Consider the following 72,089-nt stretch of genomic DNA (forward strand, 5'->3'; position numbering starts at 1 on the left):
CCACTGAGTTTTGGATCCGGATTGGATGACCCGGGTAACTCAACTAGTCTATATATAAAAGGCAATCTATGTATGTATGTATGTATGGTATGTATGTGGCACGGTTTGTGTTCAGGGTGAACTACAACAGTAATTAAGCAATCAACACCAAACTTGGTATGGTAACTGGGGACACCAAGGGAAAGGGAAATGTTTAGTTGTTTTAATGTCTTCAGCCACACTGTGTTTGTCAAATTAAAGTCACCTGCTTGCAGCAGCTGTGCGTGTGTGCGCTGCTAAGTACTTTCTGGACTCATGCAATTCCAGCAAGGGGCGGTAAGTCATCTTTATGTTAAAAGTGTGAGTGTGGTGAGTGATTTTAAGTTCAATGTAAGTACATAATATAATTGTAAATATGTTAAAAATACGTGGATGACACAAGAAAGTGAAAACACTTATTTCCATTGTGGTCCGTTTAAAAATCAAATGACAAAATAGAAGCAGAAATAAAATAATAGTCTGTATAAGATAATTATAGTGGGCGATTTTAACATCCACACAGATGCTGAGAATGACAGCCTCAACACTGCATTTAATCTATTATTAGACTCTATCGGCTTTGCTCAAAAAGTAAATGAGTCCACCCACCACTTTAATCATATTTTAGATCTTGTTCTGACTTATGGTATGGAAATAGAAGACTTAACAGTATTCCCTGAAAACTCCCTTCTGTCTGATCATTTTTTAATAACATTTACATTTACTCTGATGGACTACCCAGCAGTGGGGAATAAGTTTCATTACACTAGAAGTCTTTCAGAAAGCGCTGTAACTAGGTTTAAGGATATGATTCCTTCTTTATGTTCTCTAATGTCATATAACAACACAGAGCAGAGTAGCTACCTAAACTCTGTAAGGGAGTTAGAGTATCTCGTCAATAGTTTTACATCCTCATTGAAGACAACTTTGGATGCTGTAGCTCCTCTGAAAAAGAGAGCTTTAAATCAGAAGTGTCTGACTCCGTGGTATAACTCACAAACTCGTAGCTTAAAGCAGATAACCCGTAAGTTGGAGAGGAAATGGCGTCTCACTAATTTAGAAGATCTTCACTTAGCCTGGAAAAAGAGTTTGTTGCTCTATAAAAAAGCCCTCCGTAAAGCTAGGACATCTTTCTACTCATCACTAATTGAAGAAAATAAGAACAACCCCAGGTTTCTTTTCAGCACTGTAGCCAGGCTGACAAAGAGTCAGAGCTCTATTGAGCTGAGTATTCCATTAACTTTAACTAGTAATGACTTCATGACTTTCTTTGCTAACAAAATTTTGACTATTAGAGAAAAAATTACTCATAACCATCCCAAAGATGTATCGTTATCTTTGGCTGCTTTCAGTGATGCCGGTATTTGGTTAGACTCTTTCTCTCCGATTGTTCTGTCTGAGTTATTTTCATTAGTTACTTCATCCAAACCATCAACATGTTTATTAGACCCCATTCCTACCAGGCTGCTCAAGGAAGTCCTACCATTATTTAATGCTTCGATCTTAAATATGATCAATCTATCTTTGTTAGTTGGTTATGTACCACAGGCCTTTAAGGTGGCAGTAATTAAACCATTACTTAAAAAGCCATCACTTGACCCAGCTATCTTAGCTAATTATAGGCCAATCTCCAACCTTCCTTTTCTCTCAAAGATTCTTGAGAGGGTAGTTGTAAAACAGCTAACTGATCACCTGCAGAGGAATGGTCTATTTGAAGAGTTTCAGTCAGGTTTTAGAATTCATCATAGTACAGAAACAGCATTAGTGAAGGTTACAAATGATCTTCTTATGGCTTCGGACAGTGGACTAATCTCTGTGCTTGTTCTGTTAGACCTCAGTGCTGCTTTTGATACTGTTGACCATAAAATTTTATTACAGAGATTAGAGCATGTCACAGGTATTAAAGGCACTGCGCTGCGGTGGTTTGAATCATATTTGTCTAATAGATTACAGTTTGTTCATGTAAATGGGGAATCTTCTTCACAGACTAAAGTTAATTATGGAGTTCCACAAGGTTCTGTGCTAGGACCAATTTTATTCACTTTATACATGCTTCCCTTAGGCAGTATTATTAGACGGTATTGCTTAAATTTTCATTGTTACGCAGATGATACCCAGCTTTATCTATCCATGAAGCCAGAGGATACACACCAATTAGCTAAACTGCAGGATTGTCTTACAGACATAAAGACATGGATGACCTCTAATTTCCTGCTTTTAAACTCAGATAAAACTGAAGTTATTGTACTTGGCCCCACAAATCTTAGAAGCATGGCGTCTAACCAGATCGTTACTCTGGATGGCATTACCCTGATCTCTAGTAATACTGTGAGAAATCTTGGAGTCATTTTTGATCAGGATATGTCATTCAAAGCGCATATTAAACAAATATGTAGGACTGCCTTTTTGCATTTACGCAATATCTCTAAAATCAGAAAGGTCTTGTCTCAGAGTGATGCTGAAAAACTAATTCATGCATTTATTTCCTCTAGGCTGGACTATTGTAATTCATTATTATCAGGTTGTCCTAAAAGTTCCCTAAAAAGCCTTCAGTTGGTTCAGAATGCTGCAGCTAGAGTACTGACGGGGACTAGCAGGAGAGAGCATATCTCACCCGTGTTGGCCTCGCTTCATTGGCTTCCTGTTAATTCTAGAATAGAATTTAAAATTCTTCTTCTTACTTATAAGGTTTTGAATAATCAGGTCCCATCTTATCTTAGGGACCTCGTAGTACCATATTACCCCATTAGAGCGCTTCGCTCTCAGACTGCAGGCTTACTTGTAGTTCCTAGGGTTTGTAAGAGTAGAATGGGAGGCAGAGCCTTCAGCTTTCAGGCTCCTCTCCTGTGGAACCAGCTCCCAATTCAGATCAGGGAGACAGATACCCTCTCTACTTTTAAGATTAGGCTTAAAACTTTCCTTTTCGCTAAGGCTTATAGTTAGGGCTGGATCGGGTGACCCTGGACCATCCCTTGGTTATGTTGCTTTAGACGTAGACTGTGGGGGGGTTCCCATGATGCACTGTTTCTTTCTCTTTTTGCTCTGTATGCATCACTCTGCATTTAATCATTAGTGATCGATCTCTGCTCCCCTCCACAGCATGTCTTTTTCTTGGTTCTCTCCCTCAGCCCCAACCAGTCTCAGCAGAAGACTGCCCCTCCCTGAGCCTGGTTCTGCTGGAGGTTTCTTCCTGTTAAAAGGGAGTTTTTCCTTCCCACTGTGACCAAGTGCTTGCTCATAGGGGGTCGTTTTGACCGTTGGGGTTTTTCATAATTATTGTATGGCCTTGCCTTACAATATAAAGCGCCTTGGGGCAACTGTTTGTTGTGATTTGGCGCTATATAAGAAAAAAGTTGATTGATTGATTGATATGCAGGCTTGGGGAGTAACGGAATACATGTAACGGCGTTACGTAATTAGGATACAAAAAAAAGGTAACTGTATTCCGCTACAGTTACAGAAAAAAAGACGTATTCAGATTACAGGTATATTTAGTAAAAATGGGGATTAGTTCGCAGGATTGCAATTTTAATGCATTTTATGATATTAACCAGGGTTCTAGCTAGCGCAGACTTGCGTTACGGCCCATTACGCTATAATTTTGGGCCGTTACAATTATTTTGGACCGTTATGATTTTCAATACAGCTTCTGTAATCAACCGTTTCTGCAGTGCTACTCCAGTTTGAAGCGTGAATCGAAGCAATGCTTCGATTCAATGGCTTGTGGCTCTTTAATTCGCTGCTCTTCAGAAGCGGTAAGTCCGCTTCTTAACCCCTCTGAAAGCCATTAAAATATCATGAGTCACTTTTGTGTGGATTAAAGTCACTAACTGGGACTCTGGTGTTGTTGCAGTCGAGAAACGAGAATCGGCCTCCGTTTTGTCAGAGCTTCAAACGCTGCACGGCTCTCTGACTCTCGGAATTAATAACTTCAAAACGAATTGCCGCTTTAAATAAAATGACACCTCTTTACAAATGCTGTAATACAGACGATAAACTACAATCGACTAAAACGTTTTTTCCTCCCAAAATGAGACATCCTGCGTTCTTTATGAACCTGACCTGCAGCACATCTGCAAGAGCTCAGCTCATAGGTATGGAAAGACATTCATGCCAATAATAATGTCTGAAAGGAAATGCTTTTATTTCTGTTTATGTCCAGAGATCAAGGATCCACCATGTAGAGTTTATTATGTCCAGAGTTTAAGGATCCAGTAACCAATTTCATATTTATTTACTTTAAGACTCAATAAAATGTTGTTCAATTTCAATTTAATCAGCTTATAAAGTGCCAAATTACAACAAAAGCCGTCTCAAGGTGCCTCACACAGAACAGTTCAACATAAAAAATAAAAAAAAATAAAAAAATAAAAAAAATCAAATACCTAATTAAAAACAGAAGTAAAAGAATAAAACATAACAAAATAAAAACTAATAAGAAAGAGAATAAAAATAGGTTTTAAGTCTTGACTTAAAAATGTCCACGGACTCTGACTGTCTCACTGAAGGTCATGTACTGACAAACCCAGAATGAGATTGTCCACTCAACAAACTTCTCCAGCCTTATGGACATGATGAAGGGACTTGGGCTGTCGTACCTGGCTTTTGCCCTTTGGGTACCCCTAGAATGGACAATTTTTAGTTTAAATTCTCAAAAGCTGCCCCCCTTCCTGTTATCTTTATATATTTTTTTTTTTTCTTTGAAATGAAATCGTCCCTTCACGAACAGCGACATGACGTCACCTAACCGGGCAAAATATTGATGAAGTTCCCGGATGTTAATGCATTTTCAATGGAGATCCGCGACTGAACACACTCAGAAAAATGCTCGCAAAATACGTGTTAAAAAATGCCATTTTGACCTGGATATCGAGCCAGTAAAATTAAATGACATTAAATTACGTCAGGAAAGTATTAAACTTACTCTGACACACACACATTCTCAAATATTAGTGTTGAAAGTTACACGGATCTGCGCTGTTCAAGCTGCTGAGGCGTCCAGCTCCTAAAACCATTACAATACATTTATATTATACATATTATATTTTAACACAATTATCCTTTATTGACCGAGTTTCATTCCTGAAGTCAGTGGTGTGTGTGTGTGGGTGTGTGTGGGTGTGTGTGTGTGTGTGTGTGTGTGTGTGTGTGTGTGGGTGTGTGTGTGTGTGTGTGTGTGTGTGGGTGTGTGGGTGTGTGTGTGTGTGTGTGTGTGTGTGTGTGGGTGTGTGTGGGTGTGTGTGTGTGTGTGTGGGTGTGTGTGTGTGTGTGTGGGTGTGACTGTGAGCGGCACAGCGCGGGTCATTATAATCTCATTATTTTAAGGTGCAAATTTAAAAAAAATCCCCAGTCTTGTCGAACAATTTAATCACTAACGACAAGTATTTTAACTAGACTTTGGTCTAACAGTGGAAAATATCAACTAGACATAAGTGAAGAGTTAATGGTTCGTGTCATCGGGCCACACGGCAGGAGACATACAGCTGTTTATCATCCAAATATCACAGACAAAGTGACAAGAAGAACCAAAACCACTTACTTATGTAAGGAAATATTGTCTCCCTTGTTCCTCCGTTTGTGACTTTGCCAACATGCGCAGCTTTCTGGCATATTCCACCTGTTTCTTGAACTTCTATTCACGCAAATCACTAACTTGCCCGGAATTAAAATGGTGACCACGCCTCCTTACTGACAGGATTTACTTCATGGTTTTCATTATGCTTTTGTTTTGAAAGTTCAATAAGTGGACTGATATGTTAAACATGGTGCGAATTTACTGAACAAGTAGTAGACTTTTTTTGTTTTGTATATTGTTCTGCCACTTTTAATTACAAATTCATCCGCACACGCCTGAGTTTTCATTATCCTTCATTTGTTTGTCATTTTTTGTTGAAAATTTAGCAGGTGAACACTGGGTGTGTTTAAAACAATATTGTGGTGCTCTTAATTCATAATGTGAAGTAAAAGAGAGCATGCCATGGAAATGAAACAGTTTGATTTTTGCTTAATAAACTGTACTATGTGGTCGTATTGTTGGGAAAGTGTAGGAACACGGACCCACAACAGGGGGCGCAAATGAACGGACAATGGAGTAAGTCAAAATAACAACGCTTTACTGTTGTGAATGTGCACAACAAATACAACCAATCACAGCAATGGACAACAGTCAATTCACAAAAGTGTCGTGTGGGCAGGCTCGAAGATAGGAGACGCCTCTCCAAGGTAAGACCGGAACCACACGGCTTCCTCCGCCACAGGACCCCGGGAATACTGGAGCCGCCAAGTCCCGAACTCCCAGGTGGCCACTGCCTCCGCGTGTCGGACCTGGTACTGCTGGCGAGGAACAAAGGACAGTTAGATGGGGGCGCGTTTGCACCCAGGACTCCGAACAGCAGGGAAGTTACCTCCACCTCTCGTTGGAACAGTAATCCACAAACTAAGCACGAATCCAAAAAGATACACTCCGTAGCTTCGATACGTTACCTCTCTGATAGAAACGATATCTCGGCGATGAGGTGGAGATGCCGTCCTGCTGATATACCCCAGTGATAATTGCCGTCAGCTGTCTCAGGTGATGGGTGACAGCTGTTACCGAGGCTGCTCCTGTGGGGCGGCGGCGCCCTCTGGTGCCTGGAGCCCGCACTCCAGGCAGGGCGCCCTCTGGTGGTGGTGGGCCAGCAGTACCTCCTCTTCAGCGGCCCACACAACACGTATATTTAGTTTATTTTGTCTGTATTAGTATATTTGATATTGGAGTAATCCAGAAGTAATTGAAAGTAATCAAATGACATTACTTTAATATTATGGTACTTGGATTACGTTACTGATTACATTTTTCAACAGGTAACTAGTAACTGTATCGGAATACATTTTTAAAGTAACCCTCCCAACCCTGTGTATATGATAACAAGAACCTAAACCTAAACAATTTGTGAATACATTAAGACAGTAAATTAACATTAAAAAATTACATAATTAACGAAATAAAAGAGATGAGTTCCTCTAAAAATTGTTGAGGTTTAAGGTTCTAAAGACATTCTGGACTCACATGCCATTCCAACTCATTATACGAGTACAAGCTTTGCTTACAGACACAGTGAAACAAATGCGGTTATGTCCAATAATGAAGCTTCAGAGATTTTATTTCAAAGCAGTGTTGGGCACGTTACTTTGAAAAAGTAATTAGTTATAGTTACTAGTTACTTCTCCCAAAAAGTAACTGAGTTACTAACTGAGTTACTCCGCTATAAAAGTAACTAGTTAGCTCAGCATTCATTTTAACATATTTGGCATCAATGTATTTCGAAAATGTCTTTCTACAAGGCGGGCTGACGCCTCCTTTTCTCAGTATTTTCCCTATCAGAGCCCTGAAGGAGTCTGACTTCACTGTTGACATCGGCAGCATGTTCTCCACAATATATCTCCCTATCAAGTCATAGAGCTCTGTCTGCGTTAGTTTTTGGGGAGCTGATGCACAAAAATCAAGCTTTTGCTGCTCACACGCTGAGGGTCCTTCACCGTGCCCTTTGTTAGCAGACCCCACGTTAACACCAGCCCTGCTACCTGTGTCTTGGGCCACTAGTTTAGTGGAAGCATGAGCCGTCGACAGGTGTTTCAGTAGGTTGGAGTTGCTTACACAAGACGTGGACAAAGTTTTTGCTCGGGGACATAATGTACACTCGACGTGTACATTTTTACCTTTGACCTCAAAGAGGTTAAAGTAGTGTGTGTATTTCCATCTGGCAAACGCTGTCTTCCCACTTGAGTCCTCCTCACTCGCCATCTCTCGCTATGTGCTCTAAACACCCGCCCACCTAGTTTCTCTGATTGGCTGAAGACGTAATCTTACTATACCTTAGCCAATCATCATTGCTTAGGCGGTTATCTCACCCTCCCCTCCCTTGTCACTCACACACACACACACACACACTGACAAAGACACACACACTTGCGCCTGAGAGTCCTGTGTCTGTATGCGCAAAGTATAAAAAAAAGTTTACTGAGCGGCTTCAGTAACGTGCAGTAACGGGGTGTCAGTAATGGTAACGGCGTTATAGTGACAGTCAGAGTAATTAGTTAGATTAATCGTCACTGAAAAAAGTAACGGCGTTACTAACGCCGTTTATTTCAACACCGTTATTCCCATCACTGTTTGAAAGTGATGGCTCGGATTTACAGAGGTGACACACTTCACCCTGAAACTCTTAACTCTTTTCAGAGTCTGTCGGATTTAGGAACTTAAAGTGTGGTGATGCTGCTGTTTATGTTACAGGATGCTGGTTGACTGCTGCTGTGAACATGATGTACGTGGACTGTCTCCACCACGCTGTTTTTACAGACTGCCTGGACATGCGGATGTATTTGTAACACTGGAAAGAGTCAGAATACATTATTTTCAGGAGATAATTAGGTCGTTTTACTGGCTCCACTAACTGGTCACTGGTAAAACTCAATTTGCATCTAGCATTAACATCTGCAAATCATCAAACACAAGGGGGTTATTCCCACTCTAATCCAATTCCATTGTTTCTATGGGTTATTTTTCTGTACGCAATTCAGTCCGCGAAGCTTACCGTAGCAACAGCGTCGTCACTCACCAGTTTCTCCACCAGTTTCTCTCACTCTCAGCTGACAGCGCCATAGGTCAGAAATCTCACACAATTAACCATTCAGGTTTTCGGAACAAATGTAACTGGATTAGAATGGACTATAACATGCCACAACTGTGATAGAACTTAAGACGAAGGCAGCGCTGCTGTCGGACATTATTCTCTGGCGGGCAATCTTGCATGTGATGCATGCGTGAGGACTCATAGTGAAACTGCACATGTTCTCCCGACTGGCTATCTTGCATGATGCGTGCGTCGGGTTTCTAAGATGGTGTGGACTTTACATTTGGAAATCTTTAAAAAGGGTGAGTGAGTAAGATGTTCATTTTTTTCTCTTTTGCTTTGTCTTCATTGGAGCTGCTAGGGTTTATTTTTATTTTACTTTGACAGGGTTTGTGGTAATTTGGATGTTGATGTTTGCGCACGCTGTTTTAACCCACAAATCTCAGCTGTTTATTGCGGCTGTGGACGTGAAATGCGCAGATTTGATTAGATCTGTGTGATCACACAGATGAATGATAATTTTAATTCATATTTTTTATAATCTGTCCCAATAACAAACATATTTCACTCATTTGTATATAGCATGGTGAAACAGCACCCCCACATGCACCCAGGACAAGATAAAGAGTGTCCCCTAAAATGAGGCAACGTGTGAGTCAAATTCCCATCCAAAACAAATACATCATAAGAAGTGAAATATCATTCATCTTCGCTCAAATCAAATGTGAAAAATGTGCCATAATTTCATTAAACATGTCAACAAATGGGTGGCTTAGTGGTTAGCACTTTTGCCTGACAGCAAGAAGGTTGTTGGAACGCTTCCCATCTGGGCCTTTCTGTGTTGTGTTTGCGTGGGTTCCCTCCTCCCACTTCCAAAGACATGCAGGTTAGGTGACTAGACATTGATTGTTCCATATTTGACTTATTGTGTAGAAATCTGGGGATCAACATGTACAACTTATACACAACCATTATTTATTTTGCAGAAAAAAGCTTTAAAAGTGATTGGCAACAGTCGATTTAGAGATCCATCTAATCCATTGTTCATTAAGTATAGGGTACTTAAATTTCATGATATAGTTGATTTGAAATTACTACAAATAATGTAACAATACCTTACCAATAAACATTCAAAATATGTTTGAAAAAAGAGTAAGTAGTTATAATTTGAAGGGCATAGAAGTCTTTAAAAAACCAAGATTCAGAACCAAGATAAATGAACGGAGTATTGCAGTGAATGGTGTAAAATTATGGAACAACCTCAACAAAGAAATCAAAGAATCAAGGTCGCTTAAATTATTTAAAAAAAACATATTAAACTTGATGTATTTCGTACGTATGAAACTATGAAATAAGTCAGTGGGCTGTGACAAAGCCAAAAATGTAATCTGTTAATAATGTTTAGAATGTTTGAAGTTTAAAATGTAATCTATTAGGGATGTAGTCTTTTAAATAATGGTTAAAATTAGGAAAGAAGTCGGTGACATGTGACAAAGTCATAGAAATGCAATGATGTCGATTGATGATGCTTTGCAAGATTGTATTGTAAAAAAGGGGCAGAATATATAAGACTTGTTCTTCCAAACTGCTCCTTTTCGTTCAATGGTTTGTAATGTTTTGTTAATTTTGCTTTTCTGTTTTTATTTTAAATGAATGAAATAAATCCTCAATAAATAAATAAATAAATAATGTGCAGTAGGAGTAAACGGAATGTTTTTCTTAACTTTGTTTTGTACTGTATTTCTCTTATATGATCTTTAGACTTAATATCCTCTGTCACATGGATTAACGTCAGATTTCATTTCTCATTCTTTCATATCCTGTCTCCTGTTTGTTTGCAAAACTACCTTCAGGCTACAGTTTTTGGATTTCACAAAGCAAAGCGAAAAGTCACTCCTGCTGAGAACCGCAGCAGCTCCAGAGGGTTATTTTTATTTATTTTTTATCTTAGGGGAGGTCAGCGGTAGTATGAATAATTTGTTCGTGGGGGAAATGTGCAAATATGCATTTTGAATAAAATTTCACAAACTCGCTGCATACAGAAAAGGTTGTTAATTCACACATACAATATAAGCTTTACCTACAAACAACAGAAAGACTCCACAGTTCCTTTAATTTCAATTTATTACATTTTATATAGTGCCAAATCACAGCAAAGCTGCCTCAAGGTGCTTCACACAAGTAAGGTCTAACCTTACCAACCCCTAGAGTAAGTACACATGCGGCAGTGGTAAGGAAAAACTCCCTGTGATGATACTGAGGAAGAAACCTCAAGCAGACCAGACCCAAACGGGTGACCCTCTGCTTGGGCCATGCTACAGACACAATTGACAATACAAATATACAGGAAATTAACAGTTATAATGGTTTTATAAAGTTTTTACAAAGCTCTAGAAACAGAAAATAGGAAATCAAAACATCTGCTGCATCAGCTTCAGGTATGGCATCTCGCGGTCATTCCAGCATCCCTTTGTCTACAGATGCCACGCCTGTGCATTTTCCTCCATACATCAGAGAGAAAAAGAGCAGAATCAGTCTGCTGGGAAAAAAAAAAACACATCTAAGGTATAATTCATCAGCATTAAATCAACAGAAAAGCAGAGAAAATACTAAGGTGATCGCCATTAATGAAGCCCTAAGCTTCACTAACAGAGCCCGAATTTAGATAGAGTTGATGCCAAGACCTGTTCCATTACTAATAAAATAAATTTAGAAGGATAGGACACATAGTATCATACTATGCCAGTATGCTAGCCATACAAGAGGGAGAATAAATGTGTCTTAAGTCTGGACATTAAAGTTTTTACATAGTCTGTTTCATTGATGATGGGAGATCATTCCACAGAACAGGTGCACGATAAGAGAAAGCTCTGTGGCCCGCAGATTTTTTAAATCACCCTAGGGACACAAAGTAGCCCTCCGCCCTGAGAACACAGAGCCCGGGCCGGTACGTAGGGCTTGATTAGATCAAATAAGTAGGGAGGTGCCAGTCCGTGAATAAATTTATAGGTCAATAGCAGAACCATAAAATCTGATCTCACAGACCTTTAGGTGGGTCTATTCTCTCTCATTCTTTCACAACGATCGTCTTCCTGTTTCTTAATTTCACCAGGTTCTTGTCCCTGGACTGAGTTGTGTGTTAAGTAAATCATTCATTTTTAATTGCACTATCTAGTTGCCAAAACAAACTAAATAATGAATAAACTATGTATAAATTGTGTTAAGTGAGAGTACGTTCACTTGCTCAGTTAATCTCAGCGACAAAGGTAAAATCTTAGTCAGAGAGTGACTGAGGCTGAAGACAGGATCCATGTTCAACCACAGTTTATTGTCAATAAAAAAAACAAATATGCACAGTGGAAAAAATGCAGTTAGTAAAGCACAGTTTGGCTCAGTATATGTTTGTGTCATGCAAAAACAGATAAAGCAACAAATCTTGAATGTTAGCAATCATTTTAGATTTCACATAAATGAAAGTGGTTTAAAAAAATACAATAATTTCACTCAAGTTGTGTCCATTATACCATTAAATTTAATGCATATAATAATAATAATAATAATAATAATAATAATAATGCTGTGTTAAATCAGAAAATGTCAAACCATAACAAAATTTAAAGATATGCTGATATATTCTCAGTGAGTTGAAAGTATTATACCTTTGTGATATACATTCCTGTATGATGAATATTGCTTCATAACATACATTGTGTCAGAATACAAAATGTTCATTTAAAGATGCAATAGTATTGTTGACAATGTAATGAGTATTCGTGAGAAATGCCATGAAGGTAATGATGATCCATAGTTACATAGTTTTGCATCATATGAAGCAATGGGTGCTAATGTAAAAGCTTGATTGTGTAACACACCTATATTTACAGGTTTGGTGCCTTAAACTTTTTTACATACCAACATGGTACAAAAGTATCCAATGGTTATTATCAGTTTCATTTTATTGTGCTTGTGTGATTTTCTAATTTGTTTTTCTAATAATGTATGAGATGTAACATGAAAAAAAATGATTTAACAGGAAAAATAATGCACCATATGTGATATACAGTGATTCCAGAAGTATTCACAGCGCGTCACTTTTTTCACATTTTGTTATGTTACAGCCTTATTACAAAATGGCTGAAATTCATGTATTTCCTCAAACTTCTACACACAATACCCCATAATGACAGTGTCAAAGAAGTTTTTTTTTTTTTTGATTTTGGCAAATTTATTAATTTATTATTTATTAAATTATTAAATTAGCCAAAAAAAAAAAAACACACCTTTTTTCATATTGTCATTATAGGGTGTTTTTGAGTAGAATTTTGAGGGGGAAAATGAATGTACTCCATTTTGAAATAAGGCTGTAACAGAACAGAATGTGAAAAAAAGAGTAGCACTGTGAATACTTTCTGGATGCACTGTATATAAGTTCATAAAAATAAGTATAAACATATTAAAGAGGAATTCATTTTTTTTCAAAAATAAACAATATAATGTTCTTAATGTGGTTTTGATATAGTTACAAATTACTTCAAAAATATATATTCAAAGAGCACTGTTGTATATTATGTGAAAAAAAAATACATAAAATATCCCCAAATTTTCAGTTATCAAATCAGAGCTGTAAAATCATAATTCATTTGACATTGCAGATCTTGACTGAGGTCCCAACTCCAAAACCTGGATAGAGGGGCTCGACAAATGTGGTCTCAAACCTGTGCAGCAGGGTCATGCTGCTGCCTATGCTATAAAATGCCAGTACCCCGGCAGTGTGGTCCAGGTACACACCTATTCTGGGGGAGTGGGGTCCATTAACGGGTCTGTCCACTCGATTGTGCCAAGCAGAGTAACCGGAGTCAGAACACAGCAGACTCCAAGATTTATCATTGTAGCCCAGCAGGCAGAGCGAGCCTTTGCCTTTCCGGCTGATGCTTCTGTAGGCCACTCCGATGGAAAACTCCCCACTCCACTCGATTTCCCAGTAGAAGCGGCCTCCGAACAGGGCCTCTCGGCACAGTACCTGGGCAAAGCTGTCAAATCTCTCTGGGTTATCTGGATAAGGCTGCAGGTCCCTGGTGCGGATGACCTTCCTGTTGGTGTCAGAGATGTGCAGCTCCTTGTAGGCCGTGTTGGGGTCCAGTTTCAGTTGGCAGAAATCTAGATGGAGGAGATGGAGGGAAACATACATAATATCAAATCAAATCAATTTTATTTATATAGCGCCAAATTACAACAAACAGTTGCCCCAAGGTGCCTTAAAAGACAAACTGAGAATTAGGATGAGATTTGGGGGTTAAAGTGATAATGATGAACCTGCCTGACATATTCCAAGGAGTTGGAAAAGCCTACTCAAGTATCCGGTAAAACGCAGTGAACAGATAAATAGAATGAATAGATAAATGAATCCATCCTCTCCCATTTGTCAACATGATAACTCAAAAACAATCAGAAACATAAGTGAGGCTTACCAATACCCCTAACCAACCAAAAACACAACCTGACACCTCCCTTTCATCAATCACCAATTCATCATCAATTTTATTTATATAGCGCCAAATCACAACACACAGTTGCCCCAAGGCGCTTTATATTGTAAGGCAAAGCCATACAATAATTACGTAAAAACCCCAACGGTCAAAACGACCCCCTGTGAGCAAGCACTTGGCGACAGTGGGAAGGAAAAACTCCCTTTTAACAGGAAGAAACCTCCAGCAGAACCAGGCTCAGGGAGGGGCAGTCTTCTGCTGGGACTGGTTGGGGCTGAGGGAGAGAACCAGGAAAAAGACATGCTGTGGAGGAGAGCAGAGATCAATCACTAATGATTAAATGCAGAGTGGTGCATACAGAGCAAAAAGAGAAAGAAACAATGCATCATGGGAACCCCCCAGCAGTCTAAGTCTATAGCAGCATAACTAAGGGATGGTTCAGGGTCACCTGATCCAGCCCTAACTATAAGCTTTAGCAAAAAGGAAAGTTTTAAGCCTAATCTTAAAAGTAGAGAGGGTGTCTGTCTCCCTGATCTGAATTGGGAGCTGGTTCCACAGGAGAGGAGCCTGAAAGCTGAAGGCTCTGCCTCCCATTCTACTCTTACAAACCCTAGGAACTACAAGTAAGCCTGCAGTCTGAGAGCGAAGCGCTCTATTGGGGTGATATGGTACTACGAGGTCCCTAAGATAAGATGGGACCTGATTATTCAAAACCTTATAAGTAAGAAGAAGAATTTTAAATTCTATTCTAGAATTAACAGGAAGCCAATGAAGAGAGGCCAATATGGGTGAGATATGCTCTCTCCTTCTAGTCCCTGTCAGCACTCTAGCTGCAGCATTTTGAATTAACTGAAGGCTTTTCAGGGAACTTTTAGGACAACCTGATAATAATGAATTACAATAGTCCAGCCTAGAGGAAATAAATGCATGAATTAGTTTTTCAGCATCACTCTGAGACAAGACCTTTCTAATTTTAGAGATATTGCGTAAATGCAAAAAAGCAGTCCTACATATTTGTTTAATATGCGCTTTGAATGACATATCCTGATCAAAAATGACTCCAAGATTTCTCACAGTATTACTAGAGGTCAGGGTAATGCCATCCACAGTAAGGATCTGGTTAGACACCATGTTTCTAAGATTTGTGGGGCCAAGTACAATAACTTCAGTTTTATTTGAGTTTAAAAGCAGGAAATTAGAGGTCATCCATGTCTTTATGTCTTTAATATAAACATAATACATATATAAAAATGTTTTACAAATTATTAACCTCAGTGAATTTCAGCTACCGGTGACCCTGGTTGCTTGTTACACATGACTGGATGTCACATTGCTAATATCATTTTTACTAAGTGATTTTCATTTTATGAACCTATTAAGACCTATTTTGTATGTATTTTTTTCCTACACACACACATATAAAGTTAGATACAGTGCATCCAGAAAGCATTTATAGCGCTTCACTTTTTTCACATTTTGTTATGTTACAACCTTATTTCAAAATTGAGTACATTCATTTTTTCCTCAAAATTCTACTCACAACACCCCATAATGACAACATGAAAAACAGTTTTTGAAACTTTGGCTAATTTATTAAATATAAAAACTAAGAAATCACATGTACATACTGTAAGTATTCACAGCCTTTCCTCAGTACTTTGTTGACGCACATTTGGCAGCAATTACAGCCTCAAGTCTTCTTGAATATGATGCCACAAGCTTGGTGCACCTATCTTTGGGCAGTTTTGACCATTCCTCTTTGCAGCACCTCTCAAGCTCCATCAGGTTGGATGGAGAGCGTCGGTGCAGAACCATTTCCAGATCTCTCCAGAGATGTTCAATCAGATTCAGGTCTGGGCTCTGGCTGGGCCACTCAAGGACATTCACAGAGTTGTCCTGAAGCCACTCCTTTGATATATTGGCTGTGTTCTTAGGGTCGCTGTCCTGCTGATAGATGAACCATAGATGAACCATCACCCCAGTCTGAGGTCAAGAGCGCTCTGGAGCAGGTTTTCATCCAGGATGTCTCTGTACATTGCTGCATTCATACTTCCCTCAATCCTGACTAGTCTCCCAATTCCTGCTGCTGAAAAACATCCTCACAGCATGATGCTGCCACCACCATGCTTCACTGTAGGGATGGTGCCTGGTTTCCTCCAAATATGACATCTGGCATTCACGCCAAAGAGTTCAATCTTTGTCTCATCAGACCAGAGAATTTTGTTTCTCATGGTCTGAGAGTCCTTCAGGTGCCTTTCGACAAACTCCAGGTGGGCTGCCACGTGCCTTTCACTAAGGAGTGGCTTCCATCTGGCCACTCTACCATACAGGCCTGATTGGTGGATTGCTGCAGAGATGGTTGTCCTTCTGGAAGGTTCTTCTCTCCTCACAGAGGAATGTTGAAGCTCTGACAGTGACCATCAGGTTCTTGGTCACCTCACTGACTAAGGTGCTTTTACCCCAATCGCTTAGTTTAGACGGGCGGCCAGCTCTATGAAGAGTCCTGGTGGACTTCATGCTTGGTTTGTGGTCTGACATACACTGTCAACTGTGGGACCTTATATGTTGACAGGTGTGTTCCTTTCCAAATCATGTCCAATCAACTGAATTTACCCCAGGTGGACTGAAATTAAACTGCAGAAACATCTCAAGGATGATCAGTGGAAACAGGATGCAGCTGAGCTCAGTTTTGAGCTTCATGGCAAAGTGTTGTGTGGGCCGCTGAAGAGGAGGTACTGCTGGCCCACCAGCACCAGAGGGCACCCTGCCTGGAGTGCGGGCTCCAGGCACCAGAGGGCGCTGCCGCCTCACAGGAGCAGCCGGGGTGACAGGCTGACACTCATCACCTGTGACAGCTGTCACCACTCATCTGATCTGCATCGGTATATCAGCAAGACGTCATCTCCACCTCTTTGCCGAGATATCGTTCTACCTGAAAGGTAATATCCTCAGCCTGACTGCTTGATAGAAAGCCCTTTTTGTGATTTTTGTGAGTGATAACAGACTTTTTCTCCAACGAGAGGTGGAGGTAGCTTCCCTGCCGTGCAGATTGCTGGGTGCAGACGCACCCACGTTTAATTGTGTTTTTGTTCCTCGCCAGCAGTACCAGGTCCGACACGCGGAGGCAGTGGCCACCTGGGAGTTCGGGACTTGGCGGCTCCAGTATTCCCGGGGTCTGGTGGCGGAGGAAATCGTGTGGTTCCGGTTCTGCTTTGGACAGGCGTCTCCTATCTTCGAGCCTGCCCACACGACACCTTGTAATTTGACCTCTGATCTATTGTGTAATCTGTTGTGTTTGTTGTGCACGTTCGCAACAGTAAAGTGTGTTATTTGACCTATTCCATTGAACGTTCATTTGCGCCCCCTGTTGTGGGTCCGTGTACTTACACTTTCCCAACAGGATATCTCGGCCAACGTCATGGATCCCGAGGGGCGTCAACCGGCTGTTGAACGGCCAATGGAAGAACAGGGTGCACAGGCGCCCGCAGGAGGAATGATCGGTGAGTTGCAGCGGATCCTCACCGTTTTCACGGCTCGGTTGGATTTAATGACCGAGCAGAACGTCCTCCTTAACCGCAGGGTGGAGGCTCTCGCCGCGCAGGTGGAGGCGCGCCCTCAGGGCGCTGCTGCGGCTCTCCCTCCTGTCGACCCTGTGAGTAACAGTGACGTTCCACTGGTCGTTCAACGACCCCTCCCACCTTCCCCGGAAACATACATAAGCCCTCCAGAGCCGTACGGAGGCTGTGTGGAGACGTGCGCGGACTTCCTTATGCAGTGTTCGCTCGTCTTCGCACAACGTCCTGTCATGTACGCGACTGATTCTAGCAAGATAGCTTATGTAATTAATCTGCTTCGCGGCAAGGCACGCGCTTGGGCTACAGCGCTTTGGGAGCAAAATTCACGGCTCCTTCTGACATATGATGGGTTTGTGAGGGAGTTCAGAACAGTGTTCGATCACCCAAATAGAGGAGAGACCGCTTCAGCCGTGCTGCTGTCAATGAGACAGGGGCGCCGGAGCGCAGCTGCTTATGCAGTCGACTTCCGCATCGCGGCTGCGAGGTCCGGCTGGAATAACACTGCCCACCGCGCCGCCTTCGTAAACGGACTATCGTTGGTCCTAAAGGAGCTCCTGGTGGCTAAGGACGAACCGCGGGATTTAGACGGGCTTATTGATCTCGTTATACGATTAGACAATCGGTTAGAGGAACGCCGTCGGGAGCGAGGCGAAGGACGTGACCGGATACGCGCCGCCCCTCTCCCTTCCGGGTTCGAAAAGGGGCCGCCCTCCCCACGCTCCACAGCCGCAGCGCTTTGTGGGGCAACAGCTCCCCCTGTTGACGTTGTTAGGGAGACGCACAGGGCCAAAATGGGAAGGCTGATCCGTGGAGAGTGTTTTCTCTGCAGCTCAACAGAGCACACACAGAGAGACTGCCCCAAACGGCCAAAACGTCAACACTCGCCCTTAGAGACTGGGCTAAGGGGGGGTCAAGACATTCAAGTGAGACACACACAAATTGCCACACGACTCCCAGTCACAATCCTGAGCGGGGATTTAACCCTTCAAGCCCGAGCACTGGTGGACACGGGGTCAGAAGGGAATCTGCTAGACAGCAGATGGGCAAAGGAGGTAGGGCTCCCTCTGGTGGCGCTTCCTACGCCATTGCAGGTGCAGGCACTAGATGGCACCCTCCTCCCTTTACTCACACACAAGACACCACCAGTAACTCTGGTGGTGTCTGGAAACCACCGGGAGGAGATTGAGTTTTTTGTAACTCCTGCCACCTCCCGTGTGATTTTGGGCATCCCATGGATGTTAAAACACAATCCCCGGATCGATTGGCCGTCTGGGGTGGTGGTTCAGTGGAGCGAAACCTGCCATCGGGTGTGTTTAGGATCCTCGGTTCCTCCCGGTTCCCAGGCTAAGGAGGAGGTCAAAGTCCCGCCCAATCTGACGGCAGTGCCAGTTGAGTACCACGATCTTGCTGACGTCTTCAGCAAGGATCTGGCACTCACCCTTCCCCCGCACCGTCCGTACGATTGTGCCATTGATTTGGTTCCAGGCGCTGAGTTCCCGTCCAGCAGGCTGTACAACCTCTCACGACCTGAGCGCGAATCAATGGAGACCTACATCCGGGACTCATTAGCTGCCGGGCTGATCCGGAACTCCACCTCCCCGATGGGGGCAGGTTTCTTTTTTGTGGGCAAGAAAGATGGCGGACTTCGTCCATGTATTGATTACAGGGGGCTGAATGAGATTACGGTTCGCAACCGATACCCGTTGCCATTATTAGATTCCGTGTTCACCCCCCTGCATGGAGCCAAAATCTTTACTAAACTGGATCTTAGAAATGCGTATCACCTGGTTCGGATCCGGAAGGGAGACGAATGGAAGACGGCATTCAACACCCCATTAGGTCACTTTGAGTACCTGGTCATGCCGTTCGGCCTCACAAACGCCCCCGCGACGTTCCAAGCATTAGTTAATGATGTCTTGCGGGATTTCCTGCACCGATTCGTCTTCGTATATCTAGACGATATACTCATCTTTTCTCCGGATCCTGAGACTCATGTCCGGCATGTACGTCAGGTCCTGCAGCGGTTGTTGGAGAACCGGCTGTTTGTGAAGGGTGAGAAGTGTGAGTTCCACCGCACCTCTTTGTCCTTCCTGGGGTTTATCATCTCCCCCAACTCCGTCGCTCCTGATCCGGCCAAGGTTGCGGCGGTGAGAGACTGGCCCCAACCCACTAGCCGTAGGAAGCTGCAAGTTCCTCGGCTTTGCTAATTTCTACAGGAGGTTCATTAAGGGCTACAGTCAGGTAGTTAGCCCCCTGACAGCCCTGACCTCACCAAAAGTTCCCTTCACCTGGTCGGATCGTTGCGATGCCGCGTTCAAGGAGTTGAAACGGCGCTTCTCGTCTGCACCCGTTCTGGTGCAGCCCGATCCTAGTCGCCAGTTAGTGGTTGAAGTGGACGCCTCGGACTCAGGGATAGGAGCTGTGCTTTCCCAGAGCGGGAAGACCGATAAGGTCCTTCACCTGTGTGCCTATTTTTCCCGCAGGTTGACCCCGGCCGAACGGAACTATGACGTCGGCAATCGAGAACTCCTTGCGGTGAAAGAGGCTCTTGAAGAGTGGAGACATCTGTTGGAGGGAACGTCCGTGCCATTCACGGTTTTCACTGACCACCGGAACCTGGAGTATATCAGGACCGCCAAGCGGCTGAATCCCAGGCAAGCCCGCTGGTCACTGTTCTTCGGCCGTTTTGACTTCCGGATCACCTACCGTCCCGGGACCAAGAACCAGAGATCGGATGCCTTGTCCCGGGTACATGAAGATGAAGTCAAAACGGAGTTGTCGGATCCACCGGAACCCATCATCCCGGAGTCCACTATCGTGGCCACCCTCACCTGGGACGTAGAGAGAACCGTCCGGGAGGCCCTGGCACGAAGCCCGGACCCCGGAACTGGGCCGAAGAACAGACTTTACGTCCCACCAGAAGCTAGGGCTGCAGTCCTGGACTTCTGTCACGGCTCTAAGCTCTCCTGTCATCCAGGGGTGCGAAGAACCGTGGCAGTTGTCCGGCAGCCCTAGAGGCCGACGTCCGGGATTATATCCAGGCCTGCACCACCTGCGCCAGGGGCAAGGCTGACCATCGTAGGGCTTCGGGTCTGCTCCAGCCGCTGCCCGTGCCCCATCGCCCCTGGTCCCACATCGGCCTGGATTTTGTCACGGGTCTCCCGCCGTCCCAGGGCAACACCACCATCTTCACGATAGTGGACCGATTCTCCAAGGCGGCCCACTTCGTGGCCCTCCCGAAGCTCCCGACGGCCCAGGAGACAGCGGACCTCCTGGTTCACCACGTCGTCCGGCTGCATGGGATCCCAACAGACATTGTCTCAGATCGCGGTCCCCAGTTCTCCTCGCACGTCTGGAGGAGCTTCTGCCGGGAACTGGGGGCCACGGTGAGTCTCTCATCCGGCTACCATCCCCAGACCAACGGGCAAGCAGAACGGGCCAATCAGGAGATGGAGCAGGCCCTGCGTTGCGTGACAGCCGCGCACCCGGCGGCCTGGAGTACCCATCTGGCCTGGATCGAGTATGCCCATAACAGCCAGGTGTCGCCAGCCACCGGCCTCTCCCCTTTCGAGGTATGTCTGGGGTACCAACCGCCTTTGTTTCCAGTGGTTGAGGGAGAGGTCGGTGTGCCCTCGGTCCAGGCCCACCTACGGAAGTGCCGTCGGGTGTGGCGTGCCGCCCGTTCTGCCTTGCTGAGGGCCCGGATGAGGTCAAAGGCCCATGCAGACCGTCGGCGGACCCCGGCCCCTGCGTATCGGCCAGGGCAGGAGGTGTGGTTGTCGACAAAGGACATCCCCCTCAAAGTGGACTCCCCCAAGTTACAGGACCGTTACATCGGTCCCTTCAAAATCCAGAAGGTCATCAGTCCAGCCGCAGTGAGGCTTCAGCTGCCGGCCTCACTGCGGATCCATCCTGTATTTCACGTGTCTCGAATCAAACCACATCACACCTCACCCCTCTGTACTCCGGGTCCGGCACCGCCTCCTGCCCGGATCATCGATGGCGAGCCGGCTTGGACTGTGCGCCGGCTTTTGGATGTCCGTAGGATGGGCCGGGGCTTCCAGTATTTGGTGGACTGGGAGGGGTACGGACCTGAAGAACGCTCCTGGGTGAAGAGGAGCTTCATTCTGGACCCGGCCCTCCTGGCCGATTTCTACCGCCGCCACCCGGACAAGCCTGGTCGGGCGCCAGGAGGCGCCCGTTGAGGGGGGGGTCCTGTTGTGTGGGCCGCTGAAGAGGAGGTACTGCTGGCCCACCACCACCAGAGGGCACCCTGCCTGGAGTGCGGGCTCCAGGCACCAGAGGGCGCTGCCGCCTCACAGGAGCAGCCGGGGTGACAGCTGACACTCATCACCTGTGACAGCTGTCACCACTCATCTGATCTGCATCGGTATATCAGCAAGACGTCATCTCCACCTCTTTGCCGAGATATCGTTCTACCTGAAAGGTAATATCCTCAGCCTGACTGCTTGATAGAAAGCCCTTTTTGTGATTTTTGTGAGTGATAACAGACTTTTTCTCCAACGAGAGGTGGAGGTAGCTTCCCTGCCGTGCAGATTGCTGGGTGCAGACGCACCCACGTTTAATTGTGTTTTTGTTCCTCGCCAGCAGTACCAGGTCCGACACGCGGAGGCAGTGGCCACCTGGGAGTTCGGGACTTGGCGGCTCCAGTATTCCCGGGGTCTGGTGGCGGAGGAAATCGTGTGGTTCCGGTTCTGCTTTGGACAGGCGTCTCCTATCTTCGAGCCTGCCCACACGACACCTTGTAATTTGACCTCTGATCTATTGTGTAATCTGTTGTGTTTGTTGTGCACGTTCGCAACAGTAAAGTGTGTTATTTGACCTATTCCATTGTCCGTTCATTTGCGCCCCCTGTTGTGGGTCCGTGTACTTACACTTTCCCAACAGCAAAGGCTGTGACTGCTTATGTACATGTGATTTCTTAGTTTTTTATTTTTAATAAATTTGCAGAAATCTAAAAAAAAAACAAAAAACTTTCACATTGTCATTATGGGGTATTGTGCAGAATTTTGAGAAAAAAAAAGAATTTCATCCATTTTGTAATAAGGTTGTAACATAGTCTACCATACAGAGTAACATACATGAAATTAAAATGTGTGAGCACCGTCCCCGGTCTCACATACATGAAGCAAAAACTTACACTTAATAAAATCTGCTCTGCTTTTGGGCTCTGGAGACGGAGCAGGACTGTCCACAGTGACTTCTTTGACTGAAACAGAGAGTCAAAGAGTCAGATCAGCTGCACTCACACTGCTGCTGTGCTTTAAAAGGAAGCTTGTCCACATTGGTTGATTCAAACCCACTTATTCCAATTAATGGCTGTGTGTGTGTGTGTGTGTGGGGGGGGGGGGGGGGGGGGTTGCAGCAAATCCCAGATGTCACTGGGAGGGTGGTGGGGATACACCCTGGACAGGCCACCAGTCCATCACAGGACAAACACACATGGACACACACGTTCACACTCTCACTCACACCTACAGTCCACTTACAGACACCAATTTACCCAACATGCATGTCTTTGGATGTGGGAGGAAGCAGGAGCACCCAAATCCATGCAAACATGGGGAGAACATGCAAACTCCACACAGAAAGGACCAGGTTGGAACACAGAACCTTCTCATATAAGGCAACAGTGCTAACCGCTAATCCACCATGCAGCCCATTATTATTTGGGCTTATAGAATAGAAAAGAATAGTTTTTCTTGTCATTGTATTGGGGGGGGTTACAACAAAATTAGGGGAGGGGGGATGTGCACTGAGTTTCTTGTTTTTTAACATTTTAAAACATTGAATCTTTTAAAGAAATTGATTCATTTAATGCACAGAACATTTCAAAAGTGTCATTTTTCTGAAGCAGCTACATCATTTTGTGCTTTTAGTGTTTTTTGAAGGAAATGGCCCATTTGCTTCAAAGTTGCTACCACTGTCTTGTGAGTAATCTTTCAGAAGGGGTTCACATCTGCCGTTTAAATCCACCATTATTAGCCTAAACAACAACAAAATAACCTCCAGGAACTGACTGAGCTCACCTCTGTTCCTTCTGTCTATGGTGCGAGTCTCTGTAGTGTACACTGGGACCTCGTTCACTGCAAGATAAAAAAATAAAAATATATATAAATTATAAGCAAGTGCACATTGTTTTATCGTTAATATGGTTCCAGTGATAAAGTCAGACCTGTCTTTGAGATCTTAAGTAGTTCCTCTCTGCCAAACTCCTCCAGTCGGTCCTTGATCTCAGCCACAGCTTTCCTGACCGCACTGAAGGAGAAGTCAGGGTTCACCGTCACTTTGGGTATGAAGCCGTCATCAGTGGGCGTGCAAAGATAGTTGAAGTTCTAATAGGAAACAACAAGAATGCCATGATACACACTAATACACACACAAAAACTGGGTTGTGCATGTTTTATTAAAATCCATGATCAGTTAAAACAGTTTTTCTTGTTCATTTGTTTGCTAAATGTAATAATTTTTTCAAAGTTAACCCTCTGGGGTCCGAGGGCATTTTTTTGACAGTTCACTCGCCTGGCATAAATGTTGCTGTTAACAGCTCTCCCTGCATCCCACAATCAAGTTTTATGTCTCTTTTGTTCAGGACAACCTGTGCTTTCAGAATATATATGTCTTTGTTTTATAAGTGTAATAAAAGTTTACAATCAGAAATAAGAAAGGAAAATTAAAGCGAAAAATAATTTTCCACACACATTTATTCAAAACACACAGCAAACTATAATAAACAACTGTTTTGACATTTTATAAAGGTAATTTGAGGTCTTGTGTGAACGACTGTGCAACAAAAAGGTTCAAACAATAAACACAAATGCACATTTTGAACAATATATACAAAATGGTCTATGTGTTTTGTTGTCTTCATCTCAAAGCAATTTCTGTCCGCTATTACACAAAGGTTACATCACAAACTTCTACTTCTACTGTGTTTTGGAGTCTTCTGTGCTGCTCCTAAACAGCTTTCATTCACACTTTGGCCCACATTGGCTCCTTACAGTCTGAGGAGCGGTCCTCCCCCTCGATCCATTGATATGGTAAACAGTGCTTTATGCAGCGAAAGCAACAGTTATCCAGTAACATTAACATGCAAACTAGTGGAGCAATCCGGATAGTTACACACTCTTTGTTTGAGCACGTGAGATTGTCATCAGAGGCTCTCCGTCTGATCCGTCTGCTTTCACTTTCGCTGTGCATAATGGTGCAGGGCACATTGGAATAGTATGTACTCATTGGAGCACCCAGGGGGCTATTCAAATGAGCCAACTAGTAACATATCACTCCTGAAAATGATCGTTGGCTTTTCATGTTAGGTAAATCTGCCCTACGATTGCATTTTGGAAAACCATGTGACTGTGAACCAATTCCGATTGGACACTCACATTGCACACGTCATCACACAGCTTCTATGAGGAGTACAAAGATGGCAAAAAAAAGATGGCAAAAAAAAAAGTAAGTTTCTATGTCATATCATTAAAAAGTTATTTATAATTGAGTAAAGTTTGGTCTTAGCCATCGTATATGACGGCGTCGGCCCCAGAGGGTTAATATCAAATATCCACAAATCTAAATCCAATCTAAATCCAAATCTGCAATATGGATCAGATGTAGATCAAACTCAGTCTTTTCATTGAGAGTGCCAGTTTGTACCTCTTTGTCACAAATAAGAGGCACTTTCAATTGAGATATAATGCAAAATGTACACCAAATGGACTTTTCAATATTAAACTCAAATGTCCACAAAATCTGCATTGGATCTGGATCAAACTTTGTCAGATGATAGTGAGTGCCAGTCTGCACCTCGCTTTCAAATATGAGAGTGATTGGGGCACGTTTGATAAAGATACAATGTAAAATATGCATTAAATGAAGTTTTCAATGTTAAATTTAAATAGCCACAAAATGTCTAATCTGGATCAAACTTTTGTCAGTCAATAAAGGATACCATCCTACAATGGGGTCTAAATAAGGCTCAAAACCATAAAGGCTGTGTCCCCACAGCTTCTTCACAATCACCTTCAGACTGGACTTAAAAAAAAAAGGCCCGAAAACATCTCGACCTCCGCTGTGTTTACAATTGATCTGAGCTTGAATCAGCAGGTCCTGTTGTCGTGATGACGTAACAACAATATGGCCGCGGTTGAGGGCAGAAATAACACGCAGGCTTCAGACAGCGGTTGTTTATCCTTGACCTGCGCACTTATCATAGACTCTTATTGTTCAGGATTTTTTAAAATATCACCATTTCATCATTTTTAGTGATTATTTGTGCACATTTTCTGGTGTCATCTACACTTTAAACGACGCCTGTGCCTATCAGATGCTGTAACTTCACCTGTAAAAAATGGATGTGGTCGTCGGTGCTGTAGAGCTGCTTCAGGCCAGACTCCTTCTTCTTCAGTTCATCGATCTCTTGCTCCAGTCGCTCCACCAAAGCCTCAGCCTGGTTGAACGCGGCCTTCTCGTTGATGCCGATCAGCTTGGTGACCTCTGACCTCATTCGCTCAATGGCACGAATCATGTCCTCGAACATCTTCTGGCTCTCAACCATGGCTCTCTGAGCTGAGTTCTGGAGAGGACACTCGTGATGTCACAGTGCAAACATCTGAGGAGCTTCACAGTCACAGCAAACATCTCACACCAGCAACTTATTTATTTATTTATTTTTGCATTAAATTTCTGTTTTAACATGGATAATGAGGATATTTACAGTTGGTAGTGAAATGGATATGAATGCCTTACTTTCAGTGAATCCACAGCAGTCTTCAGCTCCTCCAGCTCCTTCACCCTCTCTTGGCATTTTTGCTTAATTTCAGCTTGGGAAACACCCAAAAGTTTCTGGAAAGACAAAGTATTATAACTACTTGTGTGCATGCTCATGCACAGTTCACTAACATTTGTACCAGCTTCCTTTACCTCCTCCTCAGTGGGTACAATCAACGTTACAGGTATATCCAGTGTCAGACAATAAACAAGGGAAATTTTGTTCAGATCCACATCAGGATTGGGATCTAACTCACTCATTCATCTTCACCTGCTTACTCCAATTAAGGTTCCCTGGGGCGAGGGAGTCATAGGGCGTGAGGCGGGGTACACCCTGGACAGGACGCCAGTTATCCATCTTCATGATGAAGTGGTATAGAAGAGGATTTTCTTAAAAAGAAGACCTGAAAGTTTAGCTACAAATTGCCAGAAGGTACATCTGAGATGCAAGACTAGATTTGATCTGTTCTGGTGAAAGAAAATCCTTCTCTGCTCTACTCCACTATGAAGCTAAGAGTGGTGATGCAAAATGCAAAGATTGCACTGTGCACAATTTCTCCAATCAGAGCCACATAAACCTATAACTTCTTCTGGGTTGTCTGGGTGTCTTGGTGGCTTTCCTCACTCTTCTCCTTCTTGCACAGTAACACAGTTTTTCAGGACTGTCTACTCCATGCAGATTTACCATACTGTTTGCATTTCTTCATAATTGATGTAAATAAAGTCCAAGACATATTCAGTGGCAGCTTTACTATCAGAGAGCCTCGTCCAAAACTACCACAAAAGACTCTAAGCTGTCAGTGATGTTAAAGGGGTCAACATGCTGTATTAAGAACAGGGGGATGTAAACTTTGGATCAGGGTCATTTGGGTAGTTCTCTTGTCATTATGATTTAAAAAGAGTGAACACAGTTGTTTAACAATACATGGCTTCACCAAACCACTAACCATGAGTGGAAAAAAAAGTTTTGTGTTATTCATATTCTCTTAAAAATGGCCAACCCCCCCCCCCCCACCCCAAAAAAAAAAATTCTTCCAGAGTATGTAAACATTTGCGCACAACTGAAAGTCACAATTTGAGGCAATAAGTTTGTTTTGATCTGTGGACTTAGAAAAGCTTATGATAGGGTGCCAAGAGAAGAGTTGTGGCATTGTACGAGGAAGTCTGGAGTGGCAGAGAAGTATGTTAGGGTAGTGCAGGACATGTACAAAAATAGTGTGACAGCGGTGAGATACGCAGTCGGAATGACAGACTCATTCAAGGTGGAGGTGGGATTACACCAAGGATCAGCTCTGAGTCCTTTCTTGTTTGCAGTGGTGATGGACAGGTTGACAGATGAGATCAGACAGGAGTCCCCATGGACTATGATGTTTGCAGATGACATTGTGATCTGTAGTGAGAGTAGAGAGCAAGTTGAGTCTAGTCTGGAGAAGTGGAGATATGCTTTGGAGAGAAGGGGAATGAAAGTCAGTAGAAGCAAGACTGAGTACATGTGTGTGAATGAGAGGGAGCCCAGTGGAATAGTGCAGTTACAAGGAGTAGAAGTGGTGAAAGTAGATGAGTTTAAATATTTGGGGTCAACTATTCAAAGTAATGGAGAGTGTGGTAGAGAGGTGAAGAAGAGAGTGCAGGCAGGGTGGAGTGGGTGGAGAAAGGTGGCAGGAGTGATTTGTGACCGAAGAATATCAGCAAGAGTGAAGGGGAAAGTTTACAAGACAGTAGTGAGACCAGCTATGTTGTATGGTTTAGAGACAGTGGCACTAACAAAAAGACAGGAGGCAGAGCTGGAGGTGGCAGAGCTGAAGATGTTGAGATTCTCTTTGGGAGTGACAAGAATGGACAAGATTAGGAATGAACATATCAGAGGGACAGCTCAGGTGGGACGGTTTGGAGACAAAGTCAGAGAGGCGAGATTGAGATGGTTTGGACATGTGCAGAGGAGGGACCCAGGGTATATAGGGAGAAGGATGCTGAGGATGGAGCCACCAGGCAGGAGGAGAAGAGGGAGACCAAAGAGGAGGTTCATGGATGTGCTGAGAGAGGACATGCAGGTGTTTGGTGTGACAGAGGAAGATACAGAGGACAGGGTGAGATGGAAACGATTGATCTGCTGTGGCGCCCCCTAACGGGAACAGCCGAAAGACAAAGAAGAAGAAGAAGTTTGTTTCGATCTGTCCACCCTATAAATATTGTTAACGGAAAATATGTCTAAGTCTCTTTTTGTTGCTATGGAAACAAGTGGTTATAATATTCCGGTACACAATAAGAACCTAAGTCTGGTGCTTCATTTTCATCTGAAAAGACGATCTGCAGGCTCCCTGTCCTCCGGCTCATTTGTGCTCTTCATGGGTTTTTTGTTTATTAATACTTACTGGCCTGTGATAATGTTCATAACCTCATAATTTAATGCCTTCAACTTGCTGTTGTGAGGTTTTGCTGCTTTTAAAAAACTCATTATCCTGAGGTAGATTGTATACAATTATAGACTTTGATGAGGTGAACCCCATCCTGACGAGGTCCACATAATCACGGGTACACCGAAATCAAAAGTCTATAACTGCTTTATTATATGGTAAACAAGAAAATTGGGAGTTTGTCAAACATACTAAAACTGAAAAATCAATCTCAAGTTTCAACTCTTTATTATTCCTGTCATACTGCACCAACTGACATCCCATCGATCGACTGGAGCTGCCTGTTAAGTCCGTGATGAAGAGTCATCAGGCTTGTTTTCTTATAAAGTTCCCCATTCACCTGTCTAGCTTCCGCGTAAAATCGACAGAGTACTCCGTCAAGCATCCGTCTGTCATAAGTTTCAAACTTGGGCTCATGTCCCTTTTCAGTGATGTACTTGCGAAACAGGTTGGCTGCTGACTGTGTGTGTGTGTGTGTAAAATTCGTTTTAAGTCAGCGTCACTAACAGACGCAAACCTGTCTTCTGCCATCTTGTCAACAAACTGACAGCAAAAGTAGGCATTGTATCGCGTTATCTGATTGGTTGTTATCAATAGGCGTCGCTCGATTAGCTAGCGCTACGCTGCACACAAGGTGTACTCATTTCAACGTGTGATCTACTCGGCTCCACCAGCGGTCAACTGGGCATGTAGTACAGCTCACAAAGTGGCAAATGGGTCAATCAGAAGTTGGCAAAATCCCATACCATATAATAATATTTAATATAACATTTTGAATAAGTTTTCTGACAAAAAGGGACTATGCCATTTCCTATTTTTCATACTAGGAGTATTGAAGTCTGAACCATGTTCCTAAAACAATATTGGTGCCACCTCACAGTCTGTGTGATTTCTAAATGCAGAGACCCTGACTGCAAACACTTTAGACACCATGGATTGCTAAGCGGCAGCACACTGGATTAGCAGTTAGCACTGTTGTCTCACAGCAAGAAGGTCATGGGTTTCAATTCCTGCCTGTGGTCTTTCTGTGTGGAGTTTGCGTGCTCTCTCCGTGCTTGCATGGGTTCTCTCCAAGTGCTCCGGCTTCCTCCCACATCCAAAGATATGCAAGTTAGGTAAATGGGACATCGGAGTGTCATTTGAACCCCTGCGTGATATCGTGGGATTTGACCACTTCCGGGGACAGCCTGCCATTGTGCAATACAAACACAGCATCACTTCACATGGAAAAATGGTGTACTGTTTTGTTTTCGGCAGCTATCACCAAAGCAGTCGTGAAAAGTGCAATTTTTTTCGGTTCCCAGTGGAGAAGAGAAGACGAGGCAAATGGGAGAGGTCGTGTCGGTACACACCTAGCCAGAGGAGCTGTGGTCTGTCACCTGCACAACCGCCTCGACACGTTTGAGCTCCGGGTCATAAACCAACCGCAACACATGTCCACTTTTCATCACATTGTCACTTTTTCTTTGCATTTTCACTTTGTTTGCCGTATAATTTGCCCAAAAACTCAGAGAAAGTGCCATGTGTCTGACAGAGACACATAAGGGCTGTCCCCAGATGTAGGATTATTTTGTCATATGCGTCATATTTTAACCCTTTAGTGCCCACCCTCAGATGGGACTGTGCTGCCTAATTAGAAACTTTAAACTGTCTGTGGGTGTGCATGCGGATGTGAACGTGTCTGTCTGTCTATATGTGGCCCTGCGACAGACTGGCATCCTGTCCAGAGTGTACCCCACCTCACGCCCACCTCACGCCCTATGACTGCTGGGATAGGCTCCAGCCTCCCCCCCCCTTGATCTTTAATTGGATTAAGCAGGTGTAGAAAATGGATGGATGGATGGATGGATGGATGGATGGATGGATGGATGGATGGATGGATGGATGGATGGATGGATGGATGGATGGATGGATGGATGGATGGATGGATGGATTGCTAAGTGATGCATAAAAACAACAAACATTTTGCATGGCTGATTTTATGACTCAGTGATATATTCAGATCTTGAGACATGAAACTGTTGGCTCAGTACAAACATTCTTTCTTATAAAGGACTATCTGAGGCGGCTTGTCAGTACGTTTAATCCATCTTCTGGTCACCTTTAGTCACGGTGGGGAGGGAGGGGGGCGCAGGAAGGGAAAGTCTGTAATGGAATCCTGGACATGTCAAGAATGTGAATCAGCCGCTGCCTCACTTTTGAAGCCACGTTTCAAGGTGCACACGCCACTAATGCGCCAGACAGAGGGATTCTAGTCGGCTTTTAGTCGAGCCCACCGACCTTTTTCTTCAAGATAAGCTTGAAGAATGTGGGGAATCTGGGGGGTGAGAGGGGGAAGGGAGTGACGTGTGGCACTCCTGTTGTAAATCTGGAGATGAGAGAATCCAGACGGATGTTTGGTGAAGAAAACAACAGGAAGAATTATTACTTAGAAACCCCCCAGCCCAGTTAATGCACCGCTCCTAAACCGCCTAAACCGCCCTTTTTTGGGAAATTGCTGTGAATCAGCTGATTTATTCATCACTTCATGTTGACAGCATTATCTTCCCTGCATTATCTCACAGGCCTGGAGGAGCTGAAGTCCTTGACTCCCTCACAGTATCTGTACTCCCACAGGTGGGAACCAGCAGAGCAGGACAAACTTTCTGTGCTCGTCTGTCCCAGTGAGACATTCTGTACACAGCGGGTTTCGGGGGCGACACGCCCCCTGACACCGTGCGGCTAATCAGAGCACAGCGTGTGTTTTGGTGGTGGATTCCTCTTCGGTTAGCTGATAGCGTTGGTCAAAAGGGTCAAAGTACACTGAGTGTGGCGCGGGTGCAGGAGTTGGGAAAAACACTGTCTGCTTTCTGTATTCACTGTATTCTTCTTTTCTTTGGAGGAGGATCTCAAAATATTTCACTGTGTGGTTTCTGCTAATGATGGCTCTCGAAAAACCAATGCTTCACGGCGTTAGTTTATCTTAAATTGAACAGGGGTTTTTTTTTTCCACCATAAAAACATAAGGTTTTTACATGTTCACATTTTAGTAAGTAGTTAACATGCAAGGTGTTGGTGCAACATCATCACAACTTAAAAAAAATAACTGTTGCACAAAGGTTGACAATGGTTTAAAAATAAACAGTTTGATTGTAAAACTGGGACTGCAAAATGTAATTTATTCTGACCTAAGTAAACTAAGTTAGATTAACTTAAGTAATTTTACTACTTAATAACAATTAAACCTTTAAATTACATTGTTTAGACTTAATTAACATTGTGGAGGACAAAGCAAATCAAGTGTACTAAACCATTTAGCCAAATGTTTAACTAAATGCTTTACTAGACTTGAAGTAGTCTGACTATAAACATCAAGTGGCATTTATGCAGCCATGAGTTGACTTTAGTTAAAAAGATCCATGCTAATTGTTACCTTTTTAAAGTAAGGGCTGCATATTTTTAGAGTGCCGAAATAACGCTTTTATTTTGCTAAAAACTGATTTTTGAACAACACTATTTCAATATCATTGTGATCATTTTAGAATTTGTGGCAACCAGCTGCAGAATTTTCAGCTTTATTCAATTTAAAACTATAAGTTGGATCAATTTCTGATTACGGAAAGAGATCTGATAAGTTTGATGAATTAAAAACTGGAATTCAGATCAACTCACCATACCAAGGGCGGTTTAGTTAAAATGATGAAATTAAATGAAATGATGAACATTCCACTCTAATTTTTATCAGGTTGAGTACAGATTGGCATTCAGACATTCTAACAAACAGGAGCAAGTACTCCTTCTGGTTTTTGGACATCATGTTCTGCCATCCACGTCATTGTCACCAAACAGTATATCTTCATTCCACTGGTCTTGTTTGCATTTGTTTGACTTACTTCAGTCTTATTTAGTTTAATAATTACATTCTAGTTCAAAATCGCATGTGTCTGGATGGAGGCCAGAGCTTGATTGCTGGACAGCACAGTTCTTCCTGTGAGCTCACCATCGTAAAAACATCACTTCATTTTCAGATAGACAAAAAAAAAAAAAAAACACGCTGTGGAGACATATAAGAATACTCTGGAAAAAGATTACCTCAAACAACAAAGAGCAACAAAAGCATAACCTCCTTGGAAAAGTTCAAAGATTGCTGATCATAATCAAAGATGAGTGTTAAGGATCAAATGTCAGGCATAAAGATCCATGATCAGGATGAAAGATGAGTGTTCAGAATCATAGATCAGGCATAAGGATCCCGTGTCAGGATCAAAGATGAGTGTTCAGGAGCAAAGGTCAAGCATGCGGCTCCATGGTCAGGATCAAAGATGAGTGTTCAGGATCATAGATCAAACATAAAGATCCATGGTCAGGATCAAAGATGCATGTTGAGGATCAAAGGTCAAGCATGAGAAGCCATAGTCAGGATCAAAGATGAATGTTCAGGATCAAAATTCAGCAATCACTATCTACGTTCAGCATCAAAGATGGGTTTTCTGGAGCAATGGTCATCAATTTGAATCAAAGAAAAGTAATCACAATCAAAGGTCAGCAATGGGCATCAAAAGTCAAGTGATAAGAATCAAAAGTCAGCAATAAAGATCCATGCTGTGGCTCAAAGACGAATATTCTTGATCAAAGAAAGCAATTCCAGATCTATGAATGTTAAGGAATTATTCAAAGGAATAATCCTTCTTAAATGAGAAAGAAAGAGCTAAAGGGATAATAAATAAAAGGCTGTTGAACATTGTCAGAAAACAATTGTCATCCATCCATCCAGAGAGAATGGATGGATGGATTGCCTCAGTTGATTGAGTTACTGTGGATGAAGTGGTCCATTCACCAGAAGGTTGGTGGTTTGATACCTTAATATCCTTGTATATGAACAATGATTATATATATATATATATTTTTTTTTTACTACTGTTATTTCTAAGCGGTGTGACTTGATAAGTTTTTACCTATACACCTTTCAGACACAATGTATGTAAAAGTGGTTTGTTATTTACAGTGTTTTTGATTATTCTTGTTTTGTAAAGCTTTGTAACATGTCAATAAAGACTAAACATTAAAATGTCCTTTAGCAATATCTTGAAATTTAAATTGCCCTCAGTGTCTCCATCAGATAAAAGTTAGTTTCCATTGTTCTCAACACATAATTTCCATTTTAACAAACATATTAAAGTTGTGTACAGTGAGACTGAGATTGCCATTTTAAGGCAGTGAAACATCAATTTGTGTTACTTTGTTACCCTACAAACATACACCACAAAAGATCTGTTCAGCTGGTTTCTTTTAAAGTGCAAGTCTGATGAACTTTTCTTTTTTTGCAGTGTGTACTCGGAGCCATCAGCAGAGATGTATTTCCTACCTGCTTCTCGCCCCTCTCTGCCTCAGCGGAGACGATATCATGGCCCCTGTGCTCACTGACCGTGCAGATCGCACAGATACACATCTGGTCTGTTCGGCAGAACAGCTCCAGGGACTTCTGGTGCTGCGGGCAGATCTTCCGATCCAGGTTTCCCAGCTCATCCACAAGCTTGTGCCTTTTGAATGTGGCTGATTCATAGTGTGGCTTCAGGTGCTTCTCGCAATAAGACGCCAGACAGTTGAGACAGGACTTCACAGCCTTTAACTTCTTCCCAGAGCAGAAGTCACACGGGACATCGCTTGGTCCGGCGTAGATGTTCCCCACTGATGCGTTGAGGTTCAAGCCGCTCTTCTTGATCTTTTCAGCCACCATGCTTAAGGTGGCGTTGGGCCGTAGCACAGGCCTCTGGGTGAACGTGATCTTACACTGGGGGCAAATGTAAATCCCTGTGTAGTCTGCCTCATTCCAGTAGCCACTGATGCAGTCCATGCAGAAACTGTGGCCACAGGGGATCGCCACTGGGTCCCTGAGAAGGTTCATACACAGGGAACAGCTGAAGTAATCTGGCGACGCGGGATCGGCCATCGTTACGCAGACAGAAGTCAGTCAAAGACAGAATGCCGAGCAGAGAATGTGTCAATAGTGTCTGGGAGCCCGCCCTCAGGAGTGTGGTACCGCCTGCCAGAGACAGGACCTACTTGTATTTCTGAATTCCAGAGGTTATTGATTGAAAGCAGACAAGGCCCTCCCCTTGTGCTGAGTGTATGGAGCCCTGCGCAGTTCAGATAAGCAGGTTGAGCAATGACAGCAGGAGAGAGAGAGAGAGAGAGAGAGAGAGAGAGAGAGAGAGAGAGAGAGAGAGACCAGGCTGGCAGGCAGGCAAGGAGAAACAGACGGAAAGATGGAGAATCAATGAAATATTAATGGTGAAAGTAGTGACCTAAATGTGCAAAAAAATGACCTTGACTTTTGCTAACCGCTTCCTTTTCTCTTAGATTTCTCATGTGGCTCATCTGTGGATGCATTAGGCCACGCACGTCCCTGCAGCTGCATTTCCACCTATTGTTGTTCTCCGGAATCGCCATTGTCTTAAACCGGTTATAGTCGGACAAACAGCAATGCAGCTTACAGTACTGTAGGAATTCAAGGGACCACCCAATAAACAAACACACACACACACACAGAATAAAAGGTTCAGGATTGTGCTCTCCCCCTCTGTTTATTTGTAAAAAAAAAGGTTTTAAAGGTAGTGAACCGCTTGAGTTCAGAGCTGTCAACTTTCAGCTGTGACCGGTCAGACCAGTCTGTTCACATTTACAGGTCAGTTTGTGAGTGTAGTTATGCCGACTGCATCCGTTTGTTGAGCCAAAAACAATCATACAACAAACACAAATATACGCATGCGCTAAAAAACAATCAGGCATATTATAGGTTAAAGTAAATATGAGCTTTGCAGCCTGGCAGCTTTTATTTAGAAGTGCTGAAATGTGTAACCATGGCAATACTTTTTAAAAGGGAGCATTGCTACAAAATGCGCTACTGTAATCATGCAAGTTTTTAAAGTAGCAGATCAGCGTGACTTACAGTCAGTTTTAAAACAAGACTAGAGTATAAATCCTTTACTGTAATTATTATTGCCTGAATCATGACTGCACTAGCTAGATCAATTACAGGTAAATAGTTTGCTATGCTATTGGCTAATCAGCATGGCTATTTAGTGCAGTTCCAAGCAAACTGTCTTACTTTGCTGACGTCCTGTCAGGTGCTGGTTTTACGAAATAATTTAACCTTTTTTTGTATGTTTGTGGATGATTAATATTATTAAGGTATTTTTCGAGTCATAGCTGTGCTAGCTAGCTACACTACCCTTGACAATCACTTCAGTAATTCTCCATATTAGCTTGGCTAGTTAGTATGTAGCTACCAAGCAGCTTGTCTTTTTTGCTTAGTTCCCTGGCTACTGTATTGGATTTACTAATTAATATAACCTTTCATTTGATTCTTTTAAATATATTTAATATTATTGGTATTGGTTCATGACTGTGCCAGTGTGACAGGGGCCAGCAGGAGTCACTGTGCATATGGTAATCAGTAGGCCTCACTCCCTCGACAGCTAAAGGATCCGCTGGCTCAGGCCACAGCCCGGGATTTAGCCGACTGGACAGAGTGTCCAGAGTGAGTTCATGTCCTGAGGAGAGCGAGTGGGAAGGAGTCAGATCACAACGCATTGCAGAGCGAAGCTGCTGCACTATCTTTGTCACTTCAATCCGTGTTAGCTGTGCTAGTTAGCATGCAGCTTGTTCAAAATAGAGGTTACTGAGCTCACTTACATCCAAATTGTCTTATTTTTCTGATGCATGTTGATTGTGTACTACCAGTTACTGACTTGAATAAATAATTTAACTCTTCGCTTGTTTTTCTTACATATTTGTATATTGATATGTGTGTTGATTAGTGCCACACTGACAACACAAGAGCAACATCATGTGTTGTTTCAGTGCACTTCGTCAAAGATACTACATGGATAAAATTTAAGATTGTAACCTGGTGGGTTCAAATACAGGTTAAACAAAAAAGCGTTACCAATAGATCATCCACTCAGGACAACCTAGCTCAACATCATTATTACAGATCTGTAACTTGTCAGGATACGTAGCTAATACTAAAGGATTATTAATTGATATATATATATATATATATATATATATATATATATATATATATATATATATATATATATATATATATATATATATATACGAGGTCTGTTAGAAAAGTATCGGACCTTTTTATTTTTTTCAAAAACCATATGGATTTGAATCACGTGTGATTGCATCAGCCAAGCTTGAACCTTCGTGCGCATGCGTGAGTTTTTTCACGCCTGTCGGTTGCGTCATTCGCCTGTGAGTAGGCTTTGTGTGAGCACTGGTCCACCCCTCTCGTCGTTTTTTTATTGCGAATAAATGTCTGAACGATTTGGAGCTTTGCTGCATCAATTTTTTTCCAGAGACTGTGAGAGACCTCCAGGTGGACACCGTTTGGAAAAATAATATGGCTTTCAGGGACGATTTTATGGGGATTACACAGATTAAGGAGTGATCCAGACGGTTTAAAGACCGCCCACAACTGCTGAAAGCGTGCCACGCTCCGAGCGCCAATCGACAGGCTCCAACCCCGCTGGAACAACCAGATCATTTCCAACGTGAAGGCTTTGTTGATCCGGGACGTCGTCTGACTTTCACAAAAAGGCAGAAGGTGTGGACATCAGCACTTTTTCGGCACATTCCACTGTTACAGGAGTTTTTGTCATGGAAAGAAAAGGTGAGGGATGCGCCACGGAGCCGTTCATTACGTGGCACAAAACCACCTCTGTGTTGGTCTCACAGGACGGCTTTCAGGTGGATTTCAGACAGCTGTCGGTTGCGTTTCAGTCGTGTGACTATCCGAGAAATTGAGCATGAGCTGGACATGCCCCAACATGTCCTGTGAGGCTTCATCACGGCGTTGCTTTGCACCATGCGGCTCCACCGCGATGCACGGAACTCCACTCCTCTTTCCATGACAAAAACTCCTGTAACAGTGGAATGTGCCGTTCATTTCTAAACTGGACGCTGTCTTGATCCGGTATGTCGTCTGGCTAGCACAGGAATTGTGAAAAGACGTCAACATCAGCACTTTTTCGGCATATTTCGGCACACATTGCGGTGGAGCCGCATGGCGCAAAGCAACGCCGTGATATATATACGAGGTCTATTAGAAAAGTATCCGACCTTATTATTTTTTTCAAAAACCATATGGATTTGAATCACGTGTGATTACATCAGACATGCTTGAACCCTCGTGGGCATGCGAGAGTTTTTTCACGCCTGTCGGTTACGTCATTCGCCTGTGGGCAGTCTTTGAGTGAGGAGTCGTCCACCCGCTCGTCGATTTTTTTCATTGTTTAGGAATGGCTCAGAGACTGTTGCTTTGTTTGATAAAAATTTTTTCAAAACTGTAAGGCACAACTGAGTGGACACCATTCAATAAATTCAGCTGGTTTTCGGTAAAAATTTTAACGGCTGATGAGAGATTTTGGTCTGGTAGTGTCGCTTTAAGGACGGTCCACGGCGCCTGACGGCGATCTGCGCTTCGAGGCGGCAGCGTCTCGCCGTTTCAAGTTGAAAACTTCCACATTTCAGGCTCTGTTGACCCAGTAAGTCGTCAGAGAACAGAGAACTTTCAGAAGAAGTCGGCATGAGGAGTTTATTCGGACATTCCATTGTTAACGGTCATTTTGTAATGAAAGAACGTGAGGGCAGAGTCGCATGTCGGGCTGGACCCGACCGCGGGGGGTCGCGGCAGGAAAAACACCTCCGTTGGAAATCTTAACGGGCAAGTTGGAACATGCCCAAGCTGTTAAACAATTTCTCAGTTACTCACTTGTTGAAAGCCATTAAAAGCCGCCTGAATTCTACAAATGGTTTTCAACACGGAGGTGTTTTTCCTGTCGCGGCGCACACAGATTTGCTGAGTCGTCACGGAAACGACTCGGCGAATTTGCGCGTACGTCTTTCATTAAAAAAATGTCCTTAAACAGTGGAATGTCCGCATAAATTCCTCATGCCGGCCTCTTCTGAATCTTCTCTGTTCTCTCACGATGTCCTGGGTGAATTAAGCCTTAAATTAGGATGTTTTCAGCTCGAAACAGGCCGACAACAGCGCCTGGAAGCGCTGCAGGACGTCCCGCTCCGTGGGAAGTCCTTACACTGACAGAAACACCCCATAATCTCTCATCAGCCGTTAAACTTTTCACAGAAAACCAGCTTAATTTCTCGAATAGTGTCCACTCGGATATTCCTCACAGGTCCAGAAAAAATTTTGATAAAGCAACGCGCGCCGTCTCGAGCAGCGTGTGAAACAAAGGAATTCAGCCGAGAGGGCAGGACCACATCTCACTCAAGGCCTGCCCACAGGGAAATGACGTCACCGACACGCGTGAAAAAACTCACGCATGCGCACGAGGGTTCAAGCATGATTGGTGTAATCGCATGTCATTCAAATCCATATAGTTAAAAAAAAAAATAAAAGGGTCGGTTTATTATCTAAGAGACCTCGTATATATATATATATATATATATATATATAAACTTACAGTATCGCCCAAATATGAACCTGTTGAACTTCTTAACAGATGGTCTGGTTGTTAGCTGGTAAACTTTCAATCTGTGTGTTTTTTTCAATGCTGTTTAGATATTTATGGAGTATGTTCATGTCTGACTTGTTTTTTCTAGTCGTGTTTTTAGCTTTCTGGTTTGTAACGAAAATGATAAGCATTCATGGTAGTCGGACTGATATGGGAAAATATCAGAACAGAAATCAGCCAATTAGAGTGCGTGTAATGTTACAGCTGTAATAAAATCAGTTATATCCTCTGCAAATATGACGCAAGTGGTACGTGCCAGATTGCAACCCTGACTGAAATACATTCGTTGGAAAATGACCTTTCATGGGTGTTAGCATCATTCCTTTCTCACATGCAGTGAGAACAAAAATGCTAAACAGGAAAGATTGCTCCCCCAAGTTCCAGTACGAAGTGAGTCATTTTGCACATCATTCATTAGAAAAAAATTTCTGGCCTCCAGAAATTTTGCTTTGCAGTCTTTGGAAAAAGTCTTGAAAAATGTGCACATGGTTTATAATTCCAGATACAGAAAGAAATGTTGTGTGGGCCGCCAGAAGAGGAGGTACTGCTGGCCCACCACCAGAGGGCGCCCTGCCTGAAGTGCGGGCTTCAGGCACGAGAGGGCGCTGTCGCCACGGACACAGCCGGGAGTGACAGCTGTCACTCATTAAATCCTGACAGCTGTCACTCATTCTTCATCATCTCACTCCATAAAAGCCAGACGTCATCTCCACCTCATCGCCGAGATATCGTACTTCTATGGAGGTAATATTCTCTGCCAGCATTCAGTGATTTCCAGAGCTATTGTGTTGCAGCTGTCAACCAGAGGACCGGCGTGGGTCACGACTGTTTCGTCCTTCGTCTCGTCAGATAAGTGGTTAAACAGACGCTGCACGAGTGTGTGTTAAAGGTGGCGGTGGCATTCCCACCGTTGTTGTTACCGGGTGTACACACACCCACACTTGACTGTCTTTGTTCTTCGCCAGCAGTACCAGATCCGACAGTCGGGGACAGTGATCACCTGGGAATTCGGGACTTGGCGGCTCCAGTATTCACCAGGTTCGGTGGCGGCGGAAATCGTGTGGCTCTTCTCAGGACAGACGTCTTCTATCCTCAAGCCTGCCCACACGTCACCTTTGTGGATTGACTGTTATCATATTCTGAGATTGTCTGTGTATTCGTTGTGCACCTTCACAACATTAAATTGTTACTTTTTGGCTCATCTATTGACCGTTCATTTGCGCCCCCTGTTGTGGGTCCGTGTCACTACACTTTCACAACAAGAAAGTTAATATATTTAATGACGTGGGCCTTAACTGGTCCCCGAGCTGCCAGTTTCAAGACACTCCATGCAATCTCTGCCCCCCTCCCTTCCCCTTCTACTGTCTAGAGAAATTTTTTTTTTTTTTTAAGTATATTTGTGCCTTATTTGAAAAAAACATCTAGTTTAGGGTCAGGAAAAGTGACTTGGCTCCACCCTCAGTTCATATCTTGCATTACTTCATACACATGTATGAAGTTTCACCTTAGCAAGGTTCCTGATAAGCCAGTTTCTCTTTCCTTCCACCCGAGTTCTGTGCTTACTCATTAACCACCTGCACTGTATGGGAACAGGATTACAGCCAGGACACAAACACACAGAGTACAGCTTTGAATTATGTGAGGAAATGTGCAACGTCACATAAACGTAAATGCTGCACTGATCAAAAAATGTATTTATTTGATGGACTTGCAAAGCACAAAGATGTGCAGAACACGGGGTACTTTAATGAGACTTAATGGAGTGCATTGTCCGACATGAACAAAGTACCATTGTTCCTGAGTGTGACCACTCAAAACAGGAAGGCAGAAGAACTGAACATGCTGTGGGGAAATAATGGCCACACATTTTTTTCAAGCTTTAGAACCCATGTGTTTCTGCGTGATGAATTAAGATAATTTATACTTCATTACAATGTCAGTAAAAGACCAAACATATATTTGCTAATGTTAAGCCCCATAAGTGCAAATGCCTAATATACCAATAGCAACCCACATTCCACTTCCATACTCCTGCACACATAGGATGCATTTACGGTTAATTAAACACTAATATAAAGTGTGAGATATATATATATATATATATATATATATATATATATATATATATATATATATATATATATATATATATATATATATATATATATATATGACACTGAAAGGGCAAACTCATACATTTTAACACAGTTTGTAACCACTATGCACTGAACATGGTGGACAGGTTGTGTCTTAGTCAGTGATAAAGTGGTGCAATTTTGCATGGAATTGCTCAAATGTAAAGATCACACAGAATCATATATTTCTCTATTACTACATCAAAAATAATTAATTTGCATTAATCTGTGACAAACGTATAAGGTTTCGATCGCTGTCTTCTTACTGTTACTACAACTACCCCCCCCCCCCCCCCATGTGTGCCACAATCAGTCACGCATACATATACAATAAATGTATAATTAATTCATCTCAGACAGTAACAGTTCAACATACTTTTGCTTTTAATACACTTTATGGTAAAGTATTTATCAAATTTTCAGCACTTTTGTTCTTTCCGTATTCTCATTCTGCTGATTTATGTGAGGAAATGTGCAGTGATTCATATTATCATGTGATTTATATTATGTGTATGAATCAAATGCTGAGTGTATAAACTGTGTCACACTTGAAGGTGTTTGTTGTGAAACTTATTCATCACATTGCTGTTTTCAGAAGGTGTGGATGTCATAAAGACTATCTCTGTGACCGTGAGTTATGATTAAATGAGTTCAGTTTCTTCTTCACTCCATAAAATCTGTTTTGTAGCAGCAAAGTCCATAAAAACATGGACTTAATGTGGCTCTTCAAGCAAAGAGCAGATTTTAACCCCTTAACGCCCATCGTCGCATATATGCTACAGTCTCTGACTCAAATATGCAGCTTACCAAATTGACCAGTATGCCTGTTGTCGCAAATTTGCAACATACCATCATTATTATTATAACATTATAACATAAAGTCATTACCAGAATACCCAATATTACTATCTAGTTTTTGTGCAAAAGTGAAATTAATAATCTCAACATTATTTGCCATCTACTTAAAGGCAAAAACACACACAAAACATTTTTTTATATACAGCTATATAAATTCGGGCGTTAAGGGGTTAATACGTTTCTAAAGCAGAATGTCACTCATCCGACTGTCCTGTACTGATAATCTATACTAATACTGAACGTGTCTTTTGATACTGATACTGAACGTGTCTTTTGTTGTATTTGTCTTTGCCCCTGTATTCACTCACATGCAAAACAACTTTTATATGCCTCAGTCCACCAAGGCTGCAGCGGTTATTATTACTTTCACTGTGTATCCGTCCCTCACGTTCCACATTTTGTCAAAAACAGGTAAACGATAAGCTTCATATTTTCAGAATATGTTTCGGAGAGGGTTAGCACTGAAGTCTGTGGATTTTGGGGTTTGGAGGCTGCATTTAGAACGCACCACTCCACAGAGACAGCACTTATTAAAGTGGTGAATAATTTCTGCTTCCGATGGATTCGGATACCACCACAGTGCTGCTATTGTTATACCTTAGTCCTGAGTTTGATACAATCGATTGTATATTACTGGATAGGCTTGAGAGTGACTTTAGTATCACTGGCTATGTTCTCTCATTGTTGACATCTTACTTATCTAATCACTCTTATTGCATCTTGTATAATAACTTTACTTCAGATCTTGGTCCAGTAAAATATGGGGTATAGCAGCGGTCTGCATTAGGCCCTCTCCGATTCTCGCTATATATAGCACATCTTGGTGAGAAAATGTGAAGCTCCAGAACTGATTTTCACTGCTACGCTGATGACACTCAGCTTTATATGCCAGTAAATGTAGATAATCCTGCTCACACTATGACTTTTGAGGACTGCCTGGCTTCAGTGAAAAAAAAAATGGATGTCTAGTAATTTCTTACTCTTAAATTCTGACAAGAATGAGACAGGTCATTGGTCCTGCAGACACCAATTTGATCAGGACTCGATCTCATCATTTCTAAATTCTGGGACATTTAGTGAAGCAAAGGGCTAGCTGCTGGTGATCACATTAGCATCCTGTCTGTTACTCTTTCACTTTGCTGCTGAGATTTAGTGTCTGTGTGTTGTTTGCAACCTGGTCTCATGGCAAGTTGTGATTCAGCAGCACGAAATATACATTAATCTATTGGTTCGTGATATTGTGACGAAAAGCACCTCATTTTCATCACGGCAGCACAAATTCATTCTAATTCATTCTGTAATGGCTGCGCAAAATGAAAAGTGAAGCGGTGGGGTCGGGGTGGTTATGATTAGGGTGGGGGGAAAGAGTAAGATTAGGTTATGGTTAAGGTTAGGGTCGGGGGGGTAGGAGTAGGGTTAGGAATAGTGAGTTAAAAAAAATTCCCCATCACAAAAATTTGACTCATTTCGTCACGGGAGCACACACACACACACAAAAAAACCAAAATGTGAGACTGGGCTGGTTGTTTGTTGTGGTTCATTCATTTCTGCTCTGTCTTTCTTTTCCGAGGTGCTGTTGATCTTCAGTGATGGGTAAACTACCTGGTGGTGATCCACGTCACTGCACACTATAATTTTGAGATGAACTGTGTCTTGGAAGTGGGTCATGCTGCCCACTGGACTCGAACTGGGGGAATTTCTATGCAGATGTTTATTTTTGTTTACATGATTGACAAGTCTTTGTTGCATTTTGTTCATCCGCTATCCGTTATCCGGTATTTGTTCTTGTTACTGTTATTATTACCCTAATAGTTGGTCACCCCTCTGATTGTGGTCTGCTTGAGGTTTCTTCCTAAAAAATGTGGGACAGGAGGGTTTTCCTTACCACTGTTGCTTGCTCAGGGGGGTTGTAAGCTTCACCCATATCCTTGTGTAGCACCCTGGACGACTTATGTTGTGATCTGAGACTATATAAATAAAATAAATAATTAAATAAAACCACTGGCTCTGTTTGAAATCTAGAGACAGGTCAATTCAAAATTGTAGGATTAAAGTGTAAATGTTAATTTACACTTTAATCCGATGTATGGAAGAGTTTGAGCTCTCTCACATCCATTTTTTTTTTTTTTTACATATTTATGCGTGCACGCCAGATACAGTTGCTGTTATTAGCGGATGGCAGATACGTGCTCACTACTCTGTTTGGGCCTTGTTGAATCTTGCACAATGGAATCTTTTACAGAGTTTTTCTCAGCGCTCCTGTTATCTGGGCTATCAAGTGCAGTTGCATTCCTATCTCCACTTCAATAACCCTGAAACTCTGCAAGGAGTGGTCAGTGCAACATTTAATGCACAGAGGTTTGAACAAGAAAAAAACTGCTGTACTTTGACTGTAAATGATTTTCATTATTAATCTCTTATATTTGAGCTTGTGTTGTAGTGTTCAGCACTGTTGACTAGACTAGAGAAGGTCACAGGTTCACTTCCTGCCTGGTCCTTTCTGTGTGCAATTTGCAATTTGCATGTTATTCCCATGCTTGCATGGGTGCCCTCCGGCTGCTCTGGCTTCCTCCCTCTTCTAAAGACGTGCAGGTTAGGTGAAATGTTACCTGCGCCAAGGAGGTTATGTTTTCGGTCGCGTCCGTTTGTTGGTTGGTTGGTTGGTTGGTTGGATTGTTAGCAGGATTACTCAAAAAAATCCTCAACAGATTTCAATAAAATTTTTACCAGGGGTGTATCTTGGCCGAACTTAGAAGTCATTAAATTTTGGTAATGATCCAGAACACGATCCAGATCCAGTACTTTTTAAGGATTCTTTATCATTGCAGGATAGGGCCAATTTCAACATTTTTGCATCTAACTTCAAGAAGAAGGGTCACAAAGGCTGAACAAAAATTAAGTTACGACACAACAATAATTTAGCATTTGTTTCTCCTCATTGAATAAACTTATTAGAAAATGACAAAAACTTGTGTAAGTTTCTCTTTATAAATACATTTGCTGGGGTTTAACCACTGAATCTGAAACACGACAGTTAGATGCGTGAAACGATGTGGAATAAGTCTCTTTGCCAAAGGGTATTCCATGTGACGTCAGTGACCCTATGGCCTTGGCGGAGGTTTGCACTCTCCGAGTGCTTCTAGTTGACTCTAAATTGAGCATAACTGTGAGTAAGAGTGTGAGTGAGGCCCTGTGACAGACCGATGTCCAGGGTGTACCCTGACTCTCCCCCAGTTCCCACTGGGATAGGCTCCAGCTCCCCTGTGATCATTAATTGGAGTAAGCAAGTATAGAAAATGAATCTGAGCTTGTCTTACTGCAACACAGCCTTCAAAGTAACAACACAAGAAGTCAGAAGTCACCTGTGATCATGACCTTCCATCACCTCCCTACAGAGCTTGTTGGGAGGTGATGGTCTAGTGGTTAAGCGTTGGGGTTCAGACCAGAGGATCCTTGGTTCAAACCCCAGTCTGGCTGGACAATCACTACAGAGCCTTGGGCAAGGTCCTTAATCCCCTAGTTGCTCCTGTTGTGTAGTAAGTGCCTTGCACCCTGACATCAGTGTGTCTGTGTGAATGAGTGAATGTGCTTTGAGCTTCTGATGTACAACCCCAATTCCAGTGAAGTTGGAACGTTGTGTAAAATGTAAATAAAAACAGAATACAATGATTTGCAAATCCTCTTCAACCTATATTCAATTGAATATATCACAAAGACAAGATATTTAATGTTCAAACTGATAAACTTTATTGTTTTTGTGCAAATATTTGCTCATTTTGAAATGGATGCCTGCAACACGTTTCTAAAAAGCTGGAACAGTGGTATGTTTCCCACTGTGTTACATCACCTTTCCTTCTAACAACACTCAATAAGCGTTTGGGAACTGAGGACACTAATTGTTGAACCTTTGTAGGTGGAATTCTTTTCCATTCTTGCTTGATGTACGACTTCAGTTGTTCAACAGTCCGGGGTCTCCGTTGTCGTATTTTGCGCTTCATAATGCGCCACACATTTTCAATAGGTGACAGGTCTGGACTGCAGGCAGGCCAGTCTAGTACCTGCACTCTTTTACTACAAAGCCACGCTGTTGTAACACGTGCAGAATGTGGCTTGGCATTGTCTTGCTGAAATAAGCAGGGACGTCCCTGAAAAAGACGTTGCTTGGATGGCAGCATGTGTTGCTCCAAAACCTGGATGTACCTTTCAGCATTAATGGTGCCATCACAGATGTGTAAGTTGCCCATGTCATGGGCACTAACACACCCCCATACCATCACAGATGCTGGCTTTTGAACTTTGCGCTGGTAACAATCTGGATGGTCTTTTTCCTCTTTTGTCCAGAGGACACGATGTCCATGATTTCCAAAAACAGTTTGAAATGTGGACTCATCAGACCACAGCACACTTTTCCACTTTGTGTCTGTCCATTTCAAATGAGCTCAGGCCCAGAGAAGGCAGCGGCGTTTCTAGATGTTGTTGATATTTGGCTTTCACTTTGCATGGTAGAGTTTTAACTTGCACTTGTAGATGTAGTGACGAAATGTGTTCACTGACAATGGTTTTCTGAAGTGTTCCTGAGCCCACGCGGTAAGATCCTTTACACAATGATGTCAGTTTTTAATGTAGTGCCGCTTGAGGGATTGAAGCTCACTGACATTCAGTGTTGGTTTTTGGCCTTGCCGCTTACATGTAGAAAGTTCTCCAGATTCTCTGAATCTTCTGATTATATTATGGACTGTAGATGATGGAATCCCTAAATTCCTCGCAATTGAATGCTGAGAAACATTGTTCTTAAACTGTTGGACTATTTTTTCATGCATTTGTTCACAAAGTGGTGATCCTCACCCTGTCTTTGCTTGCGAACGGCTGAGACTTTTGGGGATGCTCCTTTTATACTCAATCATGACACTCACCTGTTTCCAGTTAACCTGTTCATCTGCAATGTTCCAAACATCTGTTCTTTGAGCATTCATCAACTTTCTCAGTCTTTTGATGCCCCTGTCCCAGCTTTTTTGAAATGTGTTGCAGGCATCCATTTCAAAATGAGTAAATATTTGCACAAAAACAAAAATGTCTATCAGTTTGAACATTAAATATCTTGTCTTTGTGGTGTATTCAATTGAATATAGGTTGAAGAGGATTTGCAAATCATTGTATTCTGTTTTTATTTACATTTCACACAACATCCCAACTTCCTTGGAATTGTTGTTTTAGATGGAAAAAGTGCAATATAAATGCAGTCCATTTTAAAAGAGAGCTGACTAAGGAGTGATATGTTACTAGTTGGCCCATTTGAATAGCCCCCTGGGTGCTCCAATGAGTACATCCAATGCGTCCTGCGCCATTACGCACAGCGATCAGTGAAAGCAGACAGAGCAGATGGAGAGCCTCTGATGACAATCTCACATGCTTGCTTTCTCGGCGTAAAGCACTGTTTACCATATCAATGGACAACAAAACACATACACCATTTTGTATATATTCAAAATGTGCATTTGCATTTATTGTTTGAACCTTTTTGTTGTACAGTCTTTCACACAAGACCTCAAATTACCTTTATAAAGTTTCAAAACAGTTGTTTATTATAGTTTGCTGTGTGTTTTGAATAAATGTGTGTGGAAAATTATTTCCGCTTTACTTTTTTCTTTCTTATTTTTGATTGTAAACCTTTATTACACTTATAAAACACAACAAAAGCATATATATTCTGAAAGCACAGGTTGTCCTGGAAAATAAAAGAGACATAAAACTTGATTGTGGGATGCAGGGAGAGCTGTTAACAGCTCTTAAAAAGCTCTTAACCCCAGAGGGTTAAGTAGTTTTGAAGTAATCCTCAAAATCCAACCAAGTGAAGTGTACAAATTGAAATCCTGATCCAGAATCTGGATCCAGATCACCTCCAAAATTCAGTGGAGTCTTCCATGGCCTAATATCTATCTGTGGTGAAACATTTGTCAAAATCTGTGCAGTAGTTTTGACATCCTGCTAACAGACAGACAAATCAATAAATGTGATGATTTTATTATGTCCTTGGTGAACGTAATGAATAAAAATGTTCACCAAAATAAAACATCAAGGCATAACAATAAAAAAAAAAAAAACTGAAATTGAAACACCAAATGCAAATGTATCCCATCATGCCCACCTCCCTCCTCTGACTGTGTCCAGAAGCTGTTTCACCTACATTTGTAATTTAATTGTTTTTAATTAATTTGTCTCCCTGAAGGATACAAATACCACAGTAGTAACACTTTATGTCCTCATTTACAAACTCTAACAGCTCTGGAGGGTTTTTCTTCCTTTAGAATTCAAAATCCTTTGGAGAACTGCATTTTGCAATGAGTCTTCAAGTGCCAAGCCTTGTACACATTTCATTCATTCTTCAAACATTTTGTAACCGTCAGAAGCATTCACATTTCTCTTTGCCCCGCCCTTGTTTTACTGGTTTCGGCTTAACCAGTTTAACCTCCTTCTGTGTTTACTCTATAAAGCCTGCGCCCGTAGTACCTGCGCGCTCACTTTGCCTCTGCACTGACGCAAGTCACAGATCGGCTTCACGACACTGCATTAGGACAAACAACGCAGAGCTGCCACCATGTCGTCGGAGCAGGACAGCTGCTACCTGTGTAAGGAGTACCTCAGGGAGCCCGTGTCCATCCCCTGTGGCCACATCTTCTGCTCCATCTGTTTGAAGACATACTGGGACCATGCTGACCACACAGGCTCGTACCAGTGCCCACAGTGCAGAGTCACTTATAACAAGAGGCCCACCCCGCGGCGCATGGGTGGCTCCCGGTACTCCACAACCCAACGCAACAGCGACCCATACCCGCCGCCTCCTCCGTCGCCCGACTACGACTTTGCAGGTCCCCAGGATGTAGGCTGTGACATCTGTGTCGGCAAGAAGAACAAAGCCATCAAAACCTGCCTGATGTGCCTGGCTTCCTACTGCGAGAAGCACCTGAAGCCCCACTACGAGTCAGCCACCTTCAAACGCCACAAGCTGGTGGATGAAATCGGCCACCTGGACAGACAGATCTGCCCCCAGCATCAGAAAGGTCTGGAGCTTTTCTGTCGCACGGACCAGATGTGTATCTGTGTGTTGTGCACGGTGAAAGAGCATAAAGGTCACGACATGGTGTCTGCTGAGCAGGAACGAGCAGAGGAACAGGTACGCAGCGCTTTATTTAAAATAACACCACCAGGGTTTTAGACTTTGACCTGCTAAAAAAGTGGTCTGTGCATGTAGTTTGCAGGAAAGACAAAGTGGCACATGATGCTTAAAGGGCAATAAAAAGCAAGTAAAACAGAAGCTCTTAGCACTGTGAGAGACACACCCATATGGAAATAAGGCTGCTACCTGCATGTGCATTTTCACAAGCCAGACTCTCCGTGCACTTCGTGGATGATTTAGCAGCTCGAGCCGCCGGTTCCTTGTGTTGTTACCGTCTACACTGCTTGTTGATTCCCTCACAGCAACGGCTGGGCGCTACCCAGGCTGAGATCCAGGAGAAGATTCATGACCGACTCAAGCAGATGGAGGAACTGAAACAAGCGGTGGACTCACTCAAGGTTTGTAAAGCTATCACCCCCCCACCATCAGACTGCTAAGACCAGATTAACCACTACGTTTTAATGGAATGTTACAGTAACTCAGCTAACAGCGAAGACAACATTCCATCATGCCATAGTAACGACAGATTGCATCAGTGTTGACGCCCACATTTTTTTTTTTTTTTTGCCCTGCAGAACTCAGCCCAGAGAACCCTGCAAGACTGCGAGAAGATGTTTGGCGACATGCTGCGCTCGATTGAGAGGATGCAGCAAGAGATGGCCAAGTTGATCTCCTCCAACAAGAGAGCGGCGCTCAACAACGCAGAAGGCCACATGGAGCGTCTGAACCACGAGATCGCCGACCTAAAGAGGAGAGACACTGAGATCACCCAGCTGTCCCGCACTGAGGACCACATCCACTTCATCCAGGTGACCGCTCAGCTCATCACACGACACGTGTCGGAAACACCACAACAGCGACCGCAGTTCAGTTTCTCATGCAGGCTGCAAGCTGGAGCAATCCCAGCATGCACTCAGCAAAGTGGCCGCGAGGTCAACAGTGTAACGCAACAGAAAGTACAATCACAGGAAATGTAGCTTCCACTTCACCAACCTCGCCTTTGGTGAAAGAAAATCCAAACAGGCGTGAAGAGAACATAAAACCCTGAAAGTGTAACATGCAGTAGAACCTGAAAACAAGTGACAGACGTCTGCTTCCTCCACGTATATAAAGTGTCATGGATACGTCAACGTAAGAAAGCATGTACATGTATACGTATGAAAGCACGAGTATCCCAGAACGTGATGATGGGTTACTGCAGTGACAACCTACTTTGAAATAGGTTGCAATCACACATTGAGATGAAGCAGTTACTTACTTTCAGTATGTCACAAGGGTCACAGAGGTCATAGGGCACTCGTGTGTAAACTCGCCCAAGATTTTGGTCCAGAGGACATCTGGTATAGAAGTCATACTAAAAAAAACTTGAGTTACTGTGGCAATAGTGCAGCGGATAAGAGAATATTTAGAGGGGAATCCTGCAAATGGTGATAAAAGCATCACTTATCTGCTGCACTATAACTGGGTTTTGACTGTGAGCTATTTTTAAGTAGGCCACAAGAGTCAAAGAGGTCACAAGGGTCAGAGACCACTCACGTGCACACTCATCCAAGATTCTGATGGAGAGTGCATTGCATAGTTGATAGGAAATGATACCTTGGAAGTGTTAAACAGTAACTGCAGATGTCCAACTTGGGAAGGCAAGAAAAAAATGACAGCAGACGTTCACACATCTGCTTCCCTTTGATTAGTCCTACCACATGCTGATAGCTCAGACGGAGGCCGAGGAGCTGCCCACAGTGACCGTCAACCCCTACTTCACCTTCGGCCCCGTCACTAAGGCCGTGTCCGAGATGAAGCAGCACCTCAACGACTTCGGCAATGACGAACTGGTTAAAGTCGCCAAGACGGGTGAGTGGGGAGCCGAGAATGAAAACTGCTTTACAGTTTCACGGTGACCGTTGTACTGCCCGTAGCACCGCTGCAGCTCAACTGTTCCTTTTGTATTTTTGCAGTGAACAAAATGTCTTTCTGTGAACTGGATGATACCAAAAAAAGACGTTCGCTAAGAAGTGAGTCAGCAAGAACAACAACACACATTCTGCTGACTTTATTTGGGAAACTAGAAGTCATCCAGAGACGCAGCCGCTCAGGAATCTCAATCACTAAACACTCATAAGAAACAAGATGTGATGTTTAATTATGTAACTGACAATCACAAAGTCCAAAATACAATGTGGGTGAAAACTAGGATGTGGACATCCTGTTCAGAATGATTACGAAGACGTGTCTCCTGAAGGAATACTGCCTACTATTACAAGAACTACAACCCATTAAATCTTGATAATCCAGATGCAGATCATATATATATATATATATATATATATATATATATATATATATATATATATAATTTCTTTATAATTGCAAAATGGAGCATTTTAACCACTTTTTAAATTTTGGTTTTTCTGTCTTTTTTCTGAATGGGATTAATGGGGTAATATGGTTCAATGCTGAGCCGTAACTAGGGATCAAACCCATCTGCCCTTCCATGAATGTATAATCCACTCTAACTTTTGACTTTTACTCAATAGCTCCAAATCTAATGTACATATCTTCATTTTTTTTTTTAAATAGAGGCCACGTATGTTACACAAATGATTGCACAAAATCTGGCATGGTTTTTCTAATGCATTTAACTCATCAGTGTGCCTCTACCAGGAAAAACCAAGGAATTAAATTTTAGGAACATTTATGCAAAAAAAAAAAAAAAAAAAAAAAAAAAAAAAAAGTCAGAAAAGGAATAACTAGTTAAAACTGTTAGGATCTAGATTTGTGAAATCACCTTATTTAACACTGAGTATTGCAAAAGTCTTCTTAGCATTACTTGTATGATGCCGTTTAGCTTTGTGGAATAGAATAGAATAGAATAGAGCCTTTATTGTCATTGTATATATATATATACGAGGTCTGTCAATAAAGCAACGGTCCTTTTTATTTTTTTCAAAAACTATATGGATTTCATTCATATGTTTTTACGTCAGACATGCTTGAACCCTCGTGCGCATGCGTGAGTTTTTCCATGCCTGTCGGTGACGTCATTCGCCTGTGAGCACTCCTTGTGGGAGGAGTCGTCCAGCCCCTCGTCGTTGTTTGATCAAAATTTTTTCTAAACCTGTGAGACACATCGAAGTGGACACGGTTCGAAAAATTAAGCTGGTTTTCAGTGAAAATTTTAACGGCTGATGAGAGATTTTGAGGTGATTTTGTCGCTTTAAGGACTTCCCACGGAGCGGGACGTCGCTCAGCGCTCTCAGCCGCCGTCGTCAGCCTGTTCAAGCTGAAAACCTCCACATTTCAGGCTCTATTGATCCAGGACGTCGTGAGAGAACAGAGAAGTTTCAGAAGAAGTCGGTTTCAGCATTTTATCCGGATATTCCACTGTTAAAGGAGATTTTTTTAATGAAAGACGTGCGGACGGGTCCGCGCGTCGGGACGCAGCCGACGCGGTGCGGCGGCATAGGAAAAAAACCTCCGTGTTGATAACCATTTGTAAAATCCAGGCGGCTTTTGATGGCTTTCAGTGGAGTGAGTACATGAGAAATTGTTTAACAGCAGGACATGTTCCAACTTGTCCTTAAGGCTTCCAACAGAGGTGTTTTTCCTGTGGCGGAACGTCGCGGCGGCTGCGTCCCGACGCGCGGACCCGTGCGAACGTTTATCATTAAAAAAACTCCTTTAACAGTGGAATATCCGGATAAAATGCTGAAACCGACTTCTTCTGAAACTTCTCTGTTCTCTCACGACGTCCTGGATCAATAGAGCCTGAAATGTGGAGGTTTTCAGCTTGAAACAGGCTGACGACGGCGGCTGAGAGCGCTGAGCGACGTCTCGCACCGTGAAAAGTCCTTAAAGCGACAGAATCACCTCAAAATCTCTCATCAGCCGTTAAAAATTTCACTGAAAACCAGCTTAATTTTTCGAACCGTGTCCACTTCGATGTGTCTCACAGGTTTAGAAAAAATTTTGATCAAACAACGCGCCAGTCTCTCAGCAACTTCTCAGACAAAGGAATTCCGATGAGGGGCTGGACGACTCCTCCCACAAGGAGTGGAAAAACTCACGCATGCGCACGAGGGTTCAAGCATGTCTGACGTAAAAACATATGAATGAAATCCATATAGTTTTTGAAAAAAATAAAAAGGACCGTTACTTTATTGACAGCCCTCGTATATATATATATATATGCAATGAAATGTGTCCTCTGCATTTAACATATCCTAATTACAGTTAGACACAATCCAACCACTCAGAGCAGTGGGCAGTCACAGTCCTATAATGTAACGACTGCTATAAAACTATAATAGTTTTTGTAGTTATCTGTTGTACTTTCATCTTAAATAATCGATTATGATGCCCAGGAATTTTGCTGGGTATCATAATCGATTACTTAAGAAGAACCTGAAAAATCACAACATGGAAGGAAATGAAAGCTGAAATCTCAACATTTCAGAAAAATTGTTGCTATTGCTATTAATGTGTTTTGCACCTTGTGACCACCATGTATTCAATCCTGCACCATTTTCTGTTACAAATGTTTTCTTTTACAGGTGAAGATGCGTCAGTGTCCAAATCTCTGCCGGTGCACGAGCTGCAGCACAGGGACGAGTTCCTAAAGTGTACGTCTCTGTTGTCCGTTCGTTTCATCTGAGTGCACGACACTAAATGGTTGAGCTAAAGGTTCTCTGTCAGACTCTATGGCTGACCACGCAATCTGATTGTAGTAACTCTTGTATGTTTTACTATGTTTGACTATACTATGAGGTGTGAGCTACTGCAACCCGACAGAGAGGCACTGACTCATTACAAATGTCCTAATTGGCTTTTTTTAAGCTAAGTGCAGCTGAATTAAGTGTTTTCTTCCATAAGTGCAAGAGGGAAACCAGATCTATCCCGTAATAACATTTAGTGCATGCCTCAGTGTGTCTGATCTCGCTTTATTCATTTTATGTTAGTCACTCTTGTACATTTCCTACCTTGCAGGTTGAAAATTGAGCACAATACTCTGAATATTCATAAACCACTGCACCATGCCGTGAGCCCCGCCCACCTATCCAGGTTGTCTGTCATGACACTAACGAGTATACACATGCTACGGTCGCAATGATCTCCATGTAACCATGTTTCTATGTAAGCAACACGTCTTTAGAACACCTCAGCAAAGTTCAATCAAACTTGGCAGATGCACACTGAGCCTATGTTTAGGAGAGGTCAACAATAAAGGTCAGAGGTCAAATTTCGAACCCCATCTTGTTATTGGTGAACCTGGCTGTTTAAAATCTGGTGTGACATTTTCTCTACACACTGATACTTTGAAATGTGGGTGTGGCTTCGTTGTGCACTCTGAGCACAGTGTTCTTTGACAACCAGGGCTGTGATTGGCCAGTTCGGTTTATGATGCAGAAAAGGGAACTTTGCAGTGGCGCAGAGAAGCTAAGATTTCAGTCTAATACCCCCCCCCAGTAGAAGACTTTGGGAAAAGTCCTGTAGTGACAAACTGTGGAGACGTCACAGCGTGTCATTAAAATGAAACGCGCTCAGAAATATAACATGAGTCTTTAAACACATCCTGACTCTTCACAGATTTACCCACACAAAATAAAGTGGTTTTTTTTTTTATCTTTGCAACACATTTCATGAAAAATCTGATAAGGTTTGTGTCGTGCCTCTAAAGAAAAAATAAATAGATGCACACATGACCTCTGAGGTAAAGGTTTCTTCATTAAAAATGAGAAGCAGCTGCATAACAAACATAACTTCCTTTTATGAATTTCTGGTGATGTCATTGTGACAACATTTATACCAATCAATCACAAATATTTTACTGATCTATATAAACTTTAGATCAACACTCTATCCCTATTGCTCATATAGTTTTTGTTGACCTTGACCTTTGTCTGATCATCTCAAAAAATTAATTCATTCATTACCTTCTACCGCTTAGTCCAATTAAGGGTCACGGGGGGCTGGAGCCTATCCCAGCAGTCATAGGGCACAGTCATGTCTTTGGATGTGTGAGGAAACCGGAGCACCCGGAGGATACCCAAGCAAACACGGGGAGAACATGCAAACTCCACACAGAAAGGCCACGGGAATTGAACCCACAACCTTCTCACTGTGAGGCAACAGTGCTAACCACTAAGCCACCATGCTGCCCATCTCAAAAAATTAATCCCAAAAATGAAATCATCTCAAGATACCTGCTCAAAAAAATTCTGTTTGGTGAAAATCCATCCAGATGTTTTTTTTTTTGTGATCTTGTTTGCAGACAGACACACGCACACAACCGATTACATCACCTTGCTTCGCTGCTTTGTTGTTTTGTTTAACAAAATGAAACCAAAAAAATCAAATAAGAAACAGTGATTTGAGTTTTTAAAAATTTTACTTTGACAGAAATGGAAATTTTGAACATTTTGGAAACAAAGACACTAAAGTTTGCAAAGCCTTTGGGTTGACTACAGGGGGCGTTCTAACGGCGTGGCTCTCACCTCATGGTTAAAAAGATGCACTTTGTTAGATGGATTCTGTTTGTGGTCAAACTCACAAACAGTGTCAATCCCTCTGGCATTCCAGATTATGGGCCCGGCAGATCTAGCCGAGGCCACCGGGTGGCCCACCAGCTTTGACCTGCAGAGGTGAAGGTGCACAGCAGGCAGGTGACATCTAAATAACCTCTGGGGTCATTCTGATGTTTGTGTGCAGCCATGGGGTCTCCCTCGTTGCTTTGGGATCACACTAACTCAAACACTGGTGAAACATTTCACAGAAGTAGAAACTATACGTGCATTCCTTGCCGCTAACGGTGCAGTGGTGGACGGGAACGGGAGCTTGAGCTGCTGTGCAACACACACGTTTCTCATTTTTGGTTTCCTGATTTGCATTTACACCAGGCGACCTGTTGTGAGTTCTGCTTCTGTCTCTTGTAGATGCTTGCCAGCTGACTCTGGATCCGAACACAGCCTACAGACAGCTCCAGCTGTCCCGAGGGAACAGGAAAGCTACCCTCAAGAGAGACCCTCAGAACTATGGTGACAACGCATCCAGGTTCGATTCCCTGCCACAGGTCCTGTGTAAGGAACCCCTCTCTGGAGGGGCTTACTACTGGGAGGTTGATTGGAGCGGGGAGGGAGCCGCCCTAGGGATCACCTACAAGGGCATCAAAAGAACAGGTTACGGTGACAACTGCCGAATCGGCTACAACCGCAAATCATGGAGCCTCTTCTGCTCTGACTCCAGCTACTCGGCCCGCCACAGCAAGGACCAGATAGAGATCAACGCGCCTTACTCATCCCGTATCGGGGTGTTCCTGGACCACTCCGGAGGTACTCTCTCTTTCTACTCTGTAGGCGACACCATGTCCCTCATCCACCGCTTCAAGGCCGCGTTCAGTGAAGCTGTCTATCCGGGCTTCTGGGTTTGGTATGAGTCGGCCATCACCATCATCCAGCTGTGAACACGCAACACTCCCCCAGCGAGCAACTCAAGATTGTTTATGATTGTTAAAAAAAATTGCAGAACAAATCAGAGAGTGGAAACCTCTGCCAAAACCCTGCTGTCCAGCTGAAAAACCCATTAACCATTTTTTTTGGATGCAAAGCTCACCACATTTTACCAAAAAAAAAAAAAAAAAAAAAAAATCATTCATATCTTTTAGAGATATCTGCAGCGGACTCCAGTGGCCACCACTGGCAATTGATGTTACAGTCTCACCACTAGATGGCAGCATTAATCACTGTACAAAAATGGCACGCCAGCCTGTCTGTCTTTACATGTGGCATGTTCAAAAAGGGCAACATGGTTTAAACCAGGAGGTTCACTGGTCCTCAGTTCTATTAGAATTTCTAAAATTCCGAACTGCAGTTTTGCGGACCCGCTCCCTCACTCTCACACCGAGTGGCTCCGTTAATCCTGTGCCGGCTTTGCCATTCGCAGGGAATAGTGATTGCTTTTCTGCATATTTGTCTCAACTACTGTAATAATAAGTATTTGGAATTTTATCTGAACATACTTAAATTGATAGAAAGAAGCATTAGTTACAGTAGTAAAGTTGCTGTGCATTCAAGGTTAGATTAGATTAGACAGAACTTTATTGATCCCTTAGGAATACTCAGTCAGGGAAATTGAGGTTCCAGCATCATTGTGTAGCAGCACACAGGGTAAGAAGCACACAGAGTATCAAAAGTGAAAGTAAAAAAAAAAATCTGCAAATATAAATACACAAATGTAAATACCAGACACACTGCTCACAGCTAGTTTACTGACTACTACTGTTCCTCTCCTTCCCGTCATCTGTCTTCCTGTTCCTCCTCCTCCCCCTGAGTGAGGACTGGTACAGTCTGATGACCTGAGGAACAAAGGAGTTTTTCAGTCTGTTGGTTCTGCACTCAGCACTACTGTATTAAATATTAGGAGCTAATGCCTTGTTCTATGAATATAAGTCTGTTTACAGATTCTAAGTCACATAATAATTATTACAATAGCAGGTAAAATTCCTTGAGAAACTGAACCACCAGCTGTTGCAACACCAGAATGTTTTGGTTTCTTCTCTGGCCCTTGTTTCATTAAACCTGACTGAGTAGTTTCTGAGTAATCTGGTAAGACCTCTTTGGCAGAGGTAACAGCTATTTCTTTTCTTTTTTTTACAAGAATTTTTTTATATGTGCTGAGCTTTGGGAGGAATTGCTGAAAATAAATGTGAATATTTAGCAAATTTTTTAATGTTAAATAAAGTGTATGAAGTCAATGAGGATATCATTTGAAATAATTTAGGGTCTGTGTGATGATTAAAATACTGTACATAATTTTCTATGATGAACTTCCTGTATTTCTTCCAATAAACATTTTATAACAGTCTTTAACTGTAATGTCATTGTTGCACCTTTTCTGCAACCTTCTACGCATATTTTTAGTCACACTCATTCTTTCTGCACTTTGTCCCTCAACCTATTCCACACATGATGACGTGAACTGATAAAAGAAATGTTCTCTCTTTTTCACTCATCTGTTCCGTCCATAAGTCAACAGTTGACTGAAAGCTTTATTTACTCAGTTAAGCCCTCAAAGGTTCCCGAAAGTGTTTATCAGACGTATCCTGCTCCTGGAAGTGGAAACACAACATTAAACTTCATCTGGACCCATTGTGAAATTTACTCATCTGTCCACAAGCTATGGAGACCAGATATTATATCAAACTGAGGCCCAAACAGACCCTATTAGAAAAATGATTATGGAGCCCACAGTATTTAATCAAATATGATCAAAAGAAGTGAAAATGAAGACAACTATATAGGTGATAAAATAATTCACATATAATTTCACTTGAATAAATATAATGATTCAGAAAATACAACAAAAATATACCCCTGGGGTCTGCTTGGACCCCATGTGTACTGATCAGGGTTAAACATTCTCTTGTCCTGCTCCTGAGTTCTACTGAGTGATATTTGGTTGACAAAAGTAAAAAAGTAAACTTTTTTTTTCCATGGATAAAAGAATGTATGACATGATGCAAAAATGTTCAGTTTAGCTCAAATATGGCCAAATTCTTCCCTTTGCACGGTCAAAGCTTCATCTGGATGGTGGCTGTGGGAGAGTCAATCAATCAATCAATCAATTTTTTTATATAGCGCCAAATCACAACAAACAGTTGCCCCAAGGCGCTTTATATTGTAAGGCAAGGCCATACAATAATTATGTAAAAACCCCAACGGTCAGAACGACCCCGTGGGAGCAAGCACTTGGCTACAGTGGGAAGGAAAAACTCCCTTTTAACAGGAAGAAACCTCCAGCAGAACCAGGCTCAGGGAGGGGCAGTCTTCAGCTGGGGCTGGTTGGGGCTGAGGGAGAGAACCAGGAAAAAGACATGCTGTGGAGGGGAGCAGAGATCGATCACTAGTGATTAAATGCAGAGTGGTGCATACAGAGCAAAAAGAGAAAGAAACACTCAGTGCATCATGGGAACCCCCCAGCAGTTTAAGTCTATAGCAGCATAACTAAGGGATGGTTCAGGGTCACCTGATCCAGCCCTAACTATAAGCTTTAGCAAAAAGGAAAGTTTTAAGCCTAATCTTAAAAGTAGAGAGGGTGTCTGTCTCCCTGATCTGAATTGGGAGCTGGTTCCACAGGAGAGGAGCCTGAAAGCTGAAGGCTCTGCCTCCCATTCTACTCTTACAAACCCTAGGAACTACAAGTAAGCCTGCAGTCTGAGAGCGAAGCGCTCTATTGGGGTGATATGGTACTACGAGGTCCCTAAGATAAGATGGGACCTGATTATTCAAAACCTTATAAGTAAGAAGAAGAATTTTAAATTCTATTCTAGAATTAACAGGAAGCCAATGAAGAGAGGCCAATATGGGTGAGATATGCTCTCTCCTTCTAGTCCCCGTCAGTACTCTAGCTGCAGCATTTTGAATTAACTGAAGGCTTTTCAGGGAACTTTTAGGACAACCTGATAATAATGAATTACAATAGTCCAGCCTAGAGGAAATAAATGCATGAATTAGTTTTTCAGCATCACTCTGAGACAAGACCTTTCTGATTTTAGAGATATTGCGTAAATGCAAAAAAGCAGTCCTACATATTTGTTTAATATGCGCTTTGAATGACATATCCTGATCAAAAATGACTCCAAGATTTCTCACAGTATTACTAGAGGTCAGGGTAATGCCATCCAGAGTAAGGATCTGGTTAGACACCATGTTTCTAAGATTTGAGGGGCCAAGTACAATAACTTCAGTTTTATCTGAGTTTAAAAGCAGGAAATTAGAGGTCATCCATGTAGTGACAGTGTGAGAGTGACATATATAAAATGGCTTTGCAATTCAATGGATTATAATTTTGGTATAGTTGCCTTCAGGAGGCAGGGATGGAGCAGCCGTCCAGAGCTGGAATAAAATTATTAATCTGCTTGAGATGGCTGCTATCAATAAACATCATCTGAAACATTTGCTCAGTATATGACCTTCTTCTTTCATGATCTCAGATTAGGACCACAAAGAAATGAATGAATGAGCGGCACCTTGACTCTTGTGTGATAACCTATAGAAACGATTGTTAAAGTCAGTTTCAGTTATTTATACAGCACAGTATCAAACCACATCTCACCTCAAGATGCTATGTGTAAAATCTGGACCAACCATTCACGGTTTTAGAGTATCCCAGAATCCTTTGCGCGCTGGGGAGGGAGGCATGATAATGGCTCAGCTTAATGCTAACTTTAACATTGAAAATGCCATAGACATGCTAATGTGTTAGCTTCGGTCCCGTTAAATGCATCTATCAACTGTTTCGCAAGACTATAACAGGTCAGTTGAATGGTTTGTTCCAGCTTTCACCTCATGAAATATTCATTGAACTCATAAACATTCATTATTTGTATGTGTGTGTGATTTTTTTTTAATCATCCGCAATTATTGTTTGTTTTTGTGCGATTTTTTTTTTTTGCCAAGTAATCTTTGCTTTACCTGTGTGTACCTGATGTTAGCAACATTGGAATGTTTTTTGTGATTGTACAGGTCAATTGACAAAGTGTGTGTGTGGAGCAGCCAAGTGACAACCTGAGCCTGCTGGCGAGATTTTGTTTCGTAAGATACTTATAGTGGCATATGTACATCAATGCACAAAAAAGGTGATGAAACAACATTACTCCATAAGTGACTGGTTGGGGTGCACTATTCGGTGGGATGTACGAGATCTATGAGACAATAAACCGACCCTTTTATTTTTTTTTTAACTATATGGATTTGATTGACATGCGATTACACCAATCATGCTTGAACCCTCGTGCGCATGCATGAGTTTTTTCACGCGTCAGTGACGTCATTTCCCTGTGGGCAGGCCTTGAGTGAGATGTGGTCCCGCCCTCTCGGCTGAATTCCTTTGTTTCACACGCTGCTCGAGACGGCGCGCGTTGCTTTATCAACATTTTTTCTGGACCTGTGAGGAATATCCGAGTGGACACTATTCGAGAAATTAAGCTGGTTTTCGGTGAAAAGTTTAACGGCTGATGAGAGATTATGGGGTGTTTCTGTCGGTGTAAGGACTTCCCACGGAGCGGGACGTCCTGCAGCGCTTCCAGGCGCCGTCGTCGGCCTGTTTCGACCTGAAAACATCCTAATTTAAGGCTTAATTCACCCAGGACGTCGTGAGAGAACAGAGAAGATTCAGAAGAGGCCGGCATGAGGACTTTATGTGGACATTCCACTGTTTAAGGACATTTTTTAATGAAAGACGTGCGGGCAAATTCACAGTCGTTTCCGTGACGACTCGGTGAATCTGTGCGCGCCGCGACAGGAAAAACACCTCCGTGTTGAAAACCATTTGTAAAATTCAGGCGGCTTTTGATGGCTTTCAACAAGTGAGTAACTGAGAAATTGTTTAACAGCTTGGGCATGTTCCAACTTGCCCGTTAAGGTTTCCAACGGAGGTGTTTTTCCGGCCCGACATGCAACTCTGCCCGCACGTTCTTTCATTACAAAATGTCCGTTAACAATGGAATGTCCGAATAAACTCCTCATGCCGACTTCTTCTGAAAGTTCTCTGTTCTCTGACAACTTACTGCGTCAACAGAGCCTGAAATGTGGAAGTTTTCAACTTGAAATGGCGAGACGCTGCCGCCTCGAAGCGCAGATCGCCGTCAGGCGCCGTGGACCGTCCTTAAAGCGACACTACCAGACCAAAATGTCTCATCAGCCGTTAAAATTTTTACCGAAAACCAGCTGAATTTATTGAATGGTGTCCTCAGTTGTGCCTTACAGTTTTGAAAAAATTTTTATCAAACAAAGCAACAGTCTCTGAGCCATTCCTAAACAATGAAAAAATCGATGAGAGGGTGGACGACTCCTCACTCAAAGACTGCCCACAGGCGAATTACGTAACCGACAGGCGTGAAAAAACTCACACATGCTCACGAGGGTTCAAGCATGTCTGATGTAATCACACGTGATTCAAATCCATATGGTTTTTGAAAAAAATAATAAGGTCTGATACTTTTCTAACAGACCTCGTATAGTGGAGTTCCCATACCTACGCACACTTTGATATATCTGATCATTTTTGTGCTTACGTCAGTTTCTGGGTTTTGGACTACACCATGTTTCAGTAGGAAATCCACGCAAGTCGTTGTACGTGAGGCCCCTGGACAACTGATTTGAATGAATCTCAATGGCAGTATGAATGTACAGTATTTATCCAGAAAGGATTAAAATTACTCCAGACACAACAGGAGTGTAATGTGATTATAAAAGACCCAGCTCTCCTGGTGCCGGCTTCTCCAGGCCGAGCCAACACCTGGGCCAAGTTCTTCCAGGTGCAGAGATCTCTTAGCTGTAACCATCTTGCAAGAGCCTTGTACTGACCTTTGAACTTTTACGGCAGTTTGAAGCCACAGAAATTGAAGGGAAATGAACTTCACCTATTCCTAATGTTAAAATTAACCCATGTGCTGTTTGTACATCTCCATTGATTCAGGGGGTTTGTGTGTCAGCCTGATTCTGTCAGGTCTCAGAGGGGCAGGGTAGGTCTTGGGTAGTGTGTGTTTCTTCTTGTAAAACTGGAGTTCCATGAGGAAGGGGATCTGGTAAAAATCCCAATGTGCCAAATCCCAATGTGGCTGCAGGGTCACCACAGACGTCTCTGTGGTGACCCTGTAAAGATGTGGGCAGCTGAATGATACACAGGCGTCTGTGTATCACTGTAGGTATATCTATTTCTTTAAAATCAATTTTCTTTTTTATCAGTAACTGTCACACTCTTTAATGTGCTTTGATTGTTTTTAATATCACTCCTTTGATTGTAAATGACTGGTTGTGTAGCTGAAACATATTTTTGGTGTGTTACACGTGGGGTCATTGTGGTGTTAAATACAAACAGAAACATGTAGGAGAAATGGATTTGATGTTTTTTTTGTGAATACAAAATGTAAATAAATGAGTGAATGTTGAGACTGGCTCGTTTTTCTTACTGTCAGCTGTGTGACCTTTGGAGAAGTTCTGTTGAAGAAGGACTACTGCTCCTGTGGGTGACAAGGTGACTCAGGTGTGAGCACTGCTGTCTCACAGCAAGAAGGTTCTAGGTTCTCTTCGGACCTGGTCCTTTCTGTGTGAAGTTTGCATGTTCTCCCCATGTTTGTGTGGGTTCCCTCTGGCGGCTTCCTCCCACTTTCACAGAAACGCAGGTTGAGGTGAACTGGCTTAGAGCATGGATGGATGGATGGATGGATGGTTTCTGCTTATGATGATCCCAAAAGCTGTTCCAGCAACGTACCACCAGGGGGAGATATTACACTTCTCTGAACACATCAGTGTCTTAACTGTTGAACTTACACTTGAGTAAGTTTAATCTAGTTCTTTCCACTCTGTAAAACTTAACTGTTGTGATGATGCTTTTTATGGGTATTTTTTATAGTTAAATGAAGATCAAATCCTCCTGGTTATTGAGGGGCGTGTCATTTCCACTAAAGTGAAAGTTACTGCTGCTCACTTCAAACAGCATGAGTTTGTCATGTAGTTGTATCACAGGATGATTTGTGGCCAATTTGCATTTTCTTGGGAATTTTCCACCACTCTCACCCAGGGGCGTAGCACCAAATTCTGGGCCGTAGGTACTAGCCATATTGAAGACCCCCCCCCCTCCCCCCGTTATGTTTTTTTTCTTAACGCAAACACCAAATTTCTAATGCATAGTCAAACCAGGTCTAAATCATGTATACCTTAGATCACACCTGGGAGTCAGAACCTTTTTTAAAGCTGGGGGAGTAATATTGAGTTGGGGGGTCTGGGGGACAAAATTGCACCATTTTCTAGAAACTGGTGCAATTTGGTGCATTCCTGTCAGTTAAAATGCACAGGAAAGCACCAAATTGCACCATTTTCTAGAAACTGGTGCAATTTGGTGCTTTCCTGTCAGTTAAAATGCACAGGAAAGCACCAAATTGCACCATTTTCTAGAAACTGGTGCAATTTGGTGCATTCCTGTCAGTTAAAATGCACAGGAAAGCACCAAATTGCACCATTTTCTAGAAAAATGGTGCAATTTTCTAGAAAAATGGTGCAATTTTCTAGAAAAATGGTGCAATTTGGTCCCGCAGAGCCCCCAACTCAATATAGCTCGCTTTCAAGCTCACCTCTCTTTTCAAAGAATTTGGTTAGCGGCTGCTTTCCCTCATTTAGTTTTCTTTCCATCCTTTTTTCTCTTCTTTTTTGAAATCCGGACTTTGATTTTTTTAGGAAAGACATTTTATTTCAGCCTAAACACTAGGGCTGCAACTAACAATTATTTTACTAATCAGTTCGTCGGTCGATTAGTTTTTCGATTAATTGTTTTGGGTTTTTTGTTTTTTTACTTACATGTGAGTTTTGCCATTATTTCTTTAAGTGAGTTATTATTAAAAGGCCTTTATCACAGAACATCAACATTTGACCTTGTAACAAAGTTATGTTATATTCTCGTCAAAAACATACCTGGAGTACTGTTTAGTTTTATTTAGCACGTACATACATCACCGACACACCACAAAGAGATTTCCATCAGGTTTAGATGCCTACAGCAACTATCTCAACCACTAACAACATATTACAGCAAGAGTCCACAAAACTATTTTAAAGGCCTGACAAAAGTGTAATATGTTATATTTAATAAGATATTTTCATGAAAAAAAGAGACAAATGTGCAGTTTACTGCATTTTTTTTTCTTGTGTAAAAACACAGCTTAGATGTGGTTTGACCAAAACAAATTGTCATTAAACTTAATAAAACAGGGGTGAAGTGGAGGTTTAAGAGTCACTAGGTGTTCACAGGAAACACTTATTTCTATATTTATTTATGTTCATTGTTGGTTGGTTTAATCTTTTGTTTTATCAGATTCTTTTTGTCCGTTTCTCTAAAACTGTATTGTGGCATTATTAGTTATTATTACTATTATTGTTGTTGTTTCTATTATTATTATTATTGACATATAAATAAAAATAAATGAAAAAAATATTACAATTTGTAATACATTTGACTCTTTTACGACAACAAACGCTGAGCCATGAATTATTATACAGAAAACAAATGTGCTGACAGCTGCAACAGCTTAATGCTAACTTCAATATTGAAAACGTCACAGACATGCTAACGCGTTAGCATCGGTCCCGTTTTTAAGTTATAAAATACATCTATCAACTGTTTCAGAAGACCATAACAGGTCAGAGTGTCGCCTGTGCGCCTGGACTAAACCATTGTACAACTGTGCAGGGGTGGAAGGGCCCGCAGAGATCTTTCAATATTATTGTTAGAGCAGAATTGTTTTGCAACATTTATACATTCATCCTAATTATATTCTTTACAACATGAATCGAATGGACATTAATAACATGCAACACAAAAATGTATTTAATGCCAGTTTTTTGTGACCCCCCCCCCCATGCTCTGGGCCCTGGGTACATAGTACCCTTTAGCGCCCCAGTCCGACGCCCCTGCTCACACCTCTCAATTGTAGATACATAATATGCAGCTTTTGCTGCTCCTAAAAAGTTAAGCTTGTAGAAATTGTGATGGATGAAGGAGACAATTTTTCCACTTTGGAAACAAGTGTGTGCTGTTTATTTCTTTCGTTATTTCTACATTTTCATTGTGTCCTCCTTTATTCACACAAGTCACAGACCTTTATACAGCTTGGCCCCACCCATTACCTCACAAGAGTCCTGACAGAGGAAGCACCACAGGGGGCCGGAAAGATTTGTCACATGTACAGCAGGAAAACATGAAAAAACAGGAAACATCATAATGTCAGACAGCTTGTCATTTGCATACACAGCAGAAAATGAGCACTGCCGACTGTCCACACAGTAGCCAAGACAGGAACGAACATCAAAGGTGCCAATTAAGAGGCTTTATATGCAGAGAATACCCATTGGCAAGACAGGAAACCCAGTGTGCACGCCTCGGCATGTTAACACGTGCTCCACGCATCTGGGTGTTACCACATACCAAGCAGGGAATACACTTGGTATGGTGAATTATGTCCAAACCGTGATGAACGTCTGCTACAAGCTAAAAATGGAAAAGTTCTGAATCTGATAAATGTGACCATATGTGTTATCGTCGTGATCCATTTTGTGTTGAAGCTTCTTTCAATGACAGATTGATGTTTCAGATGAAGCCTGTTGTTTTTCCAGGGATCATGTGACTGACATGCACTTAATTTCAATCACAGATAAGGTGTCATCACTCCTGATGTGGAAGTGAAGCCCCACAACACTTAATCTAATAAAACAGCACATTTTAATCAGCCTTAACTTTCCACACAGTCACATGTTGTGGACACGTGCGCTTGATCCAGGCTGGAATTTTTTTTTCCCCCCACAAATATTTTTGTCATTCAGTTGTTGTAGAAAACTCCTTTTCCAGATTACATGACAGAATATTTACAGATGTCTGTTTACACGGGATCAGTAACGAGTCATTTCTAAAGATGGTTTTCAAGAAGGTAAAAGTCACCAGAATCATTAGTGACAAGGCAGCATGCATTCTGAAAAATAACTCACAGGATGTATTTGGATCAAAATCACTGTTACACTGTCAGTAATGACATTAACCGACCTGCGTGTGAACCCAGGTCATCCTGTCCAAAGGGATCAAAGCTGCAGACATCATTAGTTTTATACAGTAAGGTGGAGTCATGTCATTTAACCACAGGACGTCTGGAATATTTATGGCGGCTTCTTCTTCTTAGAAAGACGGTAATAACCACAGACTGGCCATCGCGGCCGGCCAGCCTGTGTTCTAATGAACGTGGTGCTGGTGTCTAAGTTCTAGGACGCCTCAGCCCTGGCAGAGGTCTGTGTTCTAGTCCTCTCTGGTTGGGAAATGACAAAGTGTCATGATGTGGATGTGTTGTGATGTCATGGTGATGGTCTGTCCCATGGCAGCGTTTTAATTTCTATTCTGTCACCGAACAAATACTATTTGATGTTTCACATTTTTATTCACTCTGTTTTTGACATTTTGACACGATGGAGAACAAATGAAGAAACAAGTCGGCTGACTTTGGTGGAACATTTAGCTTCACATTTCTTCAGTCATCCAGCTGGAACATTCAGGATCATCTTGACCATCTCTTCCATTTCAGCAGTCGTCTGTTGAATGAATGAATGAATGAATGAATGAATGAATGAATGAAAACTGTTTATTTCGAACATTTGATACAACAACAATTACAAGATAGATCAGTAAAGACAACAACAAAAAAGTTCCTACTGTGTACCCAACATGTCCGAAAAGGGGTAGGGTGAAGCATCAGCTTATTTATCCCTACCCCTTCTTCCCCACAACCAGTAATACCCTTTGCCACATATACACATAAATTCCTACACACCTAAACCGATATCAATATATATCAATATATATATACATATATATACACACACATACATATACACATCAACATACACATATATACACATATACATATATACACGTATATATACACAAACATAAATATACACCTACACATACCTACTTACATACAAAATACTATATATTTACAAGCCGAAGCAAACAACAAAAACACCCTAACCCTCATTACCCTTCCTCCTCCCTATACCCAGGAAAAAACCATATTTTTGTACCGCTGTTTGAACTGGTTCATGCTTGGACACTGCTTGAGCCCCACTCCCAATCTGTTCCACATCCTCACCCCACAGACAGAAATACAGAAACCTTTTAATGTTGTTCGTGCCCACTGATGCTTTAAATTAAATTTCCCCCTCAGACTGTAATCCCCTGATCTGTTAAAAAACATATTTTTAATATTTGCTGGAAGTAAATTGTTTATTGCTTTATACACAATTTGTACTGTTTGAAAATGAACCAAGTCTGTGAATTTTAAGAATTTGGATTGTAAAAATAGTGGATTTGTATGATCTCTATAGCCAGTATTATGAATAATTCTTATAGCTCTTTTCTGCATTACTGATAGTGATTGTGTTGTACCTTTATAAGTATTACCCCATACCTCTGCACAGTACTGTAAATATGGTAAAACCAGTGAGCAGTAAAGAATGCGGAGTGAGTTGTGGTCCAGAATATGTTTCGCTTTGTTTAGAACTGAAATGCTTCTTGACAGTTTACTTTGTATATGTTTTATATGAGTCTTCCAGTTTATCTTATCATCTATTATCACCCCCAGAAACTTATTTTCATGTACCCTTTCAATATCTACCCCCTCGACTTGTAACTGAACCTGTATGTCTGTATTACAATAGCCAAATAACATGTATTTTGTTTTACTTAAGTTTAATGATAATTTATTTCTGTCAAACCATATTTTCAATTTTCCCATTTCTATACTGATCCTCCTCAGTAACTCCTGCAAATCCCCCCCTGAACAAAAAATGCTTGTGTCATCTGCAAATAATACTAATTTTAATATTTTGGAAACATTGACAATATCATTTATATAAATTAGAAACAGTTTTGGACCCAATACTGACCCCTGTGGGACGCCACAAGCATTGTCCAAGCATGATGATGTATATTCCCCCAACTTCACAAACTGTTTTCTGTTACTTAAGTAGCTTCTCACCCAGTGCAACACCAACCCCCTAATCCCATACTGTTCAAGTTTACTGATTAATATGTCATGATTGATTGTATCAAAAGCCTTTTTAAGGTCTATAAATATTCCAACTGAATGTAATTTGTGGTCTATGGCGTTTGTAATCTCCTCAACTGATTCTATTAATGCAAGTGATGTTGAACTATGTGCTCTGAATCCATATTGACTATCAGTAAGTAATTTATGTTTATTTATGAATTTGTCTAATCTATTATTGAATAACTTTTCTAATAATTTGGAAAATTGTGGAAGCAAAGAAACAGGTCTATAATTTGTGAAGTGGTGTCTATCCCCAGTCTTATACAGCGGCACAACCTTAGCTATTTTCATTTGATTGGGAAATTTACCGGTTTGAAATGATAAGTTACAAATGTATGTTAATGGTTCTACAATCCATTCAATGACCTGTTTTACCACCACCATATCAATTTCATTTAAATCGGTAGATGTTTTATATTTACAATTATTCACAATGTCTATAATTTCATTTCCATCCACTGCTGTGAGGAACATTGAACAGGGATTTCTTTCTATGAGATTATTATCCCAATCCTCAGGTTGGGAATCGGGAATTTTTTCTGCCAAGCTTGGTCCAATATTTACAAAAAAATTATTAAAACCGTTGACTACCTCATCCTTATTTTCCTTCTTGACATTATTATCAATGAAATACTGAGGGTAACTCTGTTTTTTATTACCATTTTTGATAATGCTATTTAATATATCCCATATTCCTTTAATATTGTTTTTGTTATTATATAATATGTTACTATAATATTCCTTCCTACATACCCGTATAATATTAGTTAATCTATTTTTGTATTTCTTATATCTATTTTCTGCCTCTTTAGTCTTTAGTTTTATGAATTCTCTATACAGTGTATTTTTCTTATTACATGCATTTCGTAACCCTTTCGTCATCCATGGTCGAGCTTGGATTTTTTGTTTTCTGTAGTCTTGTTTAATTGGACAATTTTTATCATATAATGATGTAAATATTTGTAAAAAAGTTTCATATGCACTATCAACATCACTTTCACTGTATACCTTTTCCCAGTTTTGCTCCTGTAAATCCTTCTTTAGTGTGTTCATGTTTTCCTCTGTCCGCACTCGCCTGTATTTTATTTTCTCCTCTGGCTGATTCCGCCGATGGTTTCTATTATAAACGATGAAAACTGGTAGATGATCACTAATGTCATTGATTAATAATCCACTCACAGTGTTATTCTCAATATCATTGCTGAATATATTATCAATTAAGGTGGCACTATGGGATGTAATTCTGCTTGGCCTGGTGATTTTTGGATATAAACTCATACTGTACATTATACTGATAAATTCATCTGTTATTTTATGCTTATTTGGATTGAGCAGATCAATATTTAAGTCACCACAAATGAACACAGTTTTTTGATTAGTTTTTGAGAACATTTTTCCCATACAGTCAGTGAATGTTTCAATACTAGATCCTGGTGCTCTATATATACAGCTGACTAATACATTTTTGCTTTTTTCTTCACATATTTCAATAGTTATACATTCTAATAAGTTATCAATCACAGTTGTCATATTGTCTACTATTTTATAATCCATGTTCTTATCCACATACACAGCCACTCCTCCTCCACTCTTATTTTTTCTGTTTACACAATTAAATTCATATCCATCCAGTTCAAAATCCATTCCTTTATCTTCATTGATCCATGTTTCTGATATAGCAATTATGTTAAATATTTTTTTAAACTGACTTAAATATTCTTTAATGTTGTTAAAGTTTGCATATAGACTTCTGCTGTTGAAATGGATTATTGATAATTTGTTATCCGTTTTAATGATCCGATTAAACTGTTCATCTGTATAATAGCAACAACTGTCATTGATATTTGAGAAGAAATTATTGTCCGGGTCTATATCGTGCTCCAAGTCCAGTACATTGTGGTCTGTGTATTTAAATGTTCTCAGTTCTACTTTTCCATGATCAGCAATCCTTTGAGTTATATCCTTCTTGTCTCCAGATGTAGATGAATAGGTAGTAGATGAATAGGTTCCTCTGGTCTGTGTCATGGTGTTGTGATGTGTTTGTGTCCTCATACCTTATTGGTCATATCTGTCCAGATCCTCGCTTTAAGAAACACTATTGTTCATATTTGTCCAGCTCCTCGATGTTCCTTATTGCCATGACTTTTGCTTGTTCTGGTGATCCGTTCAGTTTGATGAATATTTTACAGTTTGAAGTCCATGTGTGCTGGATTTTTCCCTGTTTCTTCAAGAAGCGTGCTTTCCTGGCGATGTCGGCATTCCGTTTGGTGAGATGTTCATTGATGAATACGTTTGTCCCTTTCAGTTTTCTTCCTTGTTTTAACAGTGCTGTTCTGTGTTTTCTGTTGATGAATCTCATGATGACGGTTCGTTTATCACCGTCATTTCTCCGGGGCAGAGGGTGGCACGCTTCAATGTTATTTAAATCCATTTCTATACCTTTAGATAGGAGGAAATCAGCAACCTGTTTTTCCACAGAGCTGACCTCCTGTTCACTGGGCTCCCCTCCGCTCTCATCTGTTACCGCCCGTGCGTAGGACCGTGGTTTGATGTGAAGACCTGTGATGATGACGTCGTTGATTCTGGTGTACTGCTCCAATTCAGCCACTCTATTTTCCAGCTGCACCAGATGCCGGTCTTTCTCGGCATTCTGGAGCCGTAATGCCTTCACCTCCTCCACCAGATCCATGATTGATTTCTGTTGCTGCTTCACAACAGAAATCTCCTCTGATAGAAAGTCCAGAGATTTTTTAATATCGTCACCTTCCTCCGCTGTCAGAACCTTCTTAGGCCCCATGGTCGGCTTATGAGCAGCTTGTCGATCGCCGATGTTAACAGCCTGCGTTGTTTGTCACCGGGATG

At 42.0% G+C, this 72,089-nt stretch overlaps 2 protein-coding genes and 2 long non-coding RNA genes across 4 annotated transcripts; 3 read left to right on the forward strand and 1 right to left on the reverse strand.

Moving 5' to 3' along the window:
* The first annotated feature begins 2,563 nt into the window (after positions 1-2,563).
* LOC117517860 lies at positions 2,564-22,614 on the forward strand. Its single transcript, XR_004562871.1, has 3 exons — positions 2,564-2,574; positions 8,002-8,168; positions 22,605-22,614. It is a non-coding gene; the product is annotated as an uncharacterized LOC117517860 (long non-coding RNA).
* ftr82 (finTRIM family, member 82) lies at positions 13,223-35,080 on the reverse strand. Its single transcript, XM_034178996.1, has 7 exons — positions 34,237-35,080; positions 26,458-26,553; positions 26,051-26,284; positions 23,888-24,047; positions 23,742-23,798; positions 22,853-22,921; positions 13,223-13,787 (listed from the first exon to the last, which is right to left on the reverse strand). Exons 1-7 carry the CDS (start codon positions 34,819-34,821, stop codon positions 13,267-13,269), a joined length of 1,722 nt encoding a protein of 573 aa, XP_034034887.1. The 5' UTR covers positions 34,822-35,080; the 3' UTR covers positions 13,223-13,266.
* Positions 27,310-40,825, forward strand: LOC117517861. Its single transcript, XR_004562872.1, has 3 exons — positions 27,310-27,430; positions 28,284-28,285; positions 40,791-40,825. It is a non-coding gene; the product is annotated as an uncharacterized LOC117517861 (long non-coding RNA).
* An 8,097-nt stretch (positions 40,826-48,922) lies between these two features.
* ftr83 (finTRIM family, member 83) lies at positions 48,923-57,276 on the forward strand. Its single transcript, XM_034179000.1, has 7 exons — positions 48,923-49,585; positions 49,891-49,986; positions 50,164-50,397; positions 51,280-51,439; positions 51,544-51,600; positions 54,139-54,207; positions 56,518-57,276. Exons 1-7 carry the CDS (start codon positions 49,010-49,012, stop codon positions 57,042-57,044), a joined length of 1,719 nt encoding a protein of 572 aa, XP_034034891.1. The 5' UTR covers positions 48,923-49,009; the 3' UTR covers positions 57,045-57,276.
* Positions 57,277-72,089: the final 14,813 nt, after the last annotated feature.

Source organism: Thalassophryne amazonica, chromosome 9 (genome assembly GCF_902500255.1).
Source record: "Thalassophryne amazonica chromosome 9, fThaAma1.1, whole genome shotgun sequence".
Taxonomy (NCBI): Eukaryota; Metazoa; Chordata; class Actinopteri; order Batrachoidiformes; family Batrachoididae; genus Thalassophryne; species Thalassophryne amazonica.

What these genes read in the sequence shown, in the direction of transcription:
- ftr82 (XM_034178996.1), bottom strand. Translation starts at nt 34,821, where the DNA reads ATGGCCGATCCCGCGTCGCCAGATTACTTCAGCTGTTCCCTGTGTATG. An exon ending in ACTTAAGATCTCAAAGACAG is followed by an intron (nt 23,799 to 23,887) that starts GTCTGACTTTAT and finishes TTTATCTTGCAG; the next exon opens with TGAACGAGGTCCCAGTGTAC. An exon ending in CATAGACAGAAGGAACAGAG is followed by an intron (nt 22,922 to 23,741) that starts GTGAGCTCAGTC and finishes TCTCTGTTTCAG; the next exon opens with TCAAAGAAGTCACTGTGGAC.
- ftr83 (XM_034179000.1), top strand. Translation starts at nt 49,010, where the DNA reads ATGTCGTCGGAGCAGGACAGCTGCTACCTGTGTAAGGAGTACCTCAGG. An exon ending in ACCACATCCACTTCATCCAG is followed by an intron (nt 50,398 to 51,279) that starts GTGACCGCTCAG and finishes CCCTTTGATTAG; the next exon opens with TCCTACCACATGCTGATAGC. An exon ending in AAAAAGACGTTCGCTAAGAA is followed by an intron (nt 51,601 to 54,138) that starts GTGAGTCAGCAA and finishes TTTCTTTTACAG; the next exon opens with GTGAAGATGCGTCAGTGTCC.